At 36.3% G+C, this 72,089-nt stretch overlaps 1 non-coding gene across 1 annotated transcript; it reads left to right on the top strand.

Annotated features, from left to right (window-relative positions):
* Window positions 1-23,788: 23,788 nt before the first annotated feature.
* Window positions 23,789-23,895, top strand: LOC127099446 (small nucleolar RNA R71). Its single transcript, XR_007793946.1, has one exon. It is a non-coding gene; the product is annotated as a small nucleolar RNA R71 (small nucleolar RNA).
* The last annotated feature ends 48,194 nt before the right edge of the window (window positions 23,896-72,089 follow it).

Below are 72,089 nucleotides of genomic sequence, written 5' to 3' on the forward strand. Positions count from 1 at the left end.
GTATCCCTTTAAATATTTAATCAAATGATGAAGAAACTTGTTGAGGAAGTCACACAAAATACCTAGATGAATTAGGGCTTCTAAGGCAAACAAGTTTCAAACTCTTGATGAATTCTTGATCACAATGATATGTGAAGATCAGGGGGACACATATATGATTCCTAGAGTCAATGTGAACCATCTATTGATTAGTCTCCTTGCATTTAGGGTATCAAACCCTAGATGTGAGCTTGATGGAGCATGAGTGGACACACACATTACCTACAAAGAAAGTAAACTATACATTGACATATTTTTGGTATTTTGGTTAGTAAATAATGAAAAATAACTTATGATACAATCAAATATGCTTGGTGACCTCTCCCAATGCAAACCCAATGAGTGAAAGGTTAAGGAGGATGCCAACGTGTGATCCCAAAGCTAATGCATATGATGAGATAGCATGAGGGATCTTAGGGTCAAAATTGGGGACCTACACTTAGTTCCTTGAAATTTTATTTTTCTATGATTAATGTTATGATGTGCATGTATGCATGAATGCAACAATCACACACAAGGGATCACACACAAGGAAAGCACAAACAAAGGTCAAGGGATGGATCAAGTCATTACAAAGATCAATCATCCATTATAGTGGATTATGGTTTTCACCTTGTCAACACCCAAGTTCCGTTGATATTGACAAGACTTGATCAAATCAACCAAGAATTAAAGGGCTTGTTGTGAGTCATGAGCATGGATTCAGGTTAAGAACCATCCCAATGGAGTGTACTAAGGATAAAAACCTGCAGATCATGTTCTAAAAAGTTCCCAGAGTCTTAATCGCATCTATCGGATATTATAGGTTAGGATGACTAACTCATCAACCCATAATATTCTCAAGAGAAACTCGTCTGAGTGTAGTATCACGTAACAACTGTTTAGAAGTCTACACCTGAACAGTCTCCGCACTACGTCCTAAATAGGCCAAGTTGGGTTAAATGTTCTACAGTCCTCAGCTTCTCGAACCCCAAATCAAAGAAAGTAATGCTTATCCACAAATAACTTGTATGACATCAGTAACTCCAAAAGGGTCTCCATTGAGTAGATGGGACTCAAGCCAACTTGTTAAGGACTACTCCACACAAGTTGAACATGACTATACCATCCTCTTATCTTAATTGCACTCAAGTTCGGGTAAAAACTTATCTCACCACTCACAGATCACCAAGCACAAGAGACATATTATATCACATAAACAAACATCAAATATAGAAATATATACACATAAAAAAGTTGGCTAAACCCACTAAGGACTACTCCCCAGCAGAGTCGCCATTTAATTTCTATAGCTATAAATTCATGACAATCAAGTTATGGATAAACTTGACGTCAGTAAAACCAGAGTCGCCACCGCGCTTTTATTGTTTTCAAAGGAAAAAGGGAAAAGTAAGAACAAAACCCAAAGATAAGAAGTTTTCAAATCAAAACTAATAAAATGCCATAGATTAAAAGTAAGGGGGTTGGTTACACAAAGGGAAGGTGTTAACACCCAAAGTGTCCTAGGTATTCCTAAGGAGCCCTTTTTTATGTGTGCATATGTGTTTGGTATAAAAGATGTTTGAGAAAAATAGAGTGTGGGGATGAGAAAAGAATTCATTGATTATATTTTTGTGTTTGACAAAACCTTCGATCTTGTGCCTACGTAACAATATAAAAATGAGGGATCAAAACCTCGTAGTTCGTGGTAAAAATTTTAAAGTTGGTGAATTGTTTTTAATAAAAGGATTAATGAGAAAGGCACAAAGGGCCACAAGTGTGAATGAAGTTGTTAGTTCTTTTTGTCTTTTTGAAATTTTAAGTCAATATGATTATGTTTATTTACAAGCTTGATTTAAGAAAAGAGTTTGAAAATGAAATGGCATAAGGTCAAAATTTCTAATCATTAAAACAAATTCTAAGTTTGAAATAACAAGCAAAGAAAGTTTGGAAAAGGGGGAGAGATTTTGAAATTGAAGAAGTGGGGGGAGATGAAGAGGCTATCCTAAGTACAAAATTAAAAGTTAAGAGTTGAAAAGATATGACCAATGGGATGCAATCCAACAGACAAGAATGTCATATAGAAACCCATTTTCTCTTGGACTTTAATCAAGCAATAATCATTAAGCAAATGAGCAATATCCGGACATCATGAAGATTAAGGCATCAAATAAATATAGCCACATCCAAGCAAGCAATTCCCATAACTAGCAGTCTTCTTTGTCTTCTCATGTATCAAATAAAGTATTCCTTGATCAACTCAGAGCAAAGCATCAGACACAAGATCAAAATAACAATTAAGCAAAAAGACAGAGTAGGAGGTGGATTCAAACAAATCCCAAGGCTTACATCAGATGAAGGCTCAGTTCACAATAACTCAGTCTCAGAATACTGGCATTGGCCATGTTCTTTTGCATAGGGAATGTTGCCTAAATCTAAGTCCAAGAGTTCAAATCAAGATCAATAGTCCACTAAATGTTTTTAGGGTTTTTGTTGTTATTAGGTGTTTAAGATCCTAAGACCACAAACAAAGTCAAAACACATAAATAAATAAAATATACAATCACAAGATATGGCTCAAATGAGCAAAGTGAAAATGACATAAACATAAACAAGTTAAATGAAATTTAAATGGCAATGAATGATAAATGACTGAAATTTAAATTGCATGCAGTAAATGACTTGAAAGTAAAGTAACATTAACAAGAGTTAGTCAAATGTAAGTTAAAAGTTAGTCAAGTATTAATGATGATTTTTAATTGATTAAGTCATTATTTGGAGATCACTCAACCATTCATTCACTAGTATGAATCCTTAAGCCAAGACATCTTCCATGAGAAGGGCTCCAACTTGGATAATTCAACAAGTATGCCACTAGCTCTCTTGAAAGGAAAAAATGTCAAGTCTCCACATAATGCCATGAAGAACGGGAGACATGCAATTTCACTTACTAGAATGCTATGCCTTGAGGGTCAAATTTAGCTCTATGTTAAGCAATCATAATTGGACTTATATAGAAGTCACAACTATGTGAGGCCGAGCAATAAGAATTTAGGTGTTAATGCATGTTAGAGATTTGGTATGAACAACCAAACTCCTAAAACATACCACACACTAAAAAGAAAAAGATCAAGAGGGATGGACCTATCTCAATCATACTTGTATTGGTTCATCTGACACAAGGTCATTGATGAACCAATTAGCCTTAATACATTACAAATTTCATTGGTCAAATAAGGGAATGGGAAATAATAGGAATGAAGATGAAGAGGGAGGGGAAGATAGAAACACAAATGGATCAAGGGGGGACTTTCATCAAATCAAAACCGTCCATTAATTTTGGGAGATGAAATGTACATTTCATCAATCCCCTAAATCCAATGGTTTTGATCCAACAAAAGTCAAATCAACCTTGACCAAGGCCCAAACAGAAAGTCAAACATCACAAGACAATAAAAATGGCTCAACAATTTTTTTAAGCATTTAATCAATTAAAAATCTAATTAAAGTGAATTAAAATACATTTTAATTTGGTCAAAACCTAAAATCCCTTTCAAACACCAAATAAATGGGCAAGGGATTTATCCTAGGTCAAAGGACCTTAGACAAAAAATTTCACTATTTTTCAAAAGTAAGAAGTGTTTTTAAATAATTAAAAATATGCAAAAGAACATTTCATTCATGAAAAATATCAAAATTAATCCAAAAAATAATTTTAATTCAGAATATGGAAGAGAAAAATATTTAAAGATTTTTGGTGAAAGTCCCATATTTTTTGGATTAAAAACGAAATTAATATGAATTAAAAAAAATAAAAGGATTAAATGAAATTTCAGAAAATAAAAAGAAATTAGAAAAAACAAGGGCCATCAGATCTCCTTAATTAATTGAGGTGACAGATCTGATGGCCAAGCGTGTATCACCCACCATAGTCCACAATCAGTGCGCATGTACAAGTGGTATTCAAAAGCAAAGGCTCATATTAAAACATCCAAACAAGATCAGATGGCCAGGAGGTGTGCCAACACACCATCTGAGCTAGGGCTCCGGTCATTTTCTCCAGTGAACTTCACCGGACTGGTCCAACTTCATCTCAATGGAAAATGAAAAACAATGACACTATTCCAAGTATATAAAAAGATACAGGGATTTGAATTTTGAGGATCATGAACTGGGTTGCTTCGATTTGACCTCAAAGCAACTCAATCTTGTTGCCTACATTGGTAGGACTTCAGCCAACCAAAAATCAAAGAGAATGGTGAAAAATTGAGAGAGAATCGAAGAGATGAAGTTTCTGAAAATTCACCTGGGCAAGGTGTCCCTAATTCTGAGCATGAGCGGTCTTATTTATAGGCTATGCATTTGCTTTCCACACACTTCATTCAAAATGAAAAATATAGAAATCTCACTTGCATGGATGCATAAGTGTGTGATACGCCCATCAAATGATGCTAAATAATCCATAATTCTGTGTTATCCAACCTGAAATGATGTCACATAGTCATGCATAAAGGAAATGAATGTTGAACATAAATCTTACCAAATGGAACCTTGTGAAGAACTCATGTGCAAGTCACTCAATTCTTAGTCAAATGAGGTGATATTATACATTTTGGAAAGTTGAGATCAAGGGGAACAACTTTCGTGTTCAATACTTTTCCATTTGAAGCTTGGATCGTGATGAATTTTGAGGTGTAAGTTTGGGAAATCAAACATAATTGAAAATTTTCTAAGTCCCAAGTCAAACGTTCACTTCTTCCATCTTGAATAACTTTTTATGGGAATCAAATGGAAAACGTTAATTCATAAAAGTTGTATCTCTTTCAAACCTATTCAATTTGGTCACAAATTTGACCTCATTTGGATTTGGCATGAAAGATTTATGCATTTTAGAAGTTGAGGAAAATCTCTTGTTCAATGGTAATGGCCCAAAGTGACCTATAATGTTTCCTCTTGGCACATGCATTTGAAAGTTGAATTTGAATTTATTCAAAGAATACAAGTTGGATAGAATATCTGTAATTTGAATGGCCTTCATCTCATAAAAACTAAGCAAGCTATGGTCCTCGAAAGTTGTCCTCCTAACTAAGGTTCAGACAAAATGACCTATAATCTTTCACCATAAAAAATGACTTTCCAAGAAAAACTAGCTCTTGAATTCCATATTAAAGTTGTTTTTAATGTCATAAGAAATAAATTTTCTCTTGGAATCATTTTTATATGACAAAAATTATAGGAGATAGGGTCTAGGGAACCCCAGTTTTGACCAGTTGACTTTGTCTGGTCAACCACCATGAACCAACTTGCAAAATTGAAGTTTTCTTGATCTTTGGGACTCATAGAGGATCATATATGTATAAGATGATTTAATAATAAGTATCCCTTGAAATATTTGATCAATTGCTGAAGAAACTTGCTGAGGAAGTCACACAAGATACCTAGATGAATTAGGGCTTCCAAGGCCAACAAGCTTCAAACTCTTAAAGATTTCTTGATAAAAATGATAAATGAAGATAACAAGGATCCATATATGATGTATTGAACCAATGTGAACCATATCTTGATTGATCTCCTTGCATTGAGGGTCTCAAATCCTAGTTGTGAGTTTGATAGGGCATTGGTGGATGCACACACTACCTATAAAAGAAACAAAGCTATACATAGATATACTTTTGGTATTTTGGTTAGTACACAAAAGAAAAATAAAGTATGATACAATATGGTTGGTTATCTCCCCCAATGCAAACCCAATGAATAAGGGGTAAGGAGGATACCAAGATGTGATCCTAAAGCCAATGCAAATGATGAGATAGCATGAGGGATCTTAGGGTCAAAATTGGGGTCTTACAGTCATCTCCTTCTCTTCAAGAGGTGGAATTATCTGAGCAGCTAATTCTCTCCATCTCTGGGCATATTCTTTGAATGTCTCCTTATCCTTCTGAGACATAGACCTCAATTAGTCTCTATCAGGCACCATATACATATTGTATTTATACTACTTGACAAAGGCCTCATCTAAGTCATTGAAAGTACAAACGCTTGCACTGTCCAAACCCATGTACCACCTCAAGGCAGCTCAAATTAAACTGTCTTAGAAATAGTGAATTAACAGTTGATCATTATCAGTCTGGGTAGACATTTTTCTGGCATACATGACAAGATAGCTTAGTGGGAAAGTATTCCCTTTGTACTTTTCAAAGTCTAGGACCTTGAATTTCACTGGGATCTTAACATTGGGGACCAAGAAGAGTGCAGCAACACTCGTCCCAAACAAATCTTTCCCTCTCAGGAACTTTAACTCTTTGCGCAACTCGAGGAATTCATCTTTCATTTCATCTATCTTCTCATATACATCTGGACCCTCAGAATGGTAGATAGTGTCCTTAACACGAGGAAGAGTGTGAATAATATGAGGAGGTATTAACATGACCGAGTTAGATGTCGGTAGAGAAACAAATGTGGGTGCATACCCTTCTGGCATAAAATTTAATGGTATTCCCCAAGGGAATACAGCAGGCGTAGAAGGAATGGATTGACTGGAAGCGAAAACTGGAACAATTGAAGAAGCAACCTCATAAATGACAATCCTCTAAGGAGGAGGAGTTGCAGGAGTTAGTGATGACTGATTCTGGGCGACAATGACAGACTCAATCAGTGTCGTAAGTCTGGAGATCTTGTCTTTCAGATCTAGGTTATCTTTCTCTATATGCTCTATTCTCTTCGGTTGATTAGCGCGAGTATTATAGCGGTGAGTCAGCTTGGCTAAATGCACAAAATAAGAATTGATAAGACATCGGTCGGAAGAAACCTCTTATGCAGATGATGCATGAAATGCAATGTTTTTTATTGTTTTTAATTTAAAGGAACATATGAAGTCCTATTTGCAAATATATATATATTCAAATAATAATAGTAATAACAATTTGATTGACCATGAAATCTCTTTTGATTCATAAAATTTGGAAGGATTACACTGAGTAAAATTTTAGAAACTAAAGTACAAATACAAGAGAAAAGGAAACTATCATCATAAGGATCCCTAGCTACTGCGTCAGATGATCTGGCTACGGGTGCATACTTCCTTCGGATGCATTGAATCTCGAACTCAAAGGATGTCTTCATCTGAGCCTTCTCAAGAAATAGCTGATCAACAAGCTTCTTCCAAGCACCGGAAGGTTGAGGCATGCTAGAGGAAGATGAACCCTCTGGCTCTCTCTGTCTCTTCACTGCTCGGTCTTCAAGAATCTCGATAAGTGCATCCTTGTCTTTCGACTCAAGTTGCAACTCTTCATGCTTTCGGCTCAAAGCATGGAACCGCTCTTCCCACATATCATTCTCTGGCTTCATCTTGGTGAGCGCGTCTTCCAACTCCTCTACATCTTGGTTAGGGAGAGTTGATGGCTCAGCCATCACCACAGACATAGGTCTTTCACAAGCATACATCATCTTCAACTCCAAATCTCTCTTCTTCACCCAAATAGTGTAAGCTTCCAAAGCTACACAGTTTCATGGACCAAGCTCGGATCTTCCTTTCCTATGCACATTATGCCAAGCATGTATCATCCTTTTCTTCAAATGTTGGGGATCTTTACCCTCTTGATAAAACAGATCCTCTAACTCAGTGTTGTTAGGTTTATCTCCCAAGGGGAACCCAAGTTGATCACGGGCCAAAGCATGGTTGTAGTTGATTCCTCCTTGTGTACCAATGAGAGGCGCATTATAGAATTCACCACAACTGTCAATAAATATCCAAGCTACCCAATGTAGAATGTACCAAACAATATCATCATTAGTTAGAGACATAAGTCTCTGAGACCACCGTAGACATTGCTTGTTCTCCATAAAAGCATGCGTCTGAGGCAAGTGCGAAATAAACCACTTGTACAAAAGAGGAACAAATCACACAATAGTCCCACAACCTTTAGAATTCCTCAAATGCAAAGAGAAATGCATGTCACCCAACAGAGTAGGAACATGATTCCCAATCAAGAAGATTCTAATGGTGTTAACATCAACAAAACCGTCAATGTTAGGGAACACGACTAAACCATAGATGAGAAGTACAAAGATGTCTTCAAAAGCATCCATACTACCAGCTTGAGAAAAGACAGTAGCTTTTCCAATGAGGAACTCAGAAGTCAACCCAAGAATACCTCCTTTCTTCACCAAATGAGAATCAATCTCAGATTTCTTCAGATGAAGAGCTTCAGCTATGATATGAGATATGGGAATCTCCTCTAATCCACTGAAGGGTACCTTGTCAGATACGGGTATACCCAAGAGATGAGAATACTCCTCCAACATAGGCATAAGCTGGTAATCTGGAAAAGTAAAGCACCGCTAAAGAGGACCATAGAACTGAACCAAAACACTTAGAAGTCCTTCAATCACATTAGTAGATAACACAGACAAGAGCTTCCCATGACGTTGCTTGAAGTCCAAGAGATCTAATACAAAAGATGACAACTTCCTTAGCTCTTTCAAATAAGGACATCTGGAACTGTACTTCTTAGTGTTCCTTCGTCCATAATCCATGGTCTGAAAATATTTGCAAATGAGACCTTAGTTTCCTTGAAATTTACTTTTTGTGATGAATGTCATGATGCGCATGTATGCATGAATGCAAAAATCATACACAAGGGATCACACACAAGGCAAGCACAGATAAAGGTCAAGGGATGGATCAAGTCATCATCAAGATCAACCATCCATTTTAGTGGATGATGGTTTTCACCTTATCAACACACAAGTTCCATTGATATTGACAAGACTTGATCGGATCAACCAAGAATCAAAGGGTTTGTTGTGAGTCACGAGCATGGAGTCGGGTTAAGAACCATCCTAAAGGAGTGTACGAAGGATAAAAACCTATAGATCATGTTATAAGAAGTTCTCAGAGTCTTAATCCCATCTATCGGATATTATAGGTTAGGATGACTGACTCATCAACGCATAATATTCTCAATAGAAACTCGTCTGAGTGAAGTATCACATAACAACTGTTATCAAGTCTACACCTGAACAGCCTCTGCACTATGTCCTAAATAGGCCAAGTTGGGCTAAATGTTCAACGGTCCTCAACTTCTCGGACCCCAAATCAGGGAAAGTAATGCCTATCCACAAATAACTTGTGTGACATAAGTAACTCCAAAAGGGTCTCCATTGAGTAGATGGGTCTCAAGCCAACTTGTTAAGGACTAATCCACACAAGTTGAACATGACTATACCATCCTTCTATCTAGATTACACTCAAGTTCGGGTTAAAACCTATCTCACCACTCAGAGATCACTAAGCAGAACAGACAGATTATATCACACAAACAATATACAAACATAAAATATACACATATATACACATAAAAATTAGGCTAAACCCACTAAGGACTACTCCCTAGCAGAGTTGCCACTTAATTTCTATAGAGGTAAATTCATGACCATCAACCTATGGATAAGCTTAACATCAATAAAACCAGAGTCGCCACCGCGCTTTTATTGTTTCCAAAGGAAAAGGGAAAAGTACGAACAAAACCCAAAGGTAAGAAGTTTTCAAATCAAAACTAATAAAATGCCAGATATTACACATATGGGGGTTGGTTACACAGACGGAAGGTGTTAGCACCCAAAGTGTCCTAGGTACTCCTACGGAACCCTTTTTTATGTTTGCATGTGTTTTTGGTATAAAAGATGTTTGATAAAATAGAGTGTGGTGATGAGAAAAGAATTAATTGATTATATTTTTGTGTTTGACAAGACCTTTGGGCTTGTGCCTACATACCAACATAAAAATGAGGGATCAAAACCTCGTATTTCATAGTAAAAATTTACAATAAGTTGGTGAATTTCTTTTAACAAAAGTTAATAAAAGAAGCCAAAAAGGGCCAAAAGTTTGAATGGAGTTGCTAGTTTTTTTTGTCTTTTGAAATTTTAAGTCAATATGATTAAGTTTATTTACAAATTTGATTTAAGAAAGAGTTTGAAAATTCAATGGCATAAGGCAAAAGTTTCTAATCAATTAAAACAAAGTCTAAGTTTGAAATCCCAAGCAAAGAAGTTTTTGAAAAGAGGGAGATATTTTGAAATTTAAGAAGTGGGAGAAGATGAAGAGACTACCTTAAGCAAAAATTTAAAATTTAAGGGTTGAAAAGATCTAACCAATGGGATGCAATCCAACAGACAAGCATGTCATATAGAAACCCATTTTCCTTTGGACTTTAATCAAGCAATAATAAGCAATGAGCAGTATCCAGACATCATGAAGATCAAAGCATAAAATAAAGATGGTCCCATTCGAGCTAGCACTTCAATAGCTAACAGCCTGCATTGTCTTCCCATGTATCAGATGAAATATTCCTTGATCAACATAGAATAAAACATCAGACACAAGATCAAAATAACAATTAAGCATAAAGACAGAGTAGTAGATGAATCCAAGAAATTCTCAAGTCTTGTATCAGATGAAGGCACAGTTGAAAGTAGCTCAGTCACAAGATGTTGGCATTGGCCAAGTCCTTTTAGCATAGGGAATGTTGCCTAATCCTAAGTCCAAGAGTTCAGATCAAGTTAAATATTCCACCATATGTTTTTTAGGGTTTTTGTTGTTATTAGGTATTTTAAGGTCCTAATACCACAACAAAATCAAAACACACAAACAATATATATACAATCACAAGATATGGCTCAAATGAGCAAAGTGAAAAGGACATAAACATAAACAAGTTATATGAAATGTAAATGACAATGAATGATAAAGGACTGAAATTTAAATTGCATAATAGTAAATGACTTGAAAGTAAAGCAATATTAACAAAAAGTTAGTTAAATGTTAGTCAATAGTTAGTGATGATTTTTAATTGATTAAGTCATTCTTTGGAGAACACTTAACCATTCATTCACAAGTATGATTCCTTAAACCAAGACATCTTCCATGAGAAGGGCTCTAACTTGGATAATTTAACAAGTATGCCACTAGCTCTCATGAAAGGAAAAAAGGTCAAGTCTCCACACAATGCCATGTAGAATGGGAGACTTACAATCTCACTCACTAGAATGTTATGCCTTGAGGGTCAAATTAAGCTCTATGTTAAGCAATCATAATTGGACTTATATAGAAGTCACAACTATCTGAGTCCGAGCAATAATAATATAGATGTTAATGAATGTTAGAGATTTGGTATGAAGAACCAAACTCCTAAAACATACCACACGCTAAAATAAAAGTCAAAGGGGAAGGACCTATCTCAGTCATACTTGTATTGATTCATCTGACACAAGGTCATTAATGAATCAATTAGCCTTTAGACATTAGAGATTTCATTGGTCAAATAAGGGAATGGGAAAGAATAGGGATGAAGATGAATAAGAGAGGGCAAGATAGAAACACAAATTGATCATGGGAGGAATTTCATCAAATCAAAACCATTCATTCATTTTGGGAGATGAAATGTTCATTTCATCAATCCCCTAAATCCAATGGTTTTGATCCAACAAAAGTCAAATCAACCTTGACCAAGGACCAAACAGAAATTCAAACATCAAAATACCATAAAAATGGATCAACATAATTTTTAAACATTTAATCAATTAAAAATAACATAAAAAATGAATTAAAATACATTTTAATTTGGTCAAAACTTAAAATCCCTTCAAAACACCAAATAAATGGCCAAGGGATTTATACTAGGTCAAACAAGGTCAAAGGACCCTAGACAAAAAATTTCACAATTTTTAAAAAGTAAGAAGTATTTTTAAACAATTAAAAATATGCACACAAAAAAATTTATTTCATGAAAAATACCAAAATTAATCCAAAAAATAATTTTAATTCAGAATATGGAAGAGAAAAATATTTAAAGATTTTTGGTGAAAGTCCCGTATTTTTTGGATTAAAAATGAAATTAATATGAATTAAACAAAATAAAGGGATTAAATGAAAAATCAGAAAATACAAAAAAACAAGGCCCATCAGATCTCCCTCATTTTGAGGTGGCAAATTTGATGGCCAAGCGTGCACGTTCCATGGTGCATTGCAGTCAACACGTGGCACAAGTGGTAATCAGAACCAAGAGCCTAAATTAAAACAATTTAAATGGATTAAAGGGTTGGGAACACGCCAACACACCACCGGAGTTAGGGCTCCAGTCATCTTTTCCGGTGAACCTCACAGAACTGGATGACCACCAACCCTCAACAAAATGAAAGACAAGGATATGATTTTAAAGAAAAAATACTCAGGAGCTCGAATTTGGCTTCAATTTTCTCCAATTCCAAGTATATTGAAAGATATAAGGATTTGAATTTTGAGGATCATGATCTGAGTTGCTTCAATTTGACCTCAAAGCAACTCAATCTTGTTACCTACATTGGTAGGACTCCAGCAAACCAACAATCAATCAAAATGGATGAGTAATGAGGGAGAATCGAAGAAGAAAAGTTTCTAAAATCTCACCTTCGAGGAGCTTCAAATCAACTTGATCTTGCTTCCTATTTGGCTTGGCTTGACTTTAGAAGCTTGGAGGAGGTGATTTGGATGTTTAAAAAGTTTGGACTCTTGGAGTTTCAATTCCAAAACAGAATTAGAATTGAAACTCGATTTCTTAAGAAATCTTCAAGATTATCCTTTCAATGGTGTTTGGGAGAGAATGGGGACGAAGCTTGGGAAAGAGGGATCCCATTTTTGATCACCAGGGTCAGGTATTTATAGGCTTGGTCATTGCTTTTTGAACACTTCAAAAATTGGCCAAAATTGGAAAGGTGAGATGCATGCTTACATAGGCGTGTGATAGGTGATATGTCTCGTGACTGTATATAAAATATAGTTTATCAAATACTTGACTGCAAGTGCACAGACTAGTCGTTTAGTTTTAAAAGATATCGAACCCACATGGCCTGATGGTCAAACTAATGCTATCGATGTTACTATGTTTAGCTAAGGCGATGATTTTTAGAGGTTTGGTTGAATAAAAATTAAATCGAAAGAAAATTAAGTTTTTAAGAAAATATTAATGAAGGGATATCAGTATGCAACACATTAATTGTCAGGGATTCGATAAGTCATTGGTGTATATTTTAATTACCAAATACCTTTCAGTAGAAAATACTCATTTAAAAGGCTTTATCTCACACTCTCGTGATTGTTGAGTCAGACTATACTTTTAAGTCAGAATATACGCTCTCGCTGTTTTTAAAATCAATGCCTAGTTTTTACTATCCAGTTCGACCCTCACGCTCTCGCGATTGTCGGTTCTAACCTTAGTTAATTTCCCACTCTCGTGGCAAAACCGTATTAAATAGCTTCTCACTCTCGTGACAAAGTTAATTAAATTCAAATTAAAAACCACAATCAGGAAGATTATTTGAGAAAAGAAGTTTACACCGATTATTATTAAATCCCGTCTAATTAAATTGTTTACATACCGATACCGGTAGTTTAGCCGGACATGTTAAATAATGCAAACACAAACGAACAAAAGCAAATTAACAAAAAGCAAACATGATTACTTAATAATAAAGCAATAATAATAATAATTGAATAAAAACCTGGAACTTTAATGAATTGAATATGCTGAATCTTGAAGTACTTGAGCAGTCCTGCACAGGTCGGTAGGATGTTGCTTCTTCGAAACAAATGCTTAAACTAAATTAAATAAGTTGCAGTAGTTCTCCAATGTAGGAAACTACTACTTTTGGCTAAATGAAAAATGGAAAGGAAAGGGAAAAATCAAAGCTCTGAACGGAATGGTAAACAAAATGCGGTAAAGGAAACAACGAATGCTGAAGAAAAATAATAGAAAGCAAGATTGCAGTGGAAAAATAAATGTAGAGAAATAGCTTGAGAGTTGGCTTCAAAGAGGAAAAACAAGCGTCCCCGTAGGTTTCCAATTTCTATCCTTTTATAGTACCCCTTTGGTCTTCGTACTTGAGAAAAATAAGGGTGACTTGGTTGAGTGAGAGATTCATGGGAAAGTGGGTTGAGGAGCGAAAACTAGGGCGACGTGGATCATTTCTGTTTGAAAATTCATTATGCTGCCTTTGCCTTTGTGACGGTCATGGTGGGCTTGTGGCGTTCGTCACAACCAGGGCATGACGATCGTGACGGGGCGTGTGACAAACGTCACATGCACAAAATTCTTAAATTCTACTTTTTCTGTTGTTTCTCTTCTGTTTCTTCTTCTTTTCCTTCCTTTTCTATACTTTGTTCATTTAAGCATGGGAATTGAAATACCTGCAAAAATAACTTGAACACTTGCGGAATAATCGGAATATAAATGAAAACGGTATAATTTTTGAATGTAAATCAAGGCAAATGTACGATACATTTTCATGTTATCAAACTCCCCAATACCTGAATATTTGCTTGTCCTCAAGCAAATAATAAGTATAAAATTTGAAACACTAGTTAAACGCGAATACATGACACATTTCCAATTCGTACGTGGTTGTTAGGTATTTCGTTAGAATGACAGATACTCATGTAAAACACTAAAGATACAGTGATGACACAAGCAACAAGCATTAACATAGATCTCTCTTTTATACAAACCAGTTCGAATCATGCTATCATAGCTCAACCTAATGCTACTTGTTCCTATTTCACCCGATTTCATTCTAGCGCAATCACATTAAGCCTTTTGCCTTTACACGCACTTAGTGAAGTAGCCGGTTAGTGCCTTTGATCCTTTTTTAGCACGGGGTCTGGTACACTAGTGTGGTAACCTTTTATATATCCCATTTGAAGGCTGTGGGGGATCGAACCGTAGTTCACCCTACCGAGTCCAGTACTAGGTACCTCTGAACCAACCGGCAACGGGTTTTTCTTTCCTTCTGTATATCTTGCTACCGTTTGTATGGTACATTTTAAATTTCTCAACAGCAAAAGGATCTTCTCAATTCGTAGGCATCAATCACTTATATTCATCGGCTCTTCACATGGTTTGTGTTTAAGACGGTGCTGACTGCTAGTATAAACTACTAGGGGTTAATCTAGAACGGAAACTTAAGGTATCGGTATAATGGGTATTCAAACTGATCTCGCAAAAGTGAGAGATCTAAGGTGTCAGGACGGTATCAATCTTGTTAGATTTTTCTCAGCTTCCTAATAGAACCTATGTAAGATAACCTATATACTCGTAGGGTATGTATTTTACAAAAAAAATTGATAGGAATAAATGAGCGATAGATAGAAACAAATAAATGAAAGACAAAAATTTTGTTATGGCTAAAAATAGAAACAAATAAGCGAAAGACAAGGATTCCCTCCCACACTTAAACAAAGCATTGTCCTCAATGCGACAAAATAAAGTGGGAAAAGGGGAGAAACAGGAGGATCACTACTCTTCGCCATGACGTTGGGCTTTACGTGCTCTAACTCTTGCTCGTGCACGTCCATTTCTACCACGTTGGGTAGGGTCCAACCCCACATGCTGAGTGTATTCCTGGATGGCATCAACGCAATGTGTCAAGGCACTCATTTCTTCAGATAGTTCTGCCATCCCTTGGTCATGCCATTTTGCATAGTCATACTGATCTCTTTGTATTTGCTGGATCGCTTGCATCATTTTCGTTTGGAGCTCTTCCATCCTTTGGTTATGTCGCAACATCTCAGCATAGATATCTTCCATGGTGGCGGGTCGGCGCTCATTTCTTCATTGGTTTCGGGAAGATGTGTCTGCAGCATGCTCAGGAGGTGGCTGTGGGACCTGTCAATCCAGCTCTTCTTCAATTTCATCAGCTCCATTATTATTAGGATCTTCTTCATTGGGCTCAGGAGCATTCAGATCGAAAATCCAATTTGCCATATTCTGCGGATCTATACGATTCCTGTTAGGCATAATGATGCATCGAACTATCTTATTCCAAACCATAGGGTGGTATCTCCCATCGTCTCTGACTTTGATAAGATGCAAGGAGCGGCAATAGTCGATATTGAGGAACTCGGCCGACAAGGCAGGTAAGTTAGCAAGCCTATCCCCCAGATTCAGGCCCAATGCTATGGAAGTGATGATTCCTCTAAAACAGAATGTCGTGTTGCCTCTCATGCAGGAAGCCTGGATGTTGGCCAACAAGAACGGGGTGGTATTGAACGCCACCGGAGTGAACACATAGTGAAGGAAGAAAAGCTCCTTAGAGTTTACCTTATGGTTGTTAACTCTTCCAAAAACCGTGTGTCCTAAGACTCGGTGGAAATATCTGATAGCCGGGTTGTGAATGTACATTGCGTTGAGTGCCTCCCAGCTTGTGACGTTTACGTTGGTAAGACTGTGCCATACTCCAAATGCTATCTCAGACCATCTGCCAAGGATACGGCAGTGAACTCCATCTCCATGTCGGAAACCAAGTATTCATCCTATTTGTGTTTGGTTCAAGGAATACTTGGTGCCAAACATTCTGAATGTGGCGAGTCCGGTGAGAAATTGAGTTGCACCGGGAGGTGTTATGTAGGAGAACAAACTCAAGAATTCCAGGGTCAGAGCTTCATATGTCGGTTGTGGGTTGGTGCAGAGCTGCGTCAACCCAGAGGTGTTCAGCATCCATTCCACGCCCTCTAAAAGCCCCAACTCCGTCAGACAGTCATTATCAACGTACCTCGTAGGTTGAACTGAACGTTGATAGAACCCGAGGTAGTTGTCTCTTTGTCGTTCGCCGACTTCTCCCTCTCTGAATATGATATTTGAAAGATCGGGAGCAGGTCTCTCTTGACGGGCCATGGAGTATGAAATTGAGGTTTTGGTGTAGAGGAAATGGGTTACGTGAGTTATAGGAAACTCGCTTGTTTCTTGCTTAAATAGGAAGTGATGGAAGGGTTAATGGAGAAATAAATGGGTGTGAGTGGGACGGTTAAGGAAACAGAAGGAGTAGATGAGGAAGAAGAGGATAGCAGTGCGCCTGTTTTAATAAGGAAACAGAACGTGCATTCTGGATGCGTGACGAGTGTCACATACTTGTTACGGTCGTCACGCGTAACGGTCATGACGTGTAACAGTCGAGATGTGCATGTGACGAGCGTCACATGCAACGATCATATTTTTGCAGAAAATGGAAAATTTGAAAAATTTACTGCATGCTTAATTTCTAATTGTTTGCATGTTAGGAGTAAATCATATTGTCAGTACCATAGAAAAAATAGAGATTATAATAACTAGAAGATGGTAAAGACAATAACAGTATAGAAACAAAATAATAAAACAATTGCAGCAGTAGTACAAATAAAATAGCAGCGGTATGGAATTGACAGCAGTAAAAATAACAAAATTAAACTGACGGAGGTAAATTAAATTTATCACAGAAGCAAAAGAAATAACAATGTCATTTAGATTAAATGTAGAGACTAAAGTTAAATGTAACAGTAAACATTAAAAGAATAATAGCAATACAGTACTCCCTCCCCACACTAAAACATAGCAGTGTCCTCATTGCTTTAATGTGAGTAGGAAGATTCAGCGATCAATGTAATTAGCCACAGTGTTGTCCCAAAGATGCTACAGCCTGGTTCAAGTGATCAAACTGTTCGACAATGACATCCACTAAGCCTAAGACATCAAGGCGCATGCTTTTTAGTTCATCTTTCACATTAGTAATTTCACTACGGAAACCATCCAAACGAGTAAGAATTATGGTCAGATTTTCAGCATAAGATGGAATTTCTGGTTCATTCAGATTATAGTAGTTTGAAGGGGTTTCAGGGTCAGATTCATCAACAGAGATAGGGTCATCTAAATACTCATAAATAGGCGGTGTCTCAGGAGGTGATGGTGGAGCAATGTGATGTTCATCTAAATCATATAGCCAGTTATTACAGTTATGAACACTCGTTCTCTCATGGTTTGGTAAGGTAAATAGATGGACAACTTCATTATTAATTAGGTAGTCAAAAGTATCCGGTCCCAGGTTTCCTAAAATTCTTCGGTCGAAGCAAAAGTGAATATCCATGGGTCGGATGGGTCCAAAAGGTGTACGCTCGTTAAGTGGGCGTCTAAGTCTAATGGCATCAGCTATCATGGTTACTAGGCCGCCTATTATGATTGGGGAGCGATTGTTAAGTGTAAGGTAAACAAATCTTTCCATCATAAATGTTACAGCATTGACATGTCGACCTTGGTCGACACAGAGTAAGATGAAAAGTTCATCCCTTGACACTAAGGTGTTGTTCTCTTCTTTTCCAAACAGGGTGTGGGCTAGTATTTTATGGAAGTAGCGGATAACAGGGTTGTGTATCACTTGAGAGTGCATCTGGTGTGGGTCAGGGTGGTGATCTCCAATTAAATTACCCCAAAAGTAATCTAAGTCAATGTCATCGATTAATTCCTCCTGGCGGATAATGAATATAAATGGGCCACTAGGGAATCCTAGAAGGTCAGCAAGATCTCTACGGTTATAGGTGAAATCAATACCAAACAGCCTAAAGGAAATCAACCCTTTGTTGAGTCCGTAACCATGCTCGGGGTTGTAAAATAGGGAGCTAAGGAATTCTAGGGTAAGCTCGCGGTATGTGACAAACCTTCTCTTAATAGCAGCATTCTCCCAACCTAGCTGGTGAAACATAAACAAGATACTATCGCGGATACCTAGCCTATCCATGGTAGGTCCATCATAATATATGGATAAAGCCATATCCTTCTGAGCTAAATAATCATAACGCCTTCTCTGAACTCTGCCTCTGAAAATTGTATCTACTTGTTGCATGATGAAAGTTAGTGACTAACTAGTTTTAAGTTTGCCTGTTAATTAGTATCCAATATTACTAAGTTAGTAACGCGAAACAACAAGTACATTACTGCATAGAATTAAGGAAAGGGAGAAAAATAAAAGTAATAATCAAAGAAGGAAAACACTTAAAATGCAAAACATAAAATTAACAAAGTCAATAACAAATTAAAAAGAGGCGGGTTGTCTCCCACCAAGCACTTTGTTTAATGTCGTAAGTTCGACAATAACGTCGTAATATATCAGTTTTGGGGTTGAGCGGGCAGCTCTATAAGTCTAATACTATTTGAATAGTTTCTATTGTCAATATTATGATAATGCTTTAATCGCTGCCCGCTTACAATGAACGGTTCACTATTTCTACCCTTGATGTCTATCGTACCTCTTTCAAAAACTTTTGTAATTTCGAAAGGACCTGACCACCTAGATTTAAGTTTTCCCGTAAAAAGCTTAAGTTTTGAATTAAATAGTAACACTACGTGACCTACATTAAACTCTTTCCTAGATATACGTTTATCGTGCCATTTTTTAGTTCGTTCTTTGTATATCTTGGCATTCTCATAGGCGTCTAGTCTAAGTTCTTCCAATTCGTGAATGTCTAAAATTCGCTTCTCGCCTGCGGAAGTATAATTTAGGTTTAGGGTCTTAATTTCCCAATAAGCTTTGTGTTCTAACTCCACAGGGAGATAACATGATTTACCATAGACTAATTTAAAGGGTGTGGTCCCTATTGGGGTCTTGTAGTCTATCCTATATGCCCACAAAGCTTCATTTAGTTTAGATGACCAGTCTTTTCTAGATATTCCGATAGTCTTTTCTAGAATTTGTTTGATCTCTCTATTCGAAACTTCGACTTGCCCAATGGTTTGTGGGTGATAAGGTGTTGCTACATGGTGTTGGACTCCATAATTCAGAAGAAGTTTTCCAAAGATATTTGATATGAAATGGGAGCCACCATCATTAACTACTAGTTTTGGCACACAGAATCTAGGAAAGATTATGTTCTTGAATAACTTAATCACTACTCGTGTGTCATTTGTCAGAGAAGCTACAACCTCGATCCATTTTGAGATGTAATCGACAACTACGAGTATGTATTTGTTACCAAGAGAAGATGATAATGGTCCCATGAAGTCAATCCCCCATACATCAAAGACTTCCACTTCTAAGATGCCTGTTTGTGGCATTTCATCGCGTCTTGAGACGTTACCAGTGCGTTGGCACCGGTCTTAATTTATAACCGCATTATGGACATCTTTCTATAGAGTAGGCCAAACGAGGCCAGATTGTAAGATCTTGGAACAAGTTTTTGAAGTGCTTGCGTGTCCACCATAGGGAGCGAAACGGAAATGAGAGATTATATCGTCTATTTCATCCTCAGGAACACATCGACGGAAAATGTCGTCGGTACCTCTCTTGAAAAGCAGAGGTTCATCCCAGTAGTACTGTTTTAGATCATGAAAGACTTTCTTTTTTTGTTGGTATGATAGGTCCGGTGGAAGTGCTCTAATAGCTAGGTAGTTGACAAAATCAGCATACCATGGCAGAGTTATATTCGTGTGAATTTCTTCCACAGATTCTTCTATTTCGGTATTATTTAAGGTTAGTTCAGACATGTCACTTTCCATTTGGGCTATAAGTCATTCGTAAGGGAAATCATCATTGATTGGAATTTGTTCAAGCTTATTCCCTTCGATTCTTGATAAGTGGTCTGCTACTACGTTCTCAGTGCCCTTCTTATTTTTTATTTCTAAGTCAAATTCTTGTAAGAGTAGGATCCATCTTAAGAGTCTTGGTTTGGCATCCTTCTTACTTAGCAAGTATCTAATAGCAGCGTGATCAATATAGATGATGATTTCCGCTCCTACTAAGTAAGAACGGAATTTGTTTAAAGCGAACACAACAACTAGAAGTTCCTTTTCAATGGTGGCGTAGTTCATTTGGGCAGGATCTAAGGTTCTACTTGCGTAGTAGATCGCATGAAGTTTTTTATCCTTCCTTTGTCCTAGCACTGCGCCTACGGCATAGTCACTCGCATCACACATGATTTTGAATGGTAATCTCCAGTCACGTGGTTGCATGATAGGTGCGGTGATTAGAGATGTTTTTTATTATTCAAACGCTGTTAAATATTTCTCATCAAAGATAAAGTCAACGTCTTTCATTAATAAACCAGTCAGTGGTTTGGTAATTTTTGAGAAATCTTTGATAAAGCGTCGGTAGAAACCGGTGTGTCCTAAGAAGCTTCGTATTTCTCGTACGATTTTCGGAGGTTGAAGATTTTCTATAATTTCGATCTTAGCTTTGTCTACTTCAACTCCTTTATCAGATACTACGTGTCCTAACACGATTCCTTGTTGGACCATGAAATGGCATTTCTCCTAGTTCAATACGAGATTCACCTTTGCGTATCTTTCAAGTAACATTTCAAGGTTTGATAGACATCCTTCGAAGCTCTGCCCACAGACAGAAAAATCGTCCATAAAGACTTCCATAATGTCGTCTATAAAGTTAGCGAAGATTGACATCATGCATCTTTGGAATGTTGCTGGAGCGTTGCATAGTCCAAATGACATTCGTTGATAAGCAAATGTACCATAAGGGCATGTGAAGGTTGTTTTCTCTTGGTCGTCAAGATGGATAGGAATTTAAAAGAATCCTGAATAACCGTCTAGATAGCAGAAGTGGGAATGCTTAGCCAATCGTTTAAGCATTTGGTCAATGAAAGGCAGAGGAAAATGATCCTTTCGAGTGGCTTTGTTTATCTTCCTATAATTGATGCACATTCTACTTCCGGTCACAACTCTTTGTGTTATAGGTCCCCCTTCTCGTTCTTAACAACTATAACACCCCATTTCTTGGGTACTACATGAACGGGGCTAACCCATTGACTATCGGAGATCGGGTATATGATTCCTACATCTAATAACTTCTTTACTTCATCCTTGACTACAATACTTAAGATTGGGTTGATCCTTCTCTGGTGTTCTCTATAGGTTTTACAATCTTCCTCTAGCATAATGCGATGCATACAGATAGAAGGACTTATTCCTTTTAGGTCGGCGATGTTGTAGCCTAACGCAGTTGGATATTTTCTTAAGATATCTAGTAAATTTTTAGTTTCAATCTGTCCTAAGTCTGCGTTGACTATTACTGGTCTTTTGAGTTCAGTGTCTAGGAATTCGTATCTTAGGTTCTTGGGTAGTGTTTTTAATTCTAAGTCTGGTTTCCTCGGGCATGGCATGTGATTGGGTGTAAGTGCTTAGCATTCGCTTAGACTGTCATTTTGGTATGGTTCACGCCAATTATCATCTTCAAAGATTGGAGGGATTTGGATTTTCATTATATCAGAATATGTGGTTTATTGCATCTTCATCTCTCTTACAACTTGTCTATGACATCAAGTAGATAACAAGTATCGTCTATAGCTGGCGCTTGTAAGAATTGTGTCAAGATGAATTCAACTTTTTCTTCTCCAACTTCGAATGTTAGCTTACCTCTTTTCACGTCTATTATGGCTCCGGCGGTAGCTAAGAATGGCCTTTCTAATATAATAGGTGTAGTGGCATCTTCTTTGATATCCATGATTATGAAGTCTGTAGGAATGTAGAATTGTCCTACACGTATTGGGACATTCTCTAGTATACCAACAGGATATTTGATTGAGCGGTCAACTAGTTGAACAAACATCTTGGTTGGTCTTAGCTCTCCCATGTTGAGCCTTTTACAGCTGGATAAGGGCATTCCACTAATACTGGCTCCAAAGTCGCATAGAGATTTGTCTATGACGAACTTTCCAATAACACAGGGTATGGAGAAACTACCTGGGTCTTTTAGTTTGGGAGGCATGTTGTTTTGGATTATTGCGCTACACTCAGCAGTAAGTGTAACTGTTTCGTTATCCTCGATCTTTTTCTTATTGTATATGATCTCTTTAAGAAACTTGGCATATGAGGGCATTTGTGTGATAGCTTCTGTAAAGGGAATTGTAATATTCAGTTGTTTCAGAAGTTCAACAAATTTCTTAAATTGCCCTGTAGTTTTAGAATTTGCGAGTCTTTGAGGATACAGAATGGGTGGTTTATAAGGTGGTGGAGGCACATAAGGATTTTCTTTCTCTTCGCCCTCTTGGGTATTATCTTCCTTCTCCTTTGGTTCACTTACCTTCTCAGTTGTTATTTTGTCAGGTTTTTGGTACATGGCAGGATTTTGGAGTCTTGGATCTACGGGTCCGTAGAGTTCTTTTCCACTTCTTAATATAAACACATTTGCATGTCCTTTTGGATTAGGTTGTGGCTGTCCAAGAAATGTGCCAGTGGGAGCAGTAGTAGATGCTTGTTGTTGAGCCACTTGTGAAATCTGTGTTTCAAGCATTTTGTTGTGGGTGGCTAAAGCGTCTACTTTGTTCACTAATTGTTTAAGTTGCTCACTAGTGTGTATGTTTTAGTTCAAGAAGTCTTTGTTTGTTTGAGCTTGGGTAGCTATGAAGCTTTCCATTATTAATTCAAGGTTGGACTTCCTAGGAATGTTAGGAGCATTAGTAGCTGGCATTTGATATCCAGGTGGAACAACGGGTGCTTGGCCAGGTGCATACAGGGCGTTGTTGTTCTTATACGAAAAGTTAGGATGGTTTTTCCAACCTGGGTTGTAGGTATTCGAACAAGGGTTTCCTTGTGCATAATTTACTTGATCAGTGGGGACTCCTGCTAATATCTGACATTCTGGTGCAGTGTGTCCAGGAATTCCACATAACTCGCAGTTTGGATTTACGGCAGCCACGGTGGCTGCGGGTGGTATGGTCAAGTTGTCTAACTTTTGAACAAGGGAATCTACCTTTGCATGGATGTGGTTAAGGCTACTGATTTCGTACATTCCACCTTTTGTTTGGGACTTTTCTACTGGAGTTCTTTCACCTCCCCATTGGCAATGGTTTTGGGCCATGTTTTCAATGAGTTGATAGGCTTCGTTGTATGGCTTGTCCATAAGTGCACCGCCCGTGGCAGCGTCTACTGTCAGTCTTGTGTTATACAGAAGCCCATTGTAAAATGTGTGAATGATTACCCAGTCTTCGAGACCGTGATGTGGACACATCCTCATCATGTCTTTGTATCTCCCCCACGTGTCGTAGAGAGATTCTGCATCTTTTTGTCGAAATCCGTTGATTTGAGCTCTCAGCATAGCAGTTTTGCTTGGCGGAAAATATCGGGCTAAGAAAATGTTCTTCATTTCTTCCCATGTAGTGACTGAGTTGGATGGCAAGGATTGCAACTAAGCCCAAGCTCTGTCTCTTAGAGAGAAAGGTAAAAGGCGTAGTCTTATCGCATCTTGAGATACACCATTCACCTTCACAGTGTCTGCGTACTGCATAAACTTGGTCAGATGTTCATTAGGGTCGTCTGTAGGATTTCCAGCAAATTGATGTTGTTTGACAACTGATAATAATGAGGGTTTTAACTCGAAATCGTTTCGATCGATAGCAGGGGCAGCAATGCTGTTGTGAGGTTCTTGTTGGGACGGGGTAGCGTAGAACTTAAGAGGACGGTTATGTGGTCCTACTGCAGCCATGGTTGGTTTTTCAACTGGTTCAGTAGTAGGAAAGAGGATATCGGGAATATTGTACCTTCGTTGGTACTCTAGTATTCGGCTTCTTAAATATAAGAAACGCTCTAGTTCTGTGATTGGTGGTACTAAGTTTTTTCCTTGTGAGCGAGTACTTGGCATACAACCGAGAAATAAGGGAAATGAAATTAGTTTTTACCCCAGTCTATACTATGCAACGAAAGAATTGCATATTTGACTAAATCAGGTCTCCGGCAACGGCGCCAAAAACTTGATACGTCTCGTGACTGTATATAAAATATTGTTTATCGGATACTTGACTGCAAGTGCACAGTCTAGTCGTTTAGTTTTAAAAGATATCGAACCCACAGGGACCGATGGTCAAACTAATGCTATCGATGTTACTATGTTTAGCTAAGGCGATAGTTTTTAGAGGTTTGGTTGAATAAAAATTAAATCTAAAGCAAATTAAGTTTTTAAGAAAATATTAATGAAGGGATATCAGTATGCAACACATTAATTGTCAGGGATTCGATAAGTCACCGGTGTATATCTTAATTACCAAATACCTTTCAGTAGAAAATACTCATTTAAAAGGCTTTATCTCACACTCTGGTGATTGTTGACTCGGACTATACTTTTAAGTCAGAATGTACGCTCTCCTTATCCCATTTGAAGTTAAAAATAATTTTTGAAAATAGATAACTTCTAATTGCTTTTAAAGTGCACTCGCTGTTTTTAAAATCAATGCCTAGTTTTTACTATCCAGTTCGACCCTCACGCTCTCGCGATTGTCGGTTCTAACCTTAGTTAATTTCCCACTCTCGTGGCAAAACCGTATTAAATAGCTTCTCACTCTCGTGACAAAGTTAATTAAATTAAAATTAGAAACCACAGCCAGGAAGATTATTTGAGAAAAGAAGTTTACACCGATTATTATTATTAAATCCCGTCTAATTAAATTATTTACATATCGATACCGGTAGTTTAGTCGGACATGTTAAATAATGCAAACACAGACGAACAGAAGCAAATTAACAATAAAGAAAACATGATTACTTAATAATAAAGCAATAATAATAATAATTGAATAAAAACCTAGAACTTTAATTAATTGAATATGCTGAATCTTGAAGTACTTGAGCAGTCCTCCACAGGTCGGTAGGATGCTGCTTCTTCAAAACAAATGCTTAAACTAAGTTAAATAAATTGCAGTAGTTCACTAATGTAGGAAACTACTACTTTTGGCTAAATGAAAAACGGAAAGGAAAGGGAAAAATCAAAGCTCTGAACGAAACAGTAAACAAATTGCGGTAAAGGAAACAATGAATGCTGATGAAAAATAACAGAAAGCAAAATTGCAGTGGAAAAATAAATGTAGAGAAATAGCTTGAGAGTTGGCTTCAGAGAGGAAAAACAAGCGTCCTCATAGGTTTCCAACTTCCATCCTTTTATAGTACCTCTTTGGTCTTCGTGCTTGAGAAAAATAAGGGTGACTTGGTTGAGTGAGAGATTCACGGGAAAGTGGGTTGAGGAGTGAAAACTGGGGTGACGTGGATCATTTCTGTTTGAAAAATCATTATGTTGCCTTTGCATTTGTGACGGTCGTGGTGGGCATGTGGCGTTCGTCACAACCAGGGCGTGACGATTGTGACGGGGCGTGTGACGAGCGTCACATGCACAAAATTCTTAAATTCTGCTTTTTCTACTGTTTCTCTTCTGTTTATTCTTCTTTTCCTTCCTTTTCTATACTTTGTTCATTTAAGCATGGGAATTGAAATATCTGCAAAAATAACTTGAACACTTGCGGAATAATCGGAATATAAATGAAAACTGTACGATTTTTGAATGTAAATCAAGGCAAATGTACGATACATTTTCGTGTTATCAATAGGCCCATGAAATGATTTAATTAAGTCCAAAAATGATCATTAGTGATGCTTAATGTGTAACATGAAGCCATGCATTTGAAATTGATAAGTGATCATGAGATTCATCCAAATGGTACAATGAAGAGTAACCATGCGCAAGTCATTCAAACCTTGTACAATTGAAGTGATTTTAGACTTTTTGGAAAGGTGAGATCAAGGTGAACAACTTTCATGTTGAAGACGTTTACATTTGAAGCTTGGATCATGATGAATTTGGAGGTGGAAATTGGGAAATCAAACATAATTGAAATTTTTCTAAGTCCCAAGTCAAATGTTCACTTCTTCAACCTTAAATAACTTTTACTATGAACTTGAAATGGAAAACATTACTTCATAAAAGTTGTATCTCTTTCAATCCTATTAAATTTGGTCACAAATTTGACCTCATTTGGATTTGTCATGAATGCGTTATGCATTTTAGAAGTTGAGGAAAATTGCTTGTCCATTGGCTAATGGCCCAAAATGGCCTATAATGTTTCCTCTTGGCACATGCTTCCAAAAGTTGTATTTGAAGTTTCTCAAAGAATAAAAGTTTAAGATGACATCTTGAAATTTATCATGAAACTTGGATGTCCTTCATCTCATAAAAATTGAGCAAGTTATGGTCCTTGGAAGTTTACCTCATAACTAGGGTACAAACAAAGTGACCTATAATCTTTCACCACAAAAAATGACTTTCCAAGCAAAACTAGCTCTTGAACTCAACATGAAATTTGTTTTTAATGTCATAAGGAGTAACGTTTCTCTTGTAATAATTGTCATATGACAAAAATTGTAGGAGATAAGGTCTAGAGAACCCCAGTTTTAACGAGTTGACTTTCTCTGGTCAACCTCTTTGAACCAACTTGCAAACTTGAAATTCTCTTGATCTTTGGGACCCATGGAGGATCATATATGTATAATATGATTTATTAAGAAGTATACCTTGAAATATTTGATCAAATGATGAAGAAACTTGTTGAGGAAGTCACATAAGATACCCAGATGAATTAGGACTTCTAAGACAAACAAGCTTCAAACTCTTTATGATATCTTTATCAAAATGATAAGTGAAGATTATAGGAACCCATATATGATGTCTAGAAACAATGTGAGCCATCTCTTGATTAATCTCCTTGCACTAAGGGTCTCAAACCCTAATTGCGATCTTGATGAGGCATTGATGGATGCACACACTACCTATAAAAGAAACAAAGTTATACATAGACATACTTTTGGTATTTTGAATAGTAAATAATGAAAAAAAAGTAGGATACAATCAAATTTGCTTGGTGATCTCTCCCAATTCAAACCCAATGAATGAGGGGTAAGGAGGATGTCAAGGTGTGATCCCAAATCCAATGCATATGATGAGATATCATGAGGGATATTAGGGTCAAATTTGGGGTCTTACAGACACCACAATTCAGGAACACACCTAAAAGTTCAACCCCTTATCTTGGTTTTGACACCACTTTTTAGGGACACACCTCTATGGTTAACCCCCTACCCTATCTTGTTTTTGACACCACTTTTATATTTCATTTCTTGGTTATGACACCACAATTCAGGGACATACATCATTGGTTAACCCCCTATATTTTTCTTTTGGGACACACCTCTTTGGTTAACCCCCATTTCTTGGTTATGACACGATTCTTACCCTTTTCTTTCCAGTTTAAACACCACCCCCAATCATATCTTTTTCAGTCTTTGTTGTTCGAACTACGAAGCTTTGACTTTCTTATTGCACTATAAGGATAAGTAGGCACGAGGATATAAATCCTTGGCGAGCACCTTCCTTTATTTTCTTTGTCCTCCCCAATTCCACGAACTATGAGGCTCTAACTTTCTCATTGCACCATTAGAATACATAGGCATGCGTGCCATAATCCACCTCGAGCACTCTTTTTCTAACCGTTTTTCTATTTTGCACATACATGAAGATATCGACACCCATCCAAGAAAGAGCATTCAAAATGGTTCCCATGGAGTACCATGGATGTGAGGGGTACTAATACCTCCCCCTTGCATAAACTACTTCCTTACCCATTTCTCTGTTTTCCTTTGGGTTTATAGATATTTTCCCTTCCCTCTTTTGGATAAATAAAGTTTGGTGGTGACTCTATTGTACATTTTAGCATGCGATGCGTTTGGTGCGTACACCATTTTGTCAGCTAGCTTCAGACCTTTCGTCAACTGCTTACCTTTTGTAAGTACCCCCTGCCTTTTGCATATGAGATATTCTCTTGTTAAGGAGTCATTGCTACCTTTTGTAGGAGTAACCATCCTTTCCAGCTTTCATCTTAACATTTTGTTGAAGAGTTTCTCGTTTCCTTTTAAATGAGAAATCATATCCATCTTTAGGCGCCTTCTTAACGTTTTGTTGAGAAGCTTCTCATTAGCTTTTGCATGAGAAAATCCAATCCAACTTTCTTCTTAATCTTTTGTTAAGAAGTTCTCATTACCTTTTGTATGATAATCCCCAGCAAACCTTATGTCAGAGAATTCTCATTATCTTTAGTATGAGAGTCTTACCCCCTTCCTTATCCTTTAAACTTTCGCTAAGGAGTTCTCACCACCTTTTGTGTGAGAAATGTTCCCGTCTTTCTTTCTAACCTTTTGTTAGGAAGTTCCCACTTCTCTTGCTAAGGAGTCATTGCTACCCTTTATACTGAAAAAACCATATCCCCAGCGAAGTCGTCCTTCACCCCCATCTTTCTTCTTGACCTTTTGTTAAGGAGTTATCATTTCCTTTTGCATGATAAGTCACATTTACCTTCGTGTGCTTTCTTAGATTTTTGCTGAGGTTTTCTCATATGCCTCGTGCATGAGGGAATAGTATATCCTTTGCTTGCCTTTTGCAAGTCTCCTCTACCTTTTGTAGCAGGAAGTTTAACCATTTCCCAGTCGAGTTGCTTGCCTTTTGCAGGATGTCTCTCTGCCTTTTGCAGAATATTTCAGTTTTAGTTCTATGTCCTCTGTTACTTGCCTTTTACAAATATTTGATTCTTCTTACCTTCGTGGAATCCTGCGGAATTATTTCAATCACTGGTACATGCCAAAACTTGTCAGTGGAGGCAGGAAGAGAAAAAAGAAGAGAAGAAAGATAAAGGACATGGAAAAAAAGATCAATCATACTGCATGCATATCATATTGCATTCTACATGCACATCACAACATCTCCATCGAAGCTGCCATATATTCCCCAGCTGAAGACTGTATACAAAAGCCTATCTTTCATTCCACAACCACGTTGAACAAAAACCCCACAATATACTTACAGTATACCCATTCCCTTCGTAACGTCTAAAAATTATTAGTATTCTAGTATTTAATCCTCTTTTACCTCAAATTTCTAAAATTCGTTGTTATCCATACCTTCGGGTCCAAGAAGATTACATAGGGGTAGCTATCACACCCCCATTTTTACCCTAACATTCATATCATCCATTCCTCATGAAATTTCATTAGCATTTATCCTTAAGCATGGCTACCCATTGGTTTGATTGAAAGATGAGGACTAGGGTTTATCTGATTTCCCTTCCCCAAGGGTTATACCAAGGTCACCTAGCCTTGTGTGTAGCTTTGTGGTTAGGGTTTATTGATCATTGTTGAATTATGGAACATCTAACCATTATGCACCCAACATGTGCATTTTCTTTTCCTTATGCTCAACATATAGGTGTACAAGGAGGAATCAAGGGTTAATTTGCTTTACACCAAGCCCAAATAAGACTTCAGGGGCCATGGTGCTTAAATAGGAGTGCATGATCAAGAAATTTTTACTATGGCATGAGATATCCACTTTGGTCCAAAGAAAAGTCAAATGAAATTCAAGATGTTCATAATTTCTTAAGTGGCAAGAAAGTGGCAAGTCATATCTCCATGGCCAAGGTTTTCTTTTAAGATTGATTAAAGCTTGCTTAACATGGAGACAAGCATCACATAATTCATTTTCAACTTGGTTTTGGTGAGGTTTCAAAAGCCATTTCAAGCATGATTATTGGATCAAGTATAAAGTCATGATGGATTATTCATTTTCAAGATATATATTTGGAACAAGTATGCATCATTCACCAAGTATCATTCAAGTGTGTTCCATTTTGAAAGTTCAAGCTTAGGATACTCATCTTTCATCATCAACATGAGATTGACCCCAAGTTTTCATAAGGCATGGCATGGTTCAAGTTTAAGTTAGGCTACCATACCATTGATTTCAAGTTCATCCATGGTTCAAGGTTTAATATAACATGATCCAAATTTACCATTATGATTCAAATATAAGCAAAGGTTATTCATGGTACTAACTTACATCAAGCATATTAACACCATTATTGTCAATGTAATGTCATTCAATCCTAGTTCACACATGATGGTTCAACTTAGCATGCTTCAAGTTTGTCACCTTAATGAACATGAAAACAAGCAAATGAACCATGTTTCAATGCAAGTTTACAAGCCAAGTTTCATGGAAACAAGGATCATCCAATGCATACATCAAGTTTCAATTTGTCATGGTTGCATCATAATGTGTCATTATCATACAAAGTTATGAACATGGTTCATGCAATGCAAATAAAGGATCAAGAATTCAAACAAGTTGTGCCTATGAAACTCGGGTTCAATAAGGTCACAACCATACAACCATCAATTGCATCAATTCTAATTCTTGAGGTTGAGTGAAGAACAAGCAACATGAGCAAATTGCAACAATAACATCAATATCATCTTCAATTCAAGCTCAGGAAAGCCATTGAAGTACCATGCCAAGCCATTAAATGCAAGTTTGATTGATCAAGATCAACAGTTGTGCAAAAAGAAATGAATAGCAGGCCCAATACAAGCCAAAGTCCTATGCAAAATCATGTGAAAGGCATGTGCAGCAAAGTGAAAAATAGAGCAAGGTACAAATTCACTAAAAGTACCATGATACTGATCAATACAAAATGCCACAAAAACACAAAATTGAGAAAGCTTCTAAAAACCAAATGATTTCCACAGAATCGCTGAATAACTTGCACATATTTTTGGAGTGGATTTGATAATTTTTCCAGCTCGTCAATCCTTCATATTTCAAGCATGTGTTCAGATTTGGATCACCCGGATTCCACCTCAACTCATCACAAATCATTCCCCACCACCTCCCCTATAAATAGAGGATCGTTTTGCACCAATTCTCCAAGCCTTAGAGCCATAGAAACACTGCTAGAATCACAATGCACTTTCACCAAAATAGAGTATATGGTCAGAGCAATTGAAGCATTTTCAGTTCACCCTATGCATCTAGACATCGTCCCTAAGAATCACTGAAGCTAAAAGGATCAATATAAGTAACTGAAACCATCGTACCTGAGCTCTGCATGTTCACCAGAATCTTCATTTGAACAATTTTTTGGCAAGGTAGAAAACATGCTCAATTCAATTCAAACTGGTTACCAGTCTACTCGTAGTTGTGTGCTGAACATTTCCCCTAACCTTTGAACCTCTATTATTGCACCATTGGGATTAATTTTTTAAATTAGGGTTGGGTGTTCATTAGTTTTGAGCTTGAATTTTCCATGTTCATAGCCCATAAGTGGTTTCTGAACATGGAGCCTGCAACGATGAGTGAAGTCGAAGTGGAATTCATGTTCAATTTCACTTGAAATCACAAGTTGCAGGATATGGATTTTTGAAATCTGGAGGTTGAAGACGAATCTCTTCACAAGTTTCTCCTTCCATTTTTCATTTTTTATTCAAATTAACTAACATTTAATTTCCACATGTCTCTCTCTGGTTGGCTATTTAGTGTGACTTGGCTGATTGGACTTAATAAGGTCATGGTTGACTGTCCACCCGTGCGCTTCTTGAAGTGGACCATGCGTTGCACTTACTTTTGTTAGTAATCCAATCTGAGGGTTGCGCGGAGTCTTAGGTCACACACATATGAACCTTTCAAATTAGATCCAAAGGATCTAATTTGTTGAAGGACTATCGATGTCCTCAGCGTACCATCATGCTAGCCTTGGGCCTTTCCTTTCACTATTTGGACCCCCAAATTGCAGTACACACCCCCTCCTCTTTTATTTTATTTTATTTTTTTCCCCTTGTTTATTTTTATTTATTTATTTTTAATTCAATCACCACACACTTCTGATTTTATTTTCTACTACTTGATTTTATTTTCATCTTATTATTTTCATTTTTATCATTTTTTCCATTTTAATTTTGCTATTATAATTTGATTTTAATCCATTTATTTCATTTTTGTTTTGATTTTATTTTACTTTTATTTTTTGTACTTTATTTTGATACTTTATTGGACACTTATTGCACCTTAATCAACTCAATGCAAATTAACCTCTAACCACTAACTTTTGTTTCTTTTCTATTCCAATTATTGTTCATCTTTTGTGATTTCTTGGTTGATTAAGCTTCATTATCTCAAATCATCCATAGATGAATATCCTTTGGTTGATTTAATATTCTTAAATTCAAACTTGTTGATAAGTGATTAATTGATCATTCTTAACACTTTGAGTTGATGATAGGTTATCCCTTGGAGAAGCATATGTTCGGGTCCTTTGATTTATTGATAGATAATCACCAAGTGATTGTTATTTTAACCTAATTTCTAACCTTTACATTATGAAATGCTAACTTCTAACTTCTACTCTCTTGAAAGTTAATTCCATGTCATTTAAATTCTTGCAACCTATCATTCATCATAATTATGATTCTTCAACATTATCACTTTACCTCATCTTTACACAACCTTGTTATTACTTCATCTTGTTATCTAATATGAAAAAGAACAAAAACATGATAAAGATGAAAAAGACCAAAAAGAGTGATCTTTGGGATTTAATAATGGACTTAGAGGACTTTTTAGGACCCTTGTATGAACTTAGACTTATGTGATTGACCTATGCAAAACTTGGAGTTTATGAGGACTTGTGATCTTTTATTAAAAGAATGACTTTCACTCATAATATTACCCTAGGGAGACATGTTGACTCCATTATCCATTTGTTAGCTTAGGACACAATGCACACACAAGGCTTTCTCTTGGGCTACCTTACAACGAGACCCTTTATTTCTCACACATATCCCTTTTATTTTTCATGTATCCTCTTCCCCACTTTGTTGTACTTTTTTCCTTGTTTTCCTTTGTTATGTTCTTGCGTGTTAGCCAACCTTATGAATTAGGATCGTCACCATTTAAAAATAATAAACAAACCCTTGATCCATTATCAAATGAATTTTTTTTCAATAAAAACTCGAAAGGTAATAAAATGCGATTAGGATTGCACGCTCCGTGTAGTAGTGCAATTCAAATCAACCACCTTTTTCACAAAAAACATAAAAACAACATCAACTCATCAAATTGTAACTTTGCGCCTTAGATTTCCTAGATTAAGTGAGAATATGTTTGTAAACCAAAATGTAAATAGGGTTTAGGAGTTATTGATATGTAGCTAGTTAATATAGCCTTTTATTCATAAATGAATATGGGGTTGCTTACATGTGCTTCAAGTATTTGGTGTGATATTATGGTAGCTAGGTATGATGCTTTAGTTCTTTCCTCTCTCTATAGAAGAAGGACATCGTGAAAAGTGTGTCTCTTCTCGGATCCAAAAAGTATGACCCCTCTGATTGGTTTATTGATGGTATCCTATAGAAAGTGAATTCGGGCCTCCATATATCCTTTTGGAAGGATCCTTCGTTAGGATTCATTCCCTTAATGGATAATCTCCCCGATCTTTTCTCAAATTCTATTCAACCTGAAGGGGTAATGAGAGAGATTGGGCGGCTGGAAAATGGTGGCTTGGTTTGGATTCTCAGGTGGAGGAAACCCTTTCTTTCTTTGTGTGTTACTTGTGGTCGATAAACGGTTCTCTGTGCTTTAGGAAAATACTCTCTCTCGGGATAGAGATTATTGTATTTGGAATCATTTTATATAGGGTTTATTCTCTGCTGCTTGTGCTTACCTTAATCATATGGACCTTTCTAATCCTTCCTTATCTTCTCAGCTGCTTGAAAATGTTACATTTTCCCTCATATATGTTAGTTGGACATCTTCTAAGGTGGTGATATTTTCTTTATAGATATTTCAAAATAGACTTCCTTCTATAGATTTTTTTTTAAATTAGTTGATTCTATTAAGATCACTGGTCCCCAAGTGTGGGAATTCGACTGAGTCGGGGTCCCATCTTTTCGCCATTAGTGACTTAGCTTTGTCTGTGTGGCATAAGAACTTCTAGTGGTTGGGTTGGCAGGTGGTTCTTCTTAGTGATTATAGGCTTATTTTTTATTTTTCTCTCTCTTTAGGTCGTAGGGATAACTCTAGGAGTGACTTTCCTATGATTTGGCATGTTGTTGTATGGTCAATTTGGAGAGCCCGTGATTATGTCATCTTTAATGGTGTTTCAAAAATTGTTAAAGATGTATAGGAAAAGAGATTTTTTGTCCTGAAAATGGTTTTTAGATAGATCAGAGGTGAACTCATGTATTTTCTCTTACTACCTTTAGAACCTTATCATATGCCTTAACCAATACCAGATCAATAGTTTGTCTTGATTATGAGGTTTGTTGTACTTTGTCATTTTTTATGCTTTCTTGATGGACTCTAATATATTAAAGGAGGTTATGGCAGTCTAAGCTATAACTTGAATTCCACAAGGTTAGGTTTTAGGCTGCTTGGGATTTGTTTGTAGGGTTTCTCTGGCGTACTCTAATGTTTTCGTATTCAACTGCTGCTAGATTTTTTTTTACTGTATTTGTATTTTATTTTTATTTCTCTCTTAGTAGTCCTTTTTACAATTCTTGTGATTTCTAAGGATGACAATTTGACTCATAACTAACAGATACCCGCAAAAAAGATCACAATAGATAAAGCAAAATTTTTCAAAATGAATACGGGTTTAACCACAGATGATTACCTGCTAGAAAAAACAGGTGTAAATGTGGGCATTGGTAAAAAGTTAAAATGATATTTTACACACACACACATACACACACACACACGCGCACACACACACACACACACACACACACACACACACACACACACACACACACACACACACACATATATATATATATATATATATATATATATATATATATATATATATATAGTTAGTTAGTTAGTTAGTTAGTTAGGAATGACACCAAAGTGTCAAACTTATAACATAAGACATCCGATAACTTTTTACTGCATATCCGTATCACAAAATCAACCATTAGAGTGAAAGATATTATCATATAGATCATCTCTATAAAATTTAACATCAATGAAAATCATTTGATATGTTAAAAAATGATAAAATTAACGTTTTTTTAAAGTTTTGTAAGACGTTAAGTTTTATGCATCTCGTTGACATATCAAATAATTTTCGATTGATGTTAAATTTTATACAGATGGTCTATATGATAATAGCTTTTAAATACAACAATGAATTTTGTTATACGGATGTGTGGTTAAAAGTTATCGAATGTGTCATGTTATTAAATTTGACACCTTAATGTCATTTGATTATAATATTTTAGTTTTTATAAATCTAAGTATTTATACTTATACTCGTACTCGTAAAATATATATTTGTATATTATAATTTACATTACTAAATAATAATATATATTTATTAATTATAAACAAATATAAAAAAATTAAATTATTATGCATTTGAATATAAGTGTTAGTTTATTTCATAATTTAATAATAAAATTTTCAAAATATTTTAGATGTTATTAAAAACTCAAAATTATATAATATTTTTACTTTACCAATTCAGTTATATATATATATATATATATATATATATATATATATATATATATATATATATATATATATATATATATATATATATATATATATATACATATTATTGAATTAGACTACTCAATTCCTATCCATTATCTTCTTTAATGCGATGTGTTATATTTCATTTCTCCTTTGATTGTTTCATCTTTTTATTAAGGATTTAATTGAAATACACTGACAATGTAAAATGATTTTACACCATCATTTAATCATAGTCATTGGATGTTAAAATAAGTTTGACTTTTATTTTAAAAATTTATAAAGTAATCCAAACCGGTGATAGTGATAAATCGATTGTGTAAAACTTTTTACACTGACAGTGCATAGTAATTAATCTCTTTTATTAATATATTGTGATCATTAAAAATGTAACGAATAGTTTAAATACATAAATAAATTTGTCAACCACTGGGAAAAACATTTTCAAATAGAGAAGAAAACTAAATCCACGAACTACTCAACTGTCAAATTTAAAAATATTGAATCATTTTGATTTTTAAAAAACTCATCCATAAAATATCAAATCAAAATCAAAACAACTCTAAACTTAGACTTAAGTTCAAAAGACCTATCGTTTTGTAATCAGTTTTGTTATGAGAATCACAATTTCATTGTCCCTAAAAATTATATTATTCATTTTCATATTTTTTTCTTTTAATAGTTATTATTTATTAACCATAATTATTAATAATATAAAATCTCAAAATTTCTACTTGAAAATATAAAATTATTGTCAAAAAATATAATTAATCATTACTTTGAGTTTATAATTAATAACTACTTTAATGAAAAATTAGAGACAAAATTTATCTTTTAAATTTATAAATTTTTATTTCTAGTATAATTTTTAGTAAGGGAAACGGATAAAAAAGGAGAAATAAAATTAATGAAACTATTGGTGTTATTTTATCATATATCTGTTAAATTAGAATATGAAAATTTCAGTTTTTAAAGTTTTTATTCTTAAGTTCTTTTTTACCTGTTGACAACATTATATTATATATTTTTGTTTTATAATAAAAATTAATCAATGAAAAAAACTACTTAAAAGCTTTACTTTTCAGCTCTAAATTCTTATTATATAATATCTTCCATAATTTTATTTTTAATGTTGCCTTGCTCCATTTGAAAGATGTTTACCTAACTTACTTGTCCCCTAAATCTTCAACTCTTCGACATTATGTACTTTTCTAGCTTATCCCTTTGCTTTAGCTATCCTTTTTTTTATTATATATTACGCATGACTCGATAATAATAACTTTAAAAAAACAAATTAAAAAGAAACCATTATTGAAAGTATAGAAAAAAAACAAAATAGTTGTGATATAAAAAATCTACAAGTTATCCGTAATGAAGTATCTGGGACCTTTTTTTTCATATCTTTATCCATTTTGTCCTTCTGTTCAATAATTGAATTTTAGTGATTTCTTTTTATTTTTGAAAATAAATTTAAATACAATTATTGTTGTTCTTGTGCCCAAGTGGAAAGTTACATTTTTTTTTTGAATATAAACTTATTTAATAAAAAAAAGTACATTTAATCAATTAGATGGTTAAATTTATTAGAAGTAATTCATATTTATTAGTTGTACTATTTTCTTAGCCCCTAAGTTTGTTAGAGGGTATTTTAGTATTTTATCCTATTCTAGTAACCCTAGTTTTAGCTTATAAATAGGGTGCCAATCATTGTAACTTTTATCATGTTTTGTAGCCGTCATTCTTAATAGAATATTTCCATTCATTCTACCTTTGCACCAACAATTGGTATCTAGAGCTCCGGTTCAGATTCATTGGGAAACACGGGAAACACGAGTGAACGTGAGGTCTTGTGTGTTTGATTTTGATTCTTAGATTCGTGTTGAATCTTGAACAAAATCTGATCAGAATTTTAATTCTGTGGGTTGGGAAACACTGTGAGAAATCTGAGTGTATTGTGCAAGGTAGAAAGATGAACGGAAACGGCAACATGAACACCAAACTTCCAGTATTTGACGGTAAAAACTGGAATCGTTGGATGATCCAAATGCGTGTACTGTTCGGTGCTCAAGATGTTCTAGATCTTGTCACTGATGGTTATGTTCCGGTAGCAGCAGATGCGACAGATGAACAGAAAAACGCGCAGAAGGAAGTAAGGAAGAAAGATCAGAAAGCATTGTTCTTCATTCATCAATGTGTTGATGTAAATGTGTTTGAGAAGATTGCAGATTCAACGACAGCAAAGGCTGCGTGGGACACACTGGTTAGATGTTATGGTGGTGACGCATCAGTGAAGAAGGTGAAGCTTCAGTCCTTGAGAAAGCAATATGAGAATCTCAACATGAAGAATAATGAGAAAGTTTCTGAATACATCTCCAGAGTGATTCTGATCACTAATGAGATGAAAGCGTGTGGAGAAACTCTTTCTGAAGAAACAATCATGGAGAAGGTATTGAGATCCCTTACCTCTCAATTTGATTACATTGTGGTAGCAATAGAACATTCCAAAGATCTGAGCACCATGAGAATTGAAGAGCTGCAGAGCAGTCTAGAAGCGCAAGAGTTACGTTTAACTGAGAGAACTTCTGAAAGGGAAGTAGAGCAGCAGGCCCTGAAAGCAACTTCTGATAGGAGGTATCAGAAGCAGTCAGAAGCCAGGAGAAGATCTGATGGTGGTCAGAAGTCAGAAAGCTCAACCTCTGATAGACAAAAGAATGCTCAGAAGGGAAAAGAGAAGTATGACAAGAAGAAAATCCAATGTTACTGCTGTAAGAAGTTTGGTCACTTTGCTAGAGACTGTTGGTCAAACAAGGAGAGAAAATCAGAAGAAGCAAATATAGCCAGAAGTTCTGATGATGAATCTGTGCTATTGATGGCCTCTGAATCTGATAATATGGATCTGATAGACTGGTGGTATATGGACACTGGCTGTTCAAATCATCTTACTGGAAACAAGAAATGGCTGGTTGACTTTGACTCTGAAAAGAGGACAAAGATCAGATGTGCTGATGACAAATATCTTAATGCAGAAGGTATGGGAAATGTCAGAGTGATTCTGAACAATGGGAAAATAGCATTGATTCAGAACGTGTGGTATGTACCTGGCATCAGAAGCAATCTGATGAGTGTGGGACAATTAATTGAGAAAGGTTTTTCAGTTACTATGAAGGACAATCTTCTGAAGCTGTATGACTCCACAATCAGAAGTTGATTATGGAGTCAGAACAGGGAAGGAATAGAACATTCAAGGTGAATGTCAGAACTGCAGACTCAGAATGTCTTAGTGCAACAAGTGCTAAGAAGGAGAGTGAGCTGTGGCACAGAAGATTTGGTCATTTGAATTTCAGAAGCTTAAAACATCTGAATTCAAAGAAGTTGGTACATGGAATTCCTGCAATTAAGAAGCCTGAAAAGTCATGCAAAGTTTGCATGGAAGGAAAACAACCACGATTGCCATTTGCGTCAGAAACTGCTCCAAGAGCAAAACATGCCTTGGGAGTTGTACATTCTGATGTGTGTGGTCCATTTCCAGTAGCATCGATTGGAGGGAATAAATACTTTGTGTTATTTGTTGATGAATTCACAAGAATGACATGGGTATCCCTTATTAAGTTTAAACACGAGGTGTTTGATGAATTCAAGAAGTTCAGAATGAAGGCTGAGAATCAATGTGGTCAGAAGTTGAAGATTCTTAGAACTGACGGTGGAGGTGAGTATAACTCCAAAGAGTTCCAGAAGTTCTGTGAGGAGAATGGAATTGAGCATGAGGTTACTGCTCCTTATACCCCTCAACACAATGGTCTTGCTGAAAGAAGAAACCGCACTTTGCTTGATATGGTGAGAAGCATGCTAAAGGAGAAGAAGCTTCCTTAGAAGCTCTGGGGAGAAGCTGTTGCCACTGCAACGTATGTACTCAACCGATGTCCTACGAAGAAGTTGAAGGAAATAGTTCCAATACAGAAGTGGACTGGAGATAAGCAAAGTGTTAGTCATCTGAAGGTGTTTGGTTCTGTTTGCTATAAACATGTTCCAGAAGCCAGAAGACAGAAGCTGGATGATAGAAGCAAAGTGATGATTCTGATAGGGTACCACAGTACAGGTGCATACAAGCTCTATTGTCCAGAAACCAATAAAATTGAATTCAGCAGAGATGTGATTGTGAAGGAATCAGAAGTTTGGAATTGGGATAAGTCTCAATCTGATTCTGATGTTAGAACTTCTGAAGAGAGGTCAGAGTTAAGAATTTCTGAAGTTGAAGTAAACTCTGTCGTTGATTCTGATTCTGATAGTGATTCTGATTCTGGAGAAGACTCAGAAGATGAAGGTGACTCTGATGACCCAGACTCTGATGACCCAGACTCTGATGGTAATCCAGATTCTGGTGGCAATTCAGACTCTGGAAATATGCCAGACCCTGAAGATGATCAAAGCTCTGGAGGAAGTCAACCATCTGAAGCTAGAAACTCTGAAGCTCAAGACTCTGAACAAGTTCAGAGACCACAAAGAATCAGAAACATCCCCAGAAGATATGCAGAATTTGACATGCTGCAAGACACTGAAGTAGACTCTGAAGGAGAAGTTATTCAGTGTGCCATGTTAGTAGACTCTGAACCCATAAGTACAGAAGAGGCTCTTAAGCAGAAGCTCTGGCTGAAGGCCATGAAAGAAGAACTTGATGCTATAGAGAGAAACAAGACTTGGAAGCTGACAGAACTTCCAAAAGACAAGAAAGCCATCAGCGTCAGATGGGTTTTCAAGCAGAAGCTAAAGCCAGATGGTTCAATTGGCAAACATAAAGCAAGGTTGGTAGCCAGAGGATTTCTACAGAAACCTGGGCTGGATTACTCTGAAGTGTTTGCACCTGTAGCAAGACATGAAACAATCAGAATGGTGATTGCAATAGCTGCTAACAGGAATTGGCCTCTGATACATTTAGATGTAAAATCTGCATTTCTGAACGGTCCATTAGAAGAAGAAGTTTACGTGTCACAACCTCTTGGATTTGTGAAAAAGAATCAGGAAGGGATGGTGTACAGATTATACAAAGCTCTATATGGATTGAAACAAGCGCCCAGAGCTTGGAATCAGAAGATTGATTCATTTTTCAAGAAGCAAGGCTTTCAGAAATGTGAGATGGAGTACGGTGTCTATGTTCAGCATACTTCTGAAGGAAATATGACTCTGGTATGTTTATATGTTGATGATATACTGCTGACTGGAAGTTCTGAACAGGAGATAGCCAAGTTCAAGAAAGTTCTGATGAATGAATTCGAAATGACTGATCTAGGCAAAATGACATACTTTCTAGGGATGGAATTCAGATACTCTGAGAAAGGTATTATTTTGCATCAGCTCAAGTATGAATTAGAACTTCTGAAGAGATTTGATCTGAAGAATTGTAAGATTGCTGTCACACCTTCTGATACAAATCAGAAACTGGATTCTGACTCTGATGGAAAGGATGTGGACGCTACAACCTTCAAACAGTTGGTTGGTTCTCTGAGGTATTTGTGCAATACCAGACCTGATATTTGCTATTCAGTTGGGATGGTTAGTAGGTTCATGAGTAAACCTAAGTGGTCCCATTACCAAGCTGCAGTCAGGATTCTGAGGTATATCAAGGGAACTCTGAAGTATGGAGTATTATTTCCTTCTGGAAGAAAGGATGAGTCAGAACTTCTGAGTTATTCAGATTCTGATTGGTGTGGAGACAGAGTTGATAGAAGAAGTACGTCTGGGTACTTATTCAAATTTCGGGGAGGTCCCATTTCTTGGTGTTCCAAGAAGCAACCTGTTGTGGCGTTGTCAACTTGTGAAGCTGAATACATTGCAGGTGCTGTTACTGCATGCCAAGCTGTGTGGATTCTGAATCTATTGCAGGATCTGAAGATTAAAGTAAACAAACCTCTGAAGCTGATGATTGACAACAAGTCTGCAATCAATCGTGCCAGAAACCCAGTGTTGCATGGGAGAAGCAAGCACATTGAGACCAAGTATCATTTTCTGAGACATCAAGTTCAGAGGGGAGTGCTAGAAGTTGTACACTGCAGCACTCAGAAACAGTTGGCAGATGTTCTGACGAAAGCTATCAAGACTGATCAATTTCTCAGATTAAGGGATGAAATTGGTGTTACAAGTTTTGATGGAATATGAATTAAGGGATGGTATTAGAAGTAATTCATATTTATTAGTTGTACTATTTTCTTAGCCCCTAAGTTTGTTAGAGGGTATTTTAGTATTTTATCCTATTCTAGTAACCCTAGTTTTAGCTTATAAATAGGGTGCCAATCATTGTAACTTTTATCATGTTTTGTAGCCGTCATTCTTAATAGAATATTTCCATTCATTCTACCTTTGCACCAACAAAATTATGTGATTTTATTTTATTAATTATGTTTTGGACCGGGTAAAAAAATTGATGTTAGATTTGATTATATCAGTGAGATGAAGAGTTTCGGTAGCTTAACTACAAATACGACATCGCTCAAGTTAATGACAATCAGAAACAAACAAAAATTAAGTTTTAAAGAGTATGTACCTTAATTTTGATATTTCTCTCTCTTTTATATGTGAATTCTAGACTTTTTTAGGATCTAGATTCTTGATGTGTAGGAAAAATGTCAATATATCATTCTTTTTGTAATTTAAAAGTCCTTATTCATTCACTCACTCTAATACTGGGACATAACTTAAATTGATTTTGAGGTCTCGTAAGTCATTCCTTAATAATGTGTTTTTTCTTTTCGTATCTCTGATTGTTCTTAAGGTTATAGGTCGGATTGAACCATTTTCTTCATTATTGACCCATATTTCTAATTGGGTTGTGGCGTGGCTTGTGATCCTGACCCATCATTGTGACGACCTTAGTGCATCTTTCTTCTATCATTAAAATGTCTCATTTTTTCCGACCTTTGTTATTACTTTTTCTCTTTTTAGGAAGTGGGGGGGTTTCTTTGGGATCTCTCGCCCATGATTCCTACCACACGTTATTTATATTGCGTAGGGTGATGAAATATTACTAGGCATGTGATCGCGACAGACGTATCTATCGGATGATGACTGCAAGTGTACAACCTATTGTGTAGTTTTAAAAGATTATCGAACCCATCGAGACTAATAGTCAAGCTAATTGTTGCACTGCAAAGCTAAGGCTAAAGGTTATAAGGTTATGAACGGGAATGAAAATACTAATTTCTAACGGTTTCAAAGTTAGGATAAAAATGAGTCCGAAATATGGATTCCGTGTTCCTAGGGGATTAGGTAGAATTTGGGCACTAAATATGATTCTATTGTGTTAAGTAGAAAATATCGACATAAAGGTCCCGTCTCACACTTTCACGCTATTGACAAAGATCACACCTCCTAACCACAGGATTTTGCTCGCGCTCTCTCGTTCGAATTAGAAAGCGTATTTTGAAAGTAAATGAGATCCTAAACGATGCCTAAAGCGCTCTCGCCATTTTTAGGATTGATACCTAGTTTCCACTATCTGGTTCCTTCCTCACACTCTCGCGCTATCGGACTGAACTTTCATTTGTCTCACACTCTCGTGCCAAAACAGTAAAATATACATTTGGAAACTAAAGACAAAACATACTTAAATCATATATTTGTGCCTATTATTTCTACTGAGTCCTGTCGATAACGACGGTCCTCATATGTCAGACTCAGAATAATATTGCAAGGCATGATATTATTAGAAAATAACATAATTAAAGCATTCAAAACAAAGAACATCATGGCATGCAAGTAATAAAAACAGTAAAACATACAAATATCAAAAACGGTAAAAAGAAAACCTGAAATTAAAAGAAACGTGAACTTGAATTGAAAATGCCGGTAGGCTTGTTCTTGATCCAAGAGTACAATGAAATATAAAGAAAAATAAGTGTGACAATCCCTCGATGTGAGTTATTGTCACTTTTACAGGTAAATTTATGCTTAATACTAAAATGCGATTCGGCAGAGCTTCCGCATAACTTGGATATCTCAAAACACCTCTCATAATCCTATTTATAGAGGTTTTGCATCCTCATAACTTCCTTTGATCGTGCAAGGAGAGTGAAGGGAAAATAGGTAGAGAAAAACGGTAAGAAACTGTCATACTAGCGGAGTTCTGTTACTGCATGATAATGGTGAATGCCATTAGGGGAATGGAGAACGTCATTCCTTCCATACTTAAATGACGTGGCAGATAATGGGGATGGCGAACGCCATATAGCAGGTGGAAAATGCCTCTGCTCAGAATGGTCAAAACCAACTCTTTTGCTCCTTTTTAGCTCCTTTTTCGCTCCTTTTGCGCGAGGCTTCCAAATCTCCAATGAAATCGGGTAGCAACTACAAAACAAATAAAATGGAAGTAAAAAGCGATAAAATGCACAAAAACATAGACGGATAACATGTGAAATGAGCCTAAAAACACGATATGATTTCTCGTTATCAAATTCCCCCACACTTATACTGTTGCTTGTCCTCAAGCAATCACCCAACGCACATGATAAACGGTTTAGTACAATGTCTGAAACATAGGCACGACGACACTCTAAATAGTACGAGACTGCTACGCTAATGCTAGATAAAGAGGTACTAGATACCAATAACAAGGATATCGTAGTGACACACATCTGCATTTCACGGACAAAAACTACCCCTTATGCAAAACCAATTCGAATCATGCCATTATCACTCGACCTACATTCTTCGTTCTTATTCAACCTCTTTTTCATTATAGCGCAATCATATTAAGCCCTTTATCCATACACATTCAAGGCAGGTGAACCTGTTAGTGACTATGATCTCGTGTTCAACTTTTTCGCACTTACCTAGCAAATTTTGCTTAAGTATGAACTGAATTTTTAAGAGTTCGTACCATTAGGCTAAATGATTGGGTGAGGATCACCTAACTTATAAGGGATAAATCTTATCACAGATTTTATTAATTTGATATATATATATATATATATATATATATATATATATATATATATATATATATATATATATATATATATATATATATATATATATATATATATATATATATATATATATATATATATATATATTTATTTATTTATTTTTTGCTTGAGATCATACACTTATTTGCATCGGCTTTCTTACTCATGTGTGTTTTAGGATGGTGCTGACTGATAGTATAAACTACTCAAGGGGTTACTTTAAGAAATTTAGATTTAAGGTCTTGGCAAAATAGTTATTCAAATCAATGTCGCATACTTAGGGAATTTAAGGTGTTAGGACGGTACCAATATTATCGACACTTTTCCAAGTCTATCTAACAAAGCCTAAAAATGAGAAAGAAACTATACTAAAGGCGTGTCATGCCATTGAATCAGAACAAAAAAATTTCATCATTGGGGGTCAAATCTAAAGGAATTTTCAAACAAAAGAAAAATATCACGCAATAGGACTCGACAACACATGTATGACTCGACCAAAAGCTAAAAATAACTAAGTAGGAAACTAATGAAAATAAAACAGTAAATAATAGAAAAAACGGTAAAGCTTTTCCCCATACTAGAACCAAATATCATCCTCAATGTTTTAGTGCAAGGCGGAGAAAGGAGTAGTGAAACCTGGTAGGGGGCTCAGAGATGTCGGTCGCGGCCTCTGTGTCGCGCAAAACCTCCTCTACCAAATCCAGGATTGGGGACATGCTGCATGTACTTCCTCATACCTGCCACTTCCATATGTACTCCATTCATATTCTAGATGAGGTCAGCCATGTTGAGCTCGGTCTGCTCAACAAAGTCAAGTTGAGTGTCTCTAATCTGATCAATGGTGACCCTCATCTCCTCCTACTTCCTCTAAATGTTCCTAAGTAGGACATCGTAGTCTTCCTCGGCGTCATTCCGATGTCTAAGCTCACTTAGGACGTCATCAAGTGATGTCCTCATGGTGGTGTAGTCATACTCTTCGCGGGGCTGATATCCAGATGAGGTACCTGCAAAAGAGTCAGGAAAAGCATGTGTGGTATGTGCATGTGTGCTAGTGTGGGGAGCATCTTGCTCCATATGATGGGACTCGGGGGCATTAAGATAAAAAATCCAATTAGCGCTCATTCGGATGTCGATGCATGTGGAGCAAGGTAAAGTAACTCCCCTAACCTCTCGGTTACTAATCATCAGAAAATTGGTGGATGTAATCCTAACTCCCTTAACCTCTAACGGCCCAAGCGTATCCAACTCCGTGCCTAAGTTCAAAGTAAGGGTTATGGATGTAATTAGCCCTCCAACATAAATAAGACCCCCAGTCCGAACACTGGTGGACTGGAAGTGTGCGAGTAAGAATGGTGTCGGGTTAACTTTTGTTCCAGACAAGGCACAATAAATAAGAAAAAGGTCTCTAGAATTTATGTTTCCGGTATTCTCTCGACCAAAAATAGTGCTGGCTAAAATGCGGTGCAAATACCGAATGATCGAGTTTTGAATACGGTAGCTTTAAGGCCTTCCCAGTTGGTGGTAGTTTTTCCCGTTAGTTGCTGCCAAAAGTCAAGAGCATTGGATTCCATTCGCTCTCTAAAGGGTGTTGGCATGCAAACTCGTGTCCATGAGGGAACGAAAGTTAATCGGCAAGTTAGTCTTGGTTAATAGCGTAACTTTTATTAAACATCCTGTAACGGTAAATTCATGATCCTCAAGCTATATATAAGCAAGACATCAAATAACAAGAGTCACCACCGCACTTTTATTGTTTCCAAGGGAAAAGGGAAAAGTACGAACAAAACCAAAAAATAAGAAGTTTTCAAATCAAAATTAATAAAATGCCAGAGATTACAGGTAAGAGGGTTGGTTACACAGAGGGAAAGTGTTAGCACCCAAAGTGTCATAGGTACTCCTAGGGATCCCTTTTTTATGTGCATATGTATTTTTGTACAAATGGTGTTTGCAAGCAAATAGAATGGGGGTATGAGAAAAGAATTTTTTAATTATATTTTTGTGTTTGACAAGACCTTCAGACTTGTTCCTACGTACCAACATAAAAATGATGGATCAAAATCTCGTAGTTCGTGGTATAAATTTTAAAGTTGGTGTATTGCTTTTAACAAAAATTAGGTTTGAAAGGCACAAAGGCCTAAAATGGTTTGAATGGGTAAATTATTTTTGGCTTTTTGAAAATTTTAAGTCAAGTATAGTTAAGTATATTTACAAATTTGATTGAGAAAAGACGTTGGAAAATGCAATGGCATAAGACCAAAGTTTCTAATTTGCAATATGGTCTAAGTTTAGAAAACAAGCACAAGCAAAGAAGATTTTAAAAACAAGAGGGAGAGATTTTGAAATTAAAGAAATGGGGAGGAGATGAAGGAACTAATCCTAAGCACAAATTTAAAAGTTGAGAGTTGAAAAGATCTGAACAATGGGCTACAATCCAATAGACAAGAGTGTCATATAGAAACCCAAATTCCCTTGGACATTAGAATTAAGCAACAAACAATGCATAATATATCAACTTGAAGACCAAGGCATCAAATAAATATAGCCACATCCAAGCTTAACAACTCCATGATCTTCTTCAAATTTGCCCATGTAGCTGATGAATTCCATAATGCCACAAGTCACAGGTTCAAAATAGCAGCTTCACAATGATCATGTTGCAGATGAACTCAAATGGATCTTCAATGATGTATCAAATGAAGTTTCAAATCACAAGCACTTGGTTACATGAAAGTTGGCATTGGCCAAGTCCTTTGCATAGGGAGTTTTGCCTAAATTCTAGGTCCAATAGTCTCATATCAAACCAACAGTCCACACAAGGTGTTTTTTAGGGTTTTTGTTCTTATTATGTACATTAATGGTCAAAGATCACACAATCAAACACAATATACACAAACAAAATATATCACAAAATATGGTCCAAGTGGACAAAGTAAAAATGACATTAACATAAACAATTAGAATGGTGTGAATAATGGCAAATGAATAAGGCTTAAAAAAAATAAAGTGCATTAAAGTAAATGACTTGAAATTAAATGTTAGTTGTTAATGAGTTAGAAGTTAGTATTGCTTTTGCTTTATTTTTAAGTCATTCTTTGGAGAACACTCAACCCACTTATCACAAGCATGGATCCTTGAACCAAGACATCTTCCGAAGGAAGGAAAAAAGACCAAGTTTCCACACAATACCATGAAAGAGGGGAGACTTACAATCTCACTAACTAGAATGTTATGCCTTTTGTGTCAAAATTTAGCGCTATGTTAAGCAATCGTAATTGGAATTATGTAGAAGTCACAACTATTTGAGGTCGGGAAATAGAATTTTCGTGTTAATGCATGTTAGAGACATAGTATAATGGACTATGCTCATGAAACATACCACACACAAAAATAACATGCAAAAGTGGTGGCCGAATCTCATCCATACTTATGTAGATTTTGCAATCAACTAGCCTTAGGATGTAGAGATATCATAGGTCCATGACATGAATGCATAAAGAATGGGAATAAGATGAAGAGGGAGGGAAGATAGATCAAACTAAAATTGGACAAATGATGACTTTTACCAAATTAAGATAATTCATTCATTTTGGGAGATGGAATGTACATTCCATCAATCCCCTAAATCCAATGATCTTAACCTAGCAAAGTCAAATCAACCTTGACCAAGGCCCAACAACACAAGTCAAACTTACAAAATCAATCAAAATGGCTCAACACAATTATTTGGCATTTATTCAATAGAAAAATACTAAAAATAATGCATTAAATTAAATATGGTTGGTCAATTTCCAAAACCTCATCAAAACACCAAAGAAATGGCCATGAGATTTATCATAGGTCAAACAAGGTCAAAGGACCTTGGAGAAAAAATTTCAGAATTTTTGGAAACTTAAAAGTATTTTTAAACAATTAAAAATAAGCACAAAATCAATTAAATCATGAAAAATATTAATAATGATCCAAAAAATAATTTTAATTCGAAATATGAAAGATGATTTTATTTAAAAAAAATTTGGTGAAACTCTCATATTTTTTGGATCAATATTAAAATTAATATGAATTAATGAAAATTAAAGGAATAAAATAAAAATCAGAAAATACAAAAAAACGTGGACCACTTGATCTCCCTCATTAATTAAAGTGGCAAATCAAGTGGATACAAACGCGCGTTCCATGATGGAACTTAGTCAGCGTGGCACACAACTGGTCATCCAAACCAACGCTTGTGATTAAAACATTTTAAACTGGATCAATGGTTCAGGACCACGCCACCTCATTGCTGGAGCAAAGCGCTGGTCGCCTTCTTAGGCGACCTTGGCCGGACTAGTCCAATCATTACCATGACATAAATGAAAAAAAAGGACATGATCTGAAAGAAAAATGGCGTAGAGCACAAATCTGACCTCAATTTTAACTAACTCCAAATATATAGAAAGATATGAGGAATTGAATTTTGAGGTGTGTCAACTGAGTTGCTTCGATTTGACCTCAAAGCAACTCAATCTTCTTGCCTACATTGGTAGGACTTCAGAAAACCAAAGATCCAAGAGAATTGGTGAGAATTGAGTGAGAATCGAAGAGAAGAAAAAATATGGAAAATACCTTCAATGCTATGTAGAACTTGATCCTTCTTGCTTCAATTCTTGTTTGATCTTGCTTCAATAGCTTGTAGAAGTGGATTAGGAATGGTAAAAAGCTTTGGATCCTGGAGTTTTTGAATCTCCAAATAGTGAGATTCAAACTTAATTTTCAAGTGAAAATTATCAGGTTTTCCTTTGAATTATGAGGGTTTAAAGAGTGGAGGCAAAGCTGGCACACAAGGATCCTTCGAAATGAGCTCAGAGGGTCTCTATTTATAGCAAATTCAAGTATTATTTGCATACTTGAAATTTCTTCCAAATTTGGCAATGTCATGTTTAAGCTTTCATGGGCGTGTACAAGCCCATCAAGAAATGCACTAAGGTCCAAGACCAACTGAAATGAGGTCTGAATCAGGCTTGATTGGCAAGGCAATGTGAAATGATCATTTGGAGTTTTAATTTTACCAATTGATGCATGCCTGTTAACACCATGCCCAACCCTAGAAAATGTAGTGGGGTTTTCGTTACCTTTAGGTTTATTGACTAAACCAAAAGTAAACATATAATTCGAGTCGCCACCGCACTTTTACTTGTCCAAATGAAAGGCTAAAAAGTGAACAAAAGCCAAGTAAGAAGTTTTATCAAATCAAAAACTAATAAAAATGTCAGAGATCTGGGTAAGGGGGTTGGTTATGAAATGGGAAGGTTTTACCCACCCAAAACATCCTTAGTACTCTAAGGGAACCCTTTTTGCAAAATATGTGTTGTAGGTTGGTATTTATGAAAGTATGTGCAAAAGATTGGAGGGATGAGAAGAGAATAGATTATATATACAAGTTTGTTGTTTGAATAGATGAACCCATTGCCTACATACCATCATAAAGGTAGGATCAAAACCTCTTAGTTCGGGGTAAAAATCTCAAAGATTGGTGAATTGATTTGACCAAAAGCCTTAAGGTTTTTTGTTATCAAAGGGAGAAAACTCAACCTAAACCAACAATCCACCATGCGAGGAAGGCTTCAACCACTACGCCAAAAACTGGAATAGACAGCGCACCTTAGAGGGCGCTTTCTTAAAGAAGCGCACTCTAAAGTGAAGAGAAAAAATAAGGAGCGAACAACTGGAATAGACAGCGCACTTTAGAGGTCGCTTTTGTAACAAAGCGCCCTCTAAAGTGAAGCGAAAAAATAATGAGGAAATGGAGGGACACCAATAGAGGGCGCGTTTATGAAAGCGCCCTCTAAGGGTACCCTTAGAGGGCGCTTTTAAAAAAGCGCTCTCTAAGTCCATGTACATTTCCAGTTTATAAGGCGCTTTTGGAAAGCCTTAGAGAGCGCTTTTAGAAGCGCCCTCTTAGGCCCCCTTTAGAGGGCGCTTTTTTTACACAAGCGCCCTCTAAGGTCCCCTTTATTAAACATTAAAATTATAACATATATACTGCATGTCTCTTTATTTTCCCTCTCTATATGCTATTTCGTTTACGTAACTGGGTTTTCTCTCTACTGCGATTACTCTCTACTGCGATTACTCTCGTCCTCCGTTCGTTCTCCCTCCCTCACCGTCGTCGTCGCCGTCGCCTTTTTCTCCTGCTGCGTTCACGTTCACTGAGTTATCTGCGTCCACCGTCGCTGTTCACTTTCTTCTCCATCGTTACCGTCACCTTGAAGGTATTTCTCTTAATAGTTTGTATTTTCAGGTGTTTGATTAGGGCATTTTCTAAACTGAGTTTTACATTTTGTGCATTATGTTGATTAATGTTGTTTAGGGCAAACGAGCACTATATGGTGTTCATGAGCACCTTGTTGTAAGGTTTTTTATTTCTGATTGAAAACTGATGTCATTTGGAGTGTGTTTGAGCTTGTGCTTGGAAGTTTGATGATTATGGATGCAAGTTTGTTCATGTTCCAAACACCATAAGTTTGCATTGGTCTTTTGTATGCAGTAGGTGTGTGTGAGTTTGTATTCAATAATGATGAAAAAAAGAGAGAGTTTAGATTGTTGTAACATGAGAGAAATGGAAGGTATATGAATGTGTTTTTTGTGTAGCTTCACGAATATGGTCATTGTCTTACTTGGGTCTTATTGAATCATTTCTATATTACAGATAAAATGGCTAACCAAGACGATACCCATGACGCGAGTGGATCACGTAACAATGTTGAAAAAGAAATCAAACGAGGATTGACTGTTATGAAGTCAATCATTCGTGCAAGAGACAAGGGTGAAAAATTCGAAGTACATTGGAGTGCTGAAGACCAACTAATTGAGCCTAACGGTTCAATGTTGGCAAGTTACATTGGTTCCCTTGTTCGACAACATATTCCGATTACATGTGATAATTGGAGAAGTCCGGAATTGAAGGTTGGCAAAGAAAAAATATGGTCTGAGATACAGGTACTTACCATATATTGTTATATGTTTTTTTGTTGACTATTTGTTGACCATATATTGTTATAATATTACTTATAATAACACACTCCATGTGTATGTTTTTTAGAGATCCTTTCACATCGATGAAAGCCGGCAAAAATATTGTATTCAATTGGCCGGAAAAAGACTCCGAGGATTTCGATCCTTTTTGTCCAACAAATTTCTCAAGGATGAGGAAGGAAAATTTGTTGAAGCAGAACGGCCAATGAAATATGCGGAGATTATTTCAGCCGAAGAATGGGATAACTTTGTCGCCAAACGAAGAAACGAAAAATTCCATGTAATGTCTATTATTTATGGTATTATACAATTGTTAAGTTACTTGGTTCTAATATGCCTTAAACTTTTTTATCCAGGAAGTAAGCGACAAAAATCGGAAAAGGGCATCAAAACCCGCGTATCCGTACAAAAAAGGGCGTACGGGATATGCACGGTTACAGCAAAGAATTGTGAGTATATTCAAATGCTATGAGCTTATACATTGTCACAATATGTTATAATTGATGATCTTATAATCTGATTCAATGTGTAGCTAGCCGAGGAGAAAAGTGACGCAACATCTCTTCCGGAGCACGTATTGTGGAAGGCTGCTCGGGTTGGGAAGGATGGGGCTGTCGTTGAAGCGGTTCAAAATGTTTATGACGAATGTGTAAGTATATGTAACATTATTTCTTTAATTATATCGAAAATTTTGTTAGACATATAATTCATTTTTAATCTCCTCTAATAATATTTCAGGAGACTTTATCCCAAACCTTACCTTCAACCGAGGTCCAGGATTGCAGGAGCGTACTTAGTCGAGTACTAAATGTTCCTGAGTATTCCGGTCGTGTGAGGGGTAAGGGTTTTGGTGTGACTCCGTCGTCATTTTATAAAAAACCAAAAACAAAAAATCCTACCAACAAAGAGGTGATGGAGACCTTGGCGGAGTTAAGGGCACAAGTACTCGAACTGCAAAAGGAGAATGCAAGGTATAGAGAGGAAAGGTGCGGTTCCGAGGCAAAAGATACTAGTGACCGAGCTAGTATCAATTGTCAACCGAAATTTCCCGAGGTAATTATATATGTTATTATGAAATTAAAATAGCACTTTTTTACTTGACACATATACACGTTAACAATAACATTTATTATTGGTTTAGGGCATTACACCTTGTCAGCTGTATCTATCGGCACCAACTTATCGCATAGTTGGCAAGGGAAAAGTGCACAACACTTCGGGTGAATTACTTCACCATAATCCCCTCCCGGTGGGATATATGAAAGTTTCGGTTGACCTTGTATTAGATACCGACGCGCTTCTACCATTACCTGACGTTGTTTCAGAGACAACGTTGATGCGAGATGCAGTCGGATCCTTTGTTGGATGGCCGTCAGATCTAATTTTCCCAGATGCCGAGGTATATATGTTCTAAATGATTATGAATATTTAGTATTCACATTTCAATTCAGCTACAATTATGATATTTAATCAATCCTTATTACATGGTAATGTTAGACTCCTACAAGACCCACACATAAAGCTGGTAAAGGGATTTCAAGACGCATCGAGTCGGTTGCATCTCAAAAAGAGGTACAAATATATATACCCATTGAATTATATACGCAACGATTCTGTTGCATCACAAAAAGTCATGATTTAATTTATATGAATTTTTAGGTTCCTGGTCGAAAGTTGAAAAAAGCTGGTAAGGATATTCCAACGACGTCCGGGACAAAATCTCAAATTATGATACGTCTTGAGAAAATGGTGGAAGAGTCCGATATTATGCACGGCGCCATCCGTAGTGTAGATTTTGATGAAGGTGTTTTCGGAATTGCTCATTCCGAAATAATTGCAAAGGAGGACATGCAACAACTTTTTGAACACGAAGAATTGGGCATCGCTGTCATTCATACATACATATGGTACTCCGATCAATCTATTATTTACTTAGTTGAACAATTTATTTACACATTTCAATGAGTAGTCTAATGTTTATTATGTTTCTATTTAAGGTATATGTATGTAACATTGATGCGGGGAACTGAATTGTGTAACCGATTCAATTTTATTGCTGCTTCCCGTATCAACACAACGTTTATAACGAAAAATCCAACATCCGTAAAGAATGAACTAGTCGATAGATTCATGGCGGCCGGCGATAATACTACACCCAATTTGTATTTTTTACCGTTTAATTCTGGCAACGGGTTAGATTTTCTTTCTAATAATTTCATTCTAATCTATGTATATCTTTTACGTAGAAAATTTTCATGCATCTAAATTTTTGTTTTATTTTACAGTGGTCACTGGGTGTTGGTTGCTATGGATCTTTCGAGACTAATGGTGTATTATCTCGATTCGTTATCGGGTGATTGGAGTAAATATCCGAGTATGAAGAAGACGGTTGACGCGTAAGTGAAATTCCCCTAAATATTCGTGTGTATTTGTATATTTAATTATGTCTGTCAGATTGATCTCAATATACGTTTTTATTTTGTTAGGGCAATACTAAAATTTAGATCGAAAAAGAATTATCGTAATAGGAAGGACATTACCTGGGTCAGAGTTCAGGTATATATTAAGTATTTTATTTTTGCTTATAATAGTGTTTGTTTTTTGCTTATAATAGTGTTTGTAAGAAATTAACTATATATATATTGTTTGTTTTTCTGTGTAGTGTCCTCAGCAAAACAATTCGGTCGATTGCGGATTTTTTGTATTGAGATTTATGAGAGATATCATTGCGTTGAATCGTATAGACATCCCAAAAATGGTATGGAATAATAACTTAGGGTTTATTTTAATATTATCGGATATTTCATCTAATTTGTTACTAAATCATGAATATGTTTTATTCTCTTAATTGTAGTACTTTGAGGAATACAAATCTTACTCAAGAGCTCATTTGGATGAAATGAAGGATGAATTGTGTCAATTCATTGTTGATCAAAGAATCATATAGCTAGGTTGTATATTGTTGTACATATATGTATGGAATGTTGTTGATGTATGTTGTTGTTGTATATATGTTGTATATATGTTGTATATTGTTGTTGTTGTATATATGTTGTATATGTTGTTGTATACTGTTGATCAAAGAATCATATATTAATGTTGTATATATGGAGGATTAATGTTGTATATAAATGGATTCATGTTGTATATATCAATGGATTAATGGTGTATAACATTGGATTAAAGGATGAAATCAATATGAATTTTACACTTTTGCAGCATGCGAACAGGTTCCCAATTAAATACCCACTGTTTTTCAAACAATTTTTTTAAAAATAACTAACACTATAGAGGGCGCTTTCTGTAGGAAGCGCCCTCTAAACACTTTACATTGACAACTTTAGAGGGCGCTTTGTCCAGAATGCACCCTCTAAACACTTTACATTGACAACTTTAGAGGGCGCTTTGTCCAGAAAGCGCCCTCTAAGGTGGCCCTTTATGGACCACTCCAGAGGGCGCTTTTTTCTGAAAGCGCACTATAATGTGGCCCTTAAAGGGCCACTTTAGACAGCGCTTTCTCCAGGAAAACAAAGCGTTGTCTTTACCTATGCCAACGCCACTTTAGAGGGCGCTTAAAAGCGCTGTTATAGGCCAAAATAAGCGCCCTATTTTCCCTTATTTGGCGTAGTGAACATGCTAGTGAGGGGTTAACCCTATAATAAGCATGGAAGACTTATAATCCAACACTAAGGATGAGGTGAGATTTACATCAACCACTATGATAACTCAAACCTATGACTAATGTTTTTGAAAAGTTTTAACAAGTGGCCATTGGAACCACAAAAACAACTTGAAGTGAGTTATACTTACAAGTTAGATTTGTTTACAAAATGAAGTAAAAGTTAGATTAAAGTTTATTTACAATGAGTATTTATGAAAATAGTTTTTGAAAAGTCAAAGGCTTAAGGCCTAGGTTTCTAATTTGAAATAAAGTCAAAGTTTGAAAGAAAAGATTTTGTCTTGGGTTAGAGTGGAGAGAAGAAGAGAAGGGCTAGTCCTAAACAATGCAAAGATAAGAGAGAAGATAAAACCCTTGGAGTTCCTTTTCTTGAAATCATAGAGATGATTCAAGATGCTCCTTTCCTTTGGACTTAGCACATAATCAAGCAATCAAATAATTTAGATTCAAGCTCCTAGGATCTACATTTGGCTTGTCTCTCTTAACTTGGCTATTCATGACAATGATCCTCTTTACTATCTCAAGATAGAATCCCTATCACACAAGAGAAAACATCAAAAAGTTCACAACACAATAAGGGGAATGGACAAAGAATAGGTTTAGGTGAGAAGTCCTTTGAAGTCAACTTTGAGATTTAGCATTCTAAAGGCATGAGGCCTAGTTGCTCTTCAACAAGTTTAGCATTCTAAAGGCATGAGGCCTAGTTGATCTTGAACTCCTTTAAGCATAGGTAAGTCCTAATTCTAAGTCCTTTCTCCTTTTTGCATTAGGTCCACAAAAAAAAAGGCAAAACTAACACAAGACAACAATATATTTATATACAATAATGAGCTCAAATGAGCAAATGAAAAATGGCATAAACATAAAATATGTGCTCAAGTGAGCAAAGTGAAAAGCAATATGAATAAATGAGCAAGAAATAAATGACATTAAAGTAAATTGCAAGAAATTAAATGCTTAAATTAAAGTTAGTAATTAGTATGATTATGTTAGTTTGTCATAAGACAATGTAGCGCTATGTTAAGCAATCGTAAGTGGACTAATGTAGTAGTCACACCTATCTGAGGCCGGTCAATAAAACTATAGGCAAATAAACACAAGTTAGAGATCATGACTAGTAAGCCAAGCTCCTAAAACGTGCCATGCCAAAACAAAAAGGGAAGGGCCTTGTATGGACTTTAGGTTTTTTGCTTAACCAAGAAGCAACCTATCTTGGACACAAAATAACTCACTTGATCTTGGATCAAGTTGAGTTTGGTTTGGATCAAAGAAGGTTAAACCTCTCATTTGTCAAGACCAACCATAAGACATTAACTCATTGGCCAAATGATGAAAAGGATGGGATGAAGATGAAATGGATGGAAAGAGAATTCAAGTATCAAGCTCAATTGGTCAAAAGTGAACCAAATCATCGTCAATCAATGTCAAACAAAAGAGAAATGAAGATTACAAGTCAACAAGTCAATCATATTTTTTTGGTATTTTTTGAATAAAAAATAAATGCAAAATAAAATAAACAAAATATGGTCAAACCTCAAATTTAATTCAAATCAACTTCAACAAGTCCAATTAAATTCCCATAGGTCTAACATGGTCAAACAAACTTTGACAATTTTTTTTTAACAATTTTTGAAATCAGAAACTATTTAAAAACAATTAAAAACAATGAAAAATAACACAATATGAATTAAAATCTCAAATAAATCTCAAATTAATTAAGAAATTGATGAGACTATTTTTCATTGACTTATCATGATCCATAGGTGTTAGGAAAATATTTTTGGATTTTTCAAATATCAGAAAGTAATTAAAAATGAATTAAAACTATTAAAAATCACATAATTCACAAAAAATATAAAATGAAGTCACAAAAATAATAAAAAATCAAAATATGAAACTAGATTTTTCAAGAAATTTTTTGGCATTGGTCTCATATTTTTGTGACTTCAAATAAAATATTTATGAATTTTTGAAAATAAAAGGAGTTAATTGAAATTAAAAGAAAATAAGAAAAATAGAAAAATCCAGCGCCATCAGATCAATTCATTAATTGACGTGGCATGGATCACATGGCTCAGAGATGCGGATGCATTGTAAACTCGAGTCAAGCGCGCATCACATGGCATTAAAACAAGTCAACATATGGAATGGCCAAGATTATAACGTGGAAGTATGATCCAATGGCTGGGACTTAAACACGTGGGGATGGTGGTGGTAACCACCATCTTCTCCGGTGATCCAATAGTTTCCGGCCACCACGCGCAGGAAAATAAATTGCAATGAAAATGATATATAAGGACATCAAAATGAAGCTTAGGTGATGTACATCACCACTGTAACCATGGATCATCCTCACCATTCCTATTTAGAGAGAAATGTGAGCTTGAAAATCATGGTATGTCAACTGGAATGGCCCGATTTGAACAATTAAGACCACCACCGGCCTGCCTCAAGTGAGAGGACTTTAGAAAACCACACAAACCAAAGAAAATCACATTGAATTGCAAGATCTAGATCAAAAAACTTTGAGGTTCTACCTCTGAAATGAAGCTTCAAATGGCATGAATTCTTCAAGATCTTGATCTGCTTTTGCTTTGGAAGTGTGATGGAGATGATAGGCTAAGGAATTGAGCTTTGAAAATCAACTAATGATGTTTAATTTCAAGCTTGAAAAAGAGAAAGAAAACTGAAAATTCCTTTAGTGAGGGTTGGGATTTTAATTCAGCAGCAATTCAGATCTCCACTTGGTGGAAAAATGAATGGGAATGAACACTTATTTATAGCTGAAATGGATTGGCAAGCATGGTTCCCTCATGTGCATGGGATTTGAATTCTCCTTTCATGGGCCTGTACAGGGGCATGTAAGGCCCAATGATGGGTGAAAATCCTTGCTGAGCTCAACTGGAAATGAATTGGTCGTGCATAATGAACTACACAAGCTTGCACATCAAGTTATATCATGAAATGCCAAAATGGTCATAAAAAGAAAGCTCTTCGAAACTCCCACATGGAAAGTCCAAAAAAGTAATGCGAGTAATGGTCGGAAAGCCCATGAAATAAGGAACAAAAGTCATGTTGGGCAAAAATTCATTTGGCATTTGGAAATTAATGAAAACTGGCTGTGAAAGTTTGGTCACAAAACATGTTTAAGTTCCCCTTTGAAAATTTTCACCAAAAGCAAGCCTCTTCAAGCCCTTCTGTTTAAATGATGGAAGATTCAAATGGAAAAACCTCCAACATAAAAGTTGTAGGTATTTTCAAGATGATCAATTGAGACTTAAATTCTGCATCATTTGGATTTTTCATGAGAAAGTTATGGGCACTTGAAGTTGGGCATTTTTCAAATTCAATGACTTAGGTCCAAAGTGACCTATAATATTTTGTATTATCACATGTGTTTCTTTTAGGATTATGAAATTTTGTCCAACATAACATTTGAAGTAGGCATCTTAAAATTTCCAATTCATTTGGTATCACCTCAAAATCCTAAAAAATAAGGAAGTTAGGTCCTTGGGAAGTTGACCCAAAATTAGGGTTTCAGTCAAAATGACCTATAATGTTTTGAAATGAATGATGACCTTCCAAGTTTAAAATGGAGTTTTGATGAACATGAAAGTTGTTCATATGGTTATTAAGAACATTTGTTTTCTTGGGGTCATCTTCATTTGACAAACACATTAAATGTTGTATCTAAGTGATCTTCAGTTTAGTCAGATGACTTGACTAGTCAACTTTTCAACGCCAAACTTCCAATCTTGGCGAATGAATGATTGAGGGGCATCACATAGGCTCATATATGCATAAAATAATGAATGAAATATATTCCCTTGATTAAATTTGATCATAGATTGAGGTTGCTTCATGAGCAAGGCACAGTTAAAGCATAATGAAATTATGGTTTCCTTGGGAAACAATCCTCAAGCCCTTTGGGTTATCTTGATCAAATTGGCAAACTGAGACACTTGGGAGACATAAATGATGATTAGGAGATTTGTGGAGCATTTTCATGTTGTTTCCCATCTCCAACTAGGCATTTCGTTGAGCTTAGGAGCCCCCTAGGAGCATGGGAGCACATGATCACTTGAGCTTCAAAACAAAAAGAGTTAGTGACATATTTTTGTGCTTTTGGTTAGTAATCACAATAAGAAAAGCAATAATGTAAAATACAAGCATGCTTGGTGGTCTCAAACCACTCAAACAAGTCCCAACCCTAGGGTTAAGGAGCCAAACATGCTATGATCCTTGAGGCAATGCACTGAGCAATGATATGATGCCATGAGGGATCTTAGGGTCAAAATTAGGGTCTTACAGCAAACGTCATCCAAAGTGAACGAATTAGGACTCTTTGGAAATCTTAGATCAAGAGGAACAACTCTTATGTTTAACATTTTTCCATTTGGAACTTGGATCATGGTGAATTTTGAGGTGGAAGTTTGGAAATTTGATCATGTTGAAACATTTTCTAAGTGTCAAGTCATATACCTCAATGTTCAACCTTGCTAAACTTTTTATGTGAGCTCCAAATGAGAAAAGTGCCTACATAAAAGTTGTAGCCCTTTCAAAGACCTTAAAAATGGTCACCAATTTGACATCATTTCGATTTAAAATGAGAGCGTTATGCATTTTTGAAGTTGAGGAAAATCACTTGTTCAATGGCATTGGTCCAAAATGACCTATAATGTATCCTCATATCACATGCTCATAAAAGTTGATTTATATCTTAATTAAAACATCAAAGTTGAAGTAGACATATTGAATTTGATTTTGTAACTTGGAAATCTTTCATCTCATAAACATTGAGCAAGTTATGTCCTTGGGAAGTTGACTTTCAAATTAGGGTTTAGACAAAATGACCTATAATGTTTAAACATAGAAAATGACTTTCCAAACAAAATTAGCTCTAGAACTTAACATGAAAGTCTTTTGGAATGTCATTTAGAGTAACCTTTCTCTTGGAATCATTTTCATATGATGTAAATTGTAGGAGATAGGGTCTAGGGAGACCAAGTTTTGATCAAATGAATTCATCTGGTCAACCCTAATCAACCAACTTGCTAACTTCCAATTATCTTGACTTTTTAGGCTCATGGTAGATCATATATGGATAGGATGATTAATTTTGAAGTCCCTCTTGAGAAATTTGATCAATTGGTGAAGAAGCTTGTTGAAGAAGTTACTCAAGATACCCAGACAAACTAGGGTTTCCAAGGCAAACCAATCCAAACTCTTGAAGAATGCTTGATCAAAATAACATGTAGAGATCATTGGGACTCATATATGATGCTTAGAGACATTGTGCATCATTCCTTGGTTATGCTCTCAGCCAGGAGGGCCTCAAACCCTAGATGTGAACTTGATAGATCAATGGTGATCATACCCTACCTAGAAAAGAGTTAGGCAAATACAAAGACATATATTTGGTATTTTGGTTAGTAAAATGATAATATACAAGTATGATACAATCACATGGTGCTTGGTGATCTCTCCCAAAACAAACCCAATGAAAAAGGGGTAAGGAGGATGCCAAGGTATGATCCCAATGCTAATGCATATGATGAGATTGCATGAGGGATCTTAGGGTCAAAATTGGGGTCTTACAGCTGCCCCTATTTAAGAACATTCTAACTGAGGAGGTGAAGGGTAAAATCTTCATATCGACTCAGTAGAATGGGCTTAAATAACAATATATAGAAACAAATTTTGGCCCCTAAGAGACCTCATGATGCATATGATATGAATGTAAAAGCAAATTCTCTGTAGGGAAATGTTGCCACAAAGGAAAAGAAAATCAGAGCGACCGAAAAGAAAGCTCATCGGGGAGATAGAGACTCTGAGGGGATAAAAATATTATGCGTAGGTTAGGCTACGACTTAAAACTACTGGGTGACTAGAGGAATTCCATAAAAAATAGAAGGACTCAGCCGGGGAAACAAAAACATCTGCAAGGGAAGCGAGTAGATCAGGATAAAACTGAAGTACTCGACTCATGCAGGAAAAGTGATTTCACTGAGGAAATGCACACTCAACTCAACTGGGGAAGAAATAGACTTCAACGCAAGAGGAGCATAAATTTATTTTCCACTACTGGTTACCGGGTAAGGAGATAATAAAGATCTGACAGAGAGGACACCCGTTATCGGTTAAGATGAACATATCAAGGATGACTCGCTGGGAACCACCAGGAGGAAGTATTCATTGCCAGTTACTGGGTAAGAATAGCCTTGCTGGGGAAAACTGCAGAAATAGGATTTACAACTACTAGTTACTGGGCAGAAGACCAAAGATGAGAATATTCGTCATTGGTTAAAGTGAACATATCAAGGATAGACTCAAAGGAAAGAAAATTCGTCATCGGTTAAGATGAACATATCAAGGATAGACTTGCCTGAGGATGCCAAGGAGGATATCCGGCATCAGTTAGGATGAACATATCAGGGATAAACCAACTGAACAACAAGTAGGAATTACATCTATCGAATGCTGGATAGAATACCATCAAAGAAAAAATTTGTCATCGGTTAGGATGAACATATCAAGGATAGACTATGGGGGAGAGAAATAGGTATTACATCTATCAGTTACTCGATAGAACACCAAAGAATAGAATATCTGTCACTGGTTAAAGTGATCATATCAAGGATAAACTCTACAGGGGAAGAAAAAGCAGGAGTTACAACTACCAGTTACTGGGTAGAAGACCGCAAGGAGAAGAAAACCCGTCATTGGTTAGGATGAACGTATCAAGGATTAACTCTCTGGGGAACGAAATAGGGATTACAACTACCTTTTACTGGGTAGAATACAATAGATGAGAGTATCCGTCATCGGTTAGGATGAACATATCAAGGATAAACTCAAATAGGGGAACAAAATATCTGTCATCAGTTAGGATGAACATATCAAGGATATACTTCCTGGGGAAACATAAAAAATGAATCTGCTATGGACTCCACTTGGGAGAAAATAGGGGTACTTTTGCCGGGTAATGGGCAAGAAGTAACAAACTGCAAACTCAGAATAATATTACCAGTTACTGGGTAATAAACTCTTAGAGGACCCAAAACATCTATCTAGGTAAGATCTAGAAAGAAACGGTCAATCAAGACTCCACCCAATGAGGATATAATTCAAGGGGAGTGGTTCCATCCAGATAATCAATTGGGGAGGAAACTAAAATAATAATCATCCACGAGGAAATAACTCAGTGGGGAAAGGAGAAATGTTAAAGTCTTTCTGCTTAAGGGGCTGACACTCTACATTTGAAAAGAGGACAAACTCACCAAACCCGTATGGGGGTAAAGTACCACCATAACAGAGAATAAGAATCGCAAGAATGAGTCAACAAGAGCTATGATGCAATCATGAAATTATATGAGTGTATATGTATATGTATATGTATATATGATGATTATGCTGACAAAACGATCGCAAAGGATACAAGGGTGTCGCAGAGTTGAATCATCGATACAATTCTCGGTCAATCCACAAAAGAGGGAAACAACCGTTGGAGAAAAGAGAGATCAATATCCTAAAGGCTCAAACCTAGCCTGGGAAAGAAGTGATCTGCTGAGGAAAACCGTTATCGAGTTTGCGGGGAATTTTAGGTCAGCACCATATCAAATGGGAGACAACCATGCAGAGGATAAACACAAATAGCTGCTCAGAAACCAAGAGGAAACTCTGAGTGGGAGAAAATCTGATGACGGCTGACGGGGAAACCAACGTTCTATCGAAATTACGCAAATTGCCGTAACGAAATGTCCGCACTCAGCTGGGGAACAAATACTCCGCAGGAGATTAATTAACCAACTCGACTGACTACTTTACAAGGGAATAACGAGTAATAACCGTCTGGAGAAATCAACAAACACCGAGTTACTAAACAATGATGTCGGGGATGAAAGATAAAATGCCCCTACTGCTTGCGGAGAACCAATACTGCTCCACACTTAGGGCTTACTGCTTTCGAACCACTGTTGATATTCCTTCTAAATGAAATCGATTATTTAAAATTACTTCTTTTATATGTTTAAGAAAACGTCTTTTGATTAAAACTTTAATTTTCAAAAATGATCATAATAAAATTTAAAACTATTTGGATGAAATAAATAAGAGTAGAAATAATTGGATAAAAGCTCAACTTTATTTAATAGAATTGTAGTCTATAAATAACAAGACTCCATAGATCTTTACAAAGTTGAAAATGGTAATTTTCATGGAAAAAGGGTTACATTAAATACAAATGACCACTAATCCTTCCACTAGCTCTTGATATCCACTGTGCTCTTGGCCGCTACCGGGGATGATGGATCACCGTCAATCGTTGTGCTCAACAAAGTCTTCAAATCTGAAGATCAGTAGGATGCAGTTACTTGCCATAATCCCTAATTTTTGCATAAATTGCCCCAAGATGGGGTACTCAATTTATCAGGATAATTCTTTTCTGTTTTATGTCTCTAACTTTTTCCTGGATCGCCCTTTCAGGTTTTCAATCCACCGAGATGCTCATTTTTGCCTAAGCCGCCCTTTTGGGTTTTCAACTTAGTGAGCTGTTCTTTTCTTTTTTTAGGCGAAGTATTTCTTGACTGCATCTGCGTTCACAGGACGAGTGAACTCTTCACCATCCATAGTTGTAAGAATCAAAGCACCGCCTGAGAAAGATCTCTTAATAACATATGGGCCTTCATAATTAGGAGTCCATTTGCCCCTAGAATCTTGCTTGAAAGATAGGATCTTCTTGAGCACAAGGTCACCTTCTCTTAATATGCAAGGTCTGACCTTCTTATCAAAAGCTTTCTTCATTCTCTACTGATACAACTGACCATGACACATGGCCGTTAACGTCTTCTCTTCAATCAAATTCAGCTGGTCATACCTGGTCTGACACCATTCAGCCTCAGTCAACTTGGCTTCCATGAGCACACATAATGAAGGGATCTCAACCTCTACGAGGAGTACTGCTTCCATGGCATAAACAAGTGAGAAAGGGGTTTCCCCTGGTGAAGTGAGAAAGGGGTTTCCCCTGTTCAAAGCAAATGGGACCATCTCATGCCAATCTTTATATGTCACAACCATCTTTTGAATAATTTTCTTGATGTTCTTGTTTGCAGCTTTAACAAACCCATTCATCTTGGGTCTGTAGGGAGAAGAATTATGATGTGTAATCTTGAAGTATTTGCAAAGAGCTTCCACCATATTATTATTCAAGTTTGATCCATTATCAGTAATGGTCTTGCTTGGCACACCATAACGACATGTAATCTGATTCTTGATAAACCTTACAACGAATTGCTTGGTCACATTCGCATATGATGCCACTTCAATTCATTTTCTGAAGTAATCAATTACCACCAAAATGAAACGATGTCCATTCGAAGCTTTGGGCTCAATCATGCCGATCATATCAATTCCCCACACGGAGAAGGGCCATGGGGAGGAAATGACGTTCAACAGTGTCGGAGGGACATGAAGTTTATCCGCATCTATTTGACACTTATGGAATTTCTTCACAAACTTGCAACAGTCACATTCCATTGTCAGCCAATAGTAACCTGCTCACAACATCTTCTTCGCCATTGCATGTCCATTGGAATGAGTACCAAAGGAACCTTCATGGACTTCAGTCATCAATAAGTCTGCTTCGTTTCTATCCACGCATCTGAGCAAAACCCTATCGAAGTTTCTCTTATACAACACATCACCATTCAGGTAGAAATTGCCGGCTAATCTTCTCAAAGTCTTCTTATCTTTCAAAGATGCCCCAGACGGGTAAATCTGACTTTGGAGGAAATATTTGATGTCGTAATACCATGGCTTCTCATCTTTGACCTTTTCAACAGCAAACACATGCACTAGCCTATCAAGATGCATCACAGTTAAATTGGGAACTTCATTCCAATACTTTACTACAATCACTAATGCCAACATTACAAGAGCATCTTCCATCCGGTTTTCATCTCGAGTGATATGATGAAACTCAGCCTTGGTAAAGAAAGTTGAAATCCTCCTCGCATAATCTCTATATGGTATCAAACCGGGTTGATTCGTCTCCCATTCACCTTTGATCTGATTCACCACCAAAACTGAATCTCCAAAGACATATAAATGCTTAAATCTGAGATCAATGGCCTCTTCGAGCCCCATAATGCAAGCTTCATAATCTGCTGTAAGACCCCAATTTTGACCCTAAGATCCCTCATGCAATTTCATCATTAACATTAGTATTGGGATCATACATTGGCATCCTCTTTACCATTCTTTCATTAGGTTTGTTTTGGGAGAGATTACCAAGCACTATGTGATTGTATCATACTTGTATATCATCATTTTACTAACCAAAATACCAAAAATATATCTTTGCATTTGCCTAACTCTTTTGTAGGTAAGGCATGATCCCATTGATTTATCAAGTACATATCTAGGGTTTGAGACCCTCATGACAAAGAGCACAACCATGAATTGATTCAGTAATGGTTATGAGCATCATATATGAGTTCCATTGATTACTACATGTTATATTGATCAAGTTTTCTTCAAGAGTTTGGAGGTGATTTGCCTTGGAAATCCTAGTTTGACTGGGTATCTTGAGTAACTTCTCCAACTAGCTATCTCACATATTGATCAAATTTCTCAAGGGACACTTCAAAATTCCTCCTCTTATGCATATATGATCTACCATGAGCCAAGAAAGTCAAACAAATTTAAGGTTAGCATGTTGGTTGGTGGTGGTTGGCCAGATGAATTCATCTAGTCAAAACTGGGTCTCCCTAGACCCTATCTCCTAAAATTTTCACCATATGAAAATTATTCCAAAATAAAAGGTACTCTAAATGATATTCCAAACAACTTTGATGTTTATACCTAAAGCTAGTTTTTCTTGGAAAATCATTTTCTATGTTGAAACATTATAGGTCATTTTATCTAAACCCTAATTTGAAAGTCAACTTCCCTAGACCATAAGTTTCTCGATTTTTATCAGATGAAATATTTCCAAGTTGCACAATCAAATTCAAGATGTCTACTTCAACTTTTATGTTTGGAGATAGAGCTAATTCAACTTTTATGAGCATGTTATATGAGGTTACATTATAGGTCATTTTTGACCTATACCATTGAACAAGTGATTTTTCCAAACTTCAAAAATGCCTAACTCTATCATTATAAATCCAAATGACATGAAATTTGTGACTATTTTGAAGGTCTTTGAAAGATATACAACTTTGATGAAGACACCTTTTTTATTTGAAGCTCACATTAAAAGTTAAGCAAGGTGGAATATTGAGGTATATGGCTTGACACTTAGAATATTTTTCAACATGTTGAAATTTCCAAACTTCCACCTCAAAATTCTCCACGTTCCGAGCACCAAATGAAAAAGTGTTGAACATCAAACTTGTTTCCCTTGATCCAAGTTTTCCAAAAAACCCAAGTTCATGCATTTTGGACAAAGATTGCTAGGTCTGCGCATGGCTTTAACAGGGCTGCGTCATTGGGAAGAATCAATTGCACAAACTTCAGTTTATAATGCCTTGTCATTCAAGATTCATTCAGACTTCAATTGGAATCATTTTGGACCTTAGTGCATTGCATCATGGGCCTGTACATGCCCATGCACTCGTGCCATCCACATTGCCAATTTTGGACAGATTTTTGAAGTGTGCAAATATCATTCCTTTTGGCTTAAAATAGAAGGCTTCTGAGCTCATTTGAACAACACTCAAGTGTGATCAGACCGTGTTTGGAGCAAGCCACTTCAAGAACTGCATAACATTGAAGGTAATTTTTAGAAAACTTCATCTCTTCGATTCTCACTCAATTCTCTTGGATCTTTGGTTGTCTGAAGTCCTGCCAATGTAGGCAAGAAGATTGAGTTTCTTAGAGGTGAAATCGAAGCAACTCAGTTGACACACCTCAATATTCAGCTCCTCATATATTTTTATATATTTGGAGCTAGTTGAAGTTGAGGTCAGATTCGTGCTCTATGCCATTTTTTCTTTCAGATCATGTCCTCCTTTTTTATTTTGGTGATGGTTGAGGGTGGACCAGTCCGGTGAGGTCCACCGGAGAAGAAGACCGGAGTTACAGGTTCGACGATGTGTTCGCATCTCTCTAGACCACAAGATCCTTTTCAAATGTTTTAATCTCACGCGTTGGTTTTGATTACCATCCCTGCAACGCATTGACTAGTGTCCATTGTGGAACATGCGCTGAGGACCACTTGATTTGCCACCTCAATTAATGAGGGAGATCAAGTGGTCCACGTTTTTTTCTATTTTCTGATTTTCATTTTAATCCTTTTATTTTCATTAATCTTAATATTGATCCAAAAAATATGAGAGTTTCACCAAAAAATTTCAAATAATTTCCTCTTTCATATTTTGAATTAAAATTATTTTTTGGATCACTATTAATATTTTTCATGATTTAATTGATTTTGTGATTTTCTTAATTGTTTAAACATACTTTTGAGTCTTTAAAAATTCTGAAATTTTTTCTCCAAGGTCATTTGACCATGTTTGACCTATGATAAGTCTCATTGCCATTTCTTTTGTGTTTTGATGAGGTTTTAGGAATTTGACAAACCATATTTAATTTAAATGTATTTTTATTTTGAATAAATGTCAATTAATTTTGTTGACCAATTGTGATGACTTGTTTGAGTTTGACTCTTGTTGTTGGGCCTTGGTCAAGGTTGATTTGACTTTGTCAAGTTAATATCATTGGATTTAGGGGATTGATGGAATATACATTCCATATCCCAAAATGAATTAATGATATTAATTTGGTAAAAGTCCTCCTTTGACCAATTTGAGTTTTGATCCATTCCCCTCCCTCTTCATCTCATTCCCATTCTTTATGCATTCATCTCATTTGGCCTATGATATCTCAAAGTCCTAAGGCTAGTTGATTGAAAAATCAACATAAGTATGGATGAGATTAGACCACCTCTTTTGCATATTCTTTTTGTGTGTGGTATGTTTCATGAACATAGTCCATTATACTATGTCTCTAACATGCATTAACACCAAAATTCTATTGCCCGACCTCAAATAGTTGTGACTTCTACATAAGTCAAAGTACGATTGCTTAACATAACGCTAAATTTTGACACAAAAGGCATATCATTCTAGTTAGTGAGATTGTAAGTCTCCCCTCTTTCATGGTATTATGTGGAAACTTGGCCTTTTTTCCTTCCTTTGGAAGATGTCTTGGCTCAAGGATCCATGCTTGTCATAAGTGGGTTGAGTGTTCTCCAAAGAATGACTTAAAAATGAAAAGCAAAAGCAAAACAATACTAACTTCTAACTCATTAACAACTAACTTTTAATTTCAAGCCATTTTATTTTAATGTCATTTAATTTTAGTCTTTATTCACTTGTCATTATTCATACCATTCTAATTGTTTATTTTAATGCAATTTTCACTTTGTCCACTTGGACCATATTGTGTGATATATTCCATTTTGTGTATACTTTGCTTGTTTGTGTGGTCTCTGACGATTAATGTACATAATAACAACAAAAACCCTAAAAAACTTTTGTGTGGACTGTTGGCTTGATCTTTGACAAATGGACTTAGAATTTAGGCAACATTCCTATTCTAAAGGACTTGGCCAATGCCAACTTGTTGTGAAACCAAGTGCTTGCAATTTGAAACTTCATCTGATACATCATTCAAGATCCCTTTGAATTCATCTGCAACATCACCATTATGAAGCTGTTATTTTGAACCTATGACTTGTGGAATTCATCTGTTGCATGGGATAATTTGAAAAAAATCTTGGAGTGGCTAAGCTTGGATATGACTATCTTTATTTGATGCCTTTGCTCTTCAAGATTGATATAATTGTGCATTTGTGTGTTGCTTGATTCTAAATGTCCAAGGGAATCTAGGTTTCTATTGACATTCTTGTCTATTGGATTGCTACCCATCGGTCAGATCTTTTCAACTCTTAACTTTTAGTTTTGTGCATAGGATTAGTCTCTTCATCTTCTCCCCATTTCTTTAATTTCAAAATCTCTCCCTCCTTTTAAAACATTCTTTGTTTGAACTTATTTTATTCTAAATCTCTCCCCCCTTACCTGTAATATCTAACATTTTATTAGTTTTGATTTGAAAACTTCTTACTTTTGGGTTTTGTTCGTACTTTTTTCCTTTTCCCTTGGAAACAATAAAAGCGCGGTGGCGACTCTGATTTTATTGATCTCTAGCTTATCCATAGCTTGATGATCATGAATTTACCGCTACAGAAATTAAGTGGGGACTCTGCTGGGGAGTAGTCTCCAGTGGGTTTAGCTACTTTTTGTGTGTATATATTTGTATATATGTGATGTTTGTATATATGTATGTGTGATATAATCTGTTTGTTGTGCTTGATGATCTCTGAGTGGTGAGATAAGTTCTAACCCGAACTTGAGTGCAATTAAGATAGGAGGATGGTATAGTCATGTTCGACTTGTGTGGAGTAGTCCTTAACAAGTTGGCTTGAGATCCATCTGGTCAGTGGAGACCCTTTTGGATTTGGAAATGTCACACAAGTAGTTGTGGTTAGGAATTACTATCTCTAATTTGGGTCCGGGAAGTTGAGGACCATAGAAACTATTCAAGTGTAGACTTGATAACAGTTGTTACGTGATACTACACTCAGACGAGTTTCTCTTGAGAATATTATGGGCCGATGAGTCAATCATCTTAACTGGTAATATCCGATAGATGGAATTAAGACTCTGGGAACTTTTTAGAACATGATCTATATGTTTTTATCCTTAGTTCACTCCTTTGGGATGGTTCTTACCCAAACTCTATGCTCGTGACTTACAACAAACCCTTGATTCTTGGTTGATCCAATCAAGTCTTGTCAATATCAATGGAACTTAGGTGTTGATAAGGTGTAAAACATAGTCCACCAAAATGGATGATTGATCTTGACAATGACTTGATTCGTCCCTTGACCTTTGTTTGCCTTGTGTGTGATCCCTTATTTGTGATTGTTGTATCCATGCATCCATGTGCATCATAACATTCATCACACGAAATTTTTCAAGGAACTGAGGTATTATTTGCAAACATTTTCAGACCATGGATTATGGACGAAGGAACACTAAGAAGTACAGTTCCAGATGTCCCGACTTGAAAGAGTTAAGGAAGCTAGCATCTTTTGTATTAGATCCCTTGGACTTCAAACAACGCCATGGGAAGCTTTTGTCTATCTTATCTACTGATATGGTTGAAGGACTTTTGAGTGTGTTAGTGCAGTTCTATGATCCTCTCTACCGTTGTTTCACTTTTTCAGATTTTCAGCTTGTGCCTACCTTGGAGGAATATTCTCATCTTTCGGGGATACCTGTTTCTAGTTGAGTGCCTTTTAGTGGATTTGAGGAGATTCCCGATCTAGTATTATTGCTGAAGCTCTTCACTTGAAGAAGTCTGAGATAGAGGCTCATTGGGTGAAGAAAGGAGGATTGTTTGGGTTGCCATCTGATTTCCTCATCAAGGAAGCTACTGCTTTTGCTCAAGCTGGTAGTGTGGACGCTTTTGAATCTATCTTTGTGTTGCTCATTTATGGATTAGCTTTGTTCCCTAACATTGACGGTTTTGTTGATGTTAACGCCATTAGACTTTTCTTGATTGGGAATCTTGTGCCTAATTTGTTGGGTGATATGTATTTCTCTTTGCATCTAAGGAATTCTAAGAGTGGTGGAACGATTGTCTGTTGTATTCCGCTTCTGTACAAGTGGTTTATTTTGCACTTGCCTCAGACACCTGCTTTTGTGGAGAACAAACAATGTCAAAGGTGGTCTTAGAGACTTATGTCTCTCACTAATGATGATATCGTTTGGTATGATCCGTCTTTGAGCAGTTTGGAGATTATTGATTGTTGTGGTGAATTCTCCAATGTGCCTCTCATTGGTACACAAGGAGGAATTAACTACAACCCTACTTTGGCTCGTTGTCAACTTGGGTTCCCCTTGAGAGACAAACCTAATAACACTTTGTGAGAAGGTCTTTTCTACCAAGAGTGTAAAGATCCCCAACATTTGAAGCAGAAGATTGTGCATGCTTGGCATAATGTGCATAGGAAAGGAAGATCTGAGCTAGGTCCGTGCAACTGTGTAGGTTTGGAAGCTTACATTATTTGGGTGAAGAAGAGAGCTTTGGAATTGAAGATGCCTTATCCTTGTGAAAGACCTATGTCTATGGTTGTGGTTGAGCCATTAACTCTCCCTAACCAAGATGTAGAGGAGTTGGAAGACGCGCTCGTCAAGATGAAGCAAGAGAAAGATATTTGGGAAGAGCGTTTCCGCGCTTTGAGTAAAAAGCATGAAGAGTTGCAGTTGGAGTCTAAGGACAAAGATGCACTTATTGAGCTACCGAAGACCGAGTGACAAAGAGACAGAGAGAGCCGGAGGTTTCATCTTCTAGCATGCCTCAGCCTTCCGTTGCTTGGAAGAAGATTGTTGATTAGCTTG

The sequence above is a fragment of the Lathyrus oleraceus genome, chromosome 6, assembly GCF_024323335.1.
Source record: "Lathyrus oleraceus cultivar Zhongwan6 chromosome 6, CAAS_Psat_ZW6_1.0, whole genome shotgun sequence".
NCBI classification, from domain to species: Eukaryota; Viridiplantae; Streptophyta; class Magnoliopsida; order Fabales; family Fabaceae; genus Lathyrus; species Lathyrus oleraceus.